The 72,089-nt window shown below is 32.2% G+C and overlaps 4 protein-coding genes across 18 annotated transcripts; 3 read left to right on the top strand and 1 right to left on the bottom strand.

Moving 5' to 3' along the window:
• Positions 1–12,689: 12,689 nt before the first annotated feature.
• Positions 12,690–15,259, top strand: LOC106773943. Its single transcript, XM_014660710.2, has 5 exons — positions 12,690–12,813; positions 12,896–12,971; positions 13,075–13,490; positions 13,996–14,224; positions 14,987–15,259. Exons 1-5 carry the CDS (start codon positions 12,796–12,798, stop codon positions 15,004–15,006), a joined length of 759 nt encoding a protein of 252 aa, XP_014516196.1. The 5' UTR covers positions 12,690–12,795; the 3' UTR covers positions 15,007–15,259.
• A 9,451-nt stretch (positions 15,260–24,710) lies between these two features.
• LOC106773735 (G-type lectin S-receptor-like serine/threonine-protein kinase At1g11330) lies at positions 24,711–31,443 on the top strand. 2 transcript variants are annotated; one of them, XM_014660479.2, is made up of 8 exons: positions 24,711–25,275; positions 25,487–26,263; positions 27,888–28,019; positions 29,718–29,872; positions 29,960–30,170; positions 30,565–30,805; positions 30,888–31,038; positions 31,137–31,443. In XM_014660479.2, exons 1-8 carry the CDS (start codon positions 24,777–24,779, stop codon positions 31,440–31,442), a joined length of 2,472 nt encoding a protein of 823 aa, XP_014515965.1. In that variant the 5' UTR covers positions 24,711–24,776; the 3' UTR covers position 31,443. The 2 variants fall into 2 exon arrangements, with proteins under 2 accessions (XP_014515965.1, XP_022642159.1); XM_022786438.1 differs by lacking the exon at positions 27,888–28,019.
• Positions 31,444–38,238: 6,795 nt separating this feature from the next.
• Positions 38,239–39,835, bottom strand: LOC106773389. The gene is made up of 4 exons (XM_014660087.1): positions 39,407–39,835; positions 39,100–39,269; positions 38,749–39,006; positions 38,239–38,674 (listed from the first exon to the last, which is right to left on the bottom strand). The coding sequence occupies exons 1-4, from the start codon at positions 39,833–39,835 to the stop codon at positions 38,239–38,241; spliced, it is 1,293 nt and encodes a 430-aa protein (XP_014515573.1).
• A 1,895-nt stretch (positions 39,836–41,730) lies between these two features.
• Positions 41,731–70,574, top strand: LOC106774002 (chromatin modification-related protein EAF1 B). 14 transcript variants are annotated; one of them, XM_014660781.2, is made up of 23 exons: positions 41,731–42,020; positions 43,766–43,956; positions 44,062–44,116; positions 44,199–44,296; positions 44,434–45,793; positions 45,900–46,019; positions 46,175–46,414; positions 49,856–50,047; positions 51,030–51,110; positions 51,287–51,359; positions 51,457–51,962; positions 52,087–52,140; positions 55,051–55,123; positions 55,229–55,422; positions 55,525–55,578; positions 55,694–55,774; positions 56,036–56,173; positions 56,275–56,394; positions 59,398–59,498; positions 59,676–59,891; positions 59,974–60,346; positions 60,669–62,424; positions 70,116–70,574. In XM_014660781.2, exons 2-22 carry the CDS (start codon positions 43,814–43,816, stop codon positions 62,340–62,342), a joined length of 5,946 nt encoding a protein of 1,981 aa, XP_014516267.1. In that variant the 5' UTR covers positions 41,731–42,020; positions 43,766–43,813; the 3' UTR covers positions 62,343–62,424; positions 70,116–70,574. The 14 variants fall into 14 exon arrangements, with proteins under 14 accessions (XP_014516267.1, XP_022642203.1, XP_022642213.1 ...); XM_022786482.1 differs by having other exon boundaries at positions 41,731–42,064; XM_022786492.1 differs by having other exon boundaries at positions 41,731–42,607; positions 51,302–51,359.
• The last annotated feature ends 1,515 nt before the right edge of the window (positions 70,575–72,089 follow it).

The raw sequence follows: 72,089 nt of genomic DNA, 5'->3' as shown, positions 1-72,089 counted from the left end.
GGTATCCTAGACAATCCATATATCTTCTTGATATGTTGTCTAGTTGAGTTTAACCCACTCTTGGTTTCTATTAGACAAACTCGTCTAGCTACTGTTTAACTTTACCAAGTTAAACGTCATTGTAGATCATACTTTATAGAGAGTCTTTGACTTTGATCCACAAGCTTTTGAACTATTTCCTCGAGTTCTGTTAAGAAATCGCTCATCGAGTTAGGCTTTGATACCAATTGAAGTTATGAGAAAACATTACAAGGGGGGCTAAATAGTTTTTTCTAGATGTTTTCGCGATTGAAGATCTAAGCATGATATACGTAGCACTTGTGAGTTAGTCATGCTTCGTCTATAAACACCATTCTGTAAAGATATTTTACTGAACTAACTCAACCTTCTACAAAGACATAAAAGCAGTAAGTTGTCGACGATGTAAATAGTAGTTGATAGTTGAAGGCTAACTCAAGCACTTAAGGAGATTGCTTTCATCAATAACTAGTCGTTTACCTAGAGGACTACAACAAACAAATGGTTCACCTGTTAGGGCTACATCCAGTTCTCCTCTAAGTTAACATAAATAAGGTGCAACAAAACTAGAGAAAAAGAAACTAAACAATTAAAGAAAGAATGAAAAGGGCTAATAAACAATTAAAGAAAGATAAAGCCTATCTAAGAAAAATTAAAGAAAAAACATTTTTTAAATTGTAATTTTCAGAAAAGAACACATGACTATTTATTTAAAAACTCTAAAAATACACCTAAAAACACCTTTTTAACTATAATTCTATAAAACTAAAGAATTAAAGAAAAAACCTAAAACTATCCTAATTCTAAAAAATTAGAAACTAATTTGAACTAAGAAAGACTTCCAAACACATAAAAAGAGGTAAAATATGAGAGTTATCACACTTCCACACTTAGATAATTGCCCTCTTGGGCAGGGACAAACTAAAACTTAAAAGAATGAACAAAGACTCAACTTAAACAACAAAAGACTCAACCCAACACTAAGTACTTCTAAACTCTATCACAATTAACTCAAATATGCCAATTAACACAACATCTAGCTATATTCTCTAATTAAAACTACACAAACAGAATTGTCAACTCTAAATCTAAGTTTCAGCAATCCTAGCAAGTAAAGAATAGATTAATTCAACAAAAAACAAGTAAGGAAAACATTTTAGAGAAGTAGCAACCAGCTTCAACCTCACAGGTCAATGTGTTTACTCTCAAAGCACTCAAGGTGTTTAGGTTAGCCTGTGTTTCACTCCACATAACATGACAGACAATAATTCAAAAATTTAGAAAAATTATAATTGGCACTGCTTGATTCAATGTCTCCTCTAGATCGATAAGACTTTCATGACATGAAATGTAAAAGGGAATGAATAAGAATAGGCTAAATGGATGGGCAAGAAAGGTTGAAATAGACTAGAGAAATGTGAATAAAAAGGGAAAACTGGAACTCAAGGTAGGTATTTCAACTTTAGCTTTGGCTAGACTCTACTTTTTCCTTTATGGTTTTCTTTCTTTGACACTCTTTTTTTCTTTTCAAGTTTTTCTTTCTATTCTTCTGCTATTTTTCTCATTGCTTCAATTTTCTTTAATTTTTCCAGACCTTTTCTTTCTTTTCAGATCAATTGGCTTTTTTTCCACAACCACTTTTTTTCAATTTCACCTTGGCCTCACACTCTCCTACTCTTTAAGTTTCTGAATTCTCCTTACCTTTCACCAAACTCTAAGGGTTGTTTATTTGGGTTCTTCATGTGGGGAAAGGCGTGTAATGTAGCCTAAAAACAAACAAACACACCATTAAGGTATGTGGTTGGGTAGGCTTATTTGGCTATGAGCTTAAAAGAAAAAAAAAAACAAAGCCTAGATCATCTCTAAAGTATCACCAAGATCAAGCACACTCAAAGAGAATAAATGCAAATTTAGAATTATGACTATACATGCATGCAATCACTCTAGAAAGAAAAAAAAATTGGCCCAAAATCTCTCTAAGGGTTAAAATTTGTCAAAACTAGACTTGTTACTCTTTATTATGCAAAACCTGCTCACTTGAATTGAACTAAAACTATATAAACTATTGTTAGAACTACATCTACTTAAATCTAAAGTTAAATACATTATCGGTAATTCTATCTTAAAGAAACAAAGCTAAGAACTTATGTGAATCAGCAAACAATTGAGTAATACGTGAAATAACATTATCATCAATTGGCCACATCACATTATGCAACACATGGTCAAATGTATAAACAACAACATGCCTCTTTCGTACGCAATGTTAATTACAAGAATAATTGTTCTCTTTGAGGAAGAAATGAGTTATGAAAGTCATAATGGATTATGATAGAGTCACTACTTTAATACAAAAACATTGTCTAAATTTGACATTGGTAATGTCGACGGCATTTGGCAACATAGAAGGGGAGAACATGCGGGTGATAATGATGATGATAAAGATGCTCTAAATGTTGTAGAAGATGTTACTAGCATTAGGAGAAGAAGGAAATCTCACACGAATTGGTATCTCCAATGACAATCTCGATGAACAGATGCTCCATGGTGGCTCTTATTATGGTCTAGAATGTACACTGACTTTTGTTAGAAAACTTAAAAACATAGTGCCTTTTCTCATTACATCTAAAACATTAGGTCTCTCTACCTTTAGATTCTTTGGAAAGCTATCTATATTTGTATTTTCTTTTTCTTGATTCCTTTCTTGTGACCCTTCATATTTAGGTTTGGAGGGGTAACCCTTCTCTTAGAATCCATCTCAGGGTAAGGTGTGGTGGGAGAGTCCTTCCTAGTGGTAGACTTACTTTTCAATTATTGCTTTACACTCACACATAATTGCACTAATTCATTCAAATCATTATACGACAAAAGTTTAACTTTATCCCTAATATTATAATTCAGGCCACTTTAAAACCTAACAATTGTTATCATTGGTTCTTCTCTATTATGTTAGCTTTCTTTGACTTTTGTTTGTATTTTTCTTTTTTTTATTATGATGATCGTGTAATGTATTTTTATATTAATTAGAGTAGGGGGTGATTCAAGTGAAGATACAACATTGAAGAATAAGAGTCACACAAACTTAAAGAATAAAAAATTCTTAGAATTTAATTTCACTATTATTTTTACCAATTTATAAACAGATTTTGAATGTAAAACATTATTTATTTTTATTTATTCGATTTAATAAAGTGGTGACACTTTTTAAAGTACTTATTAAAAATAGTTATTCATGTTGTTATAAAACTTAGAAAAGTGAAAATTTAGAATTTATAAAACATAACATTGAAAATCGCACAATAAACTACAAAAATAAAGATTCTTCTTCTAAAAGTCGATGAATTATGAAATATAACATATTTTATAAGATAGGTCGATGAATTATAAAATATAACATATTTTATAAGATGCGAGTGATTCGTCTAATAGACAATAAATACATATAATATTTAAACTTATGTTATATCTAATAAAAATACTTTTGACACTTATTCCTACTCCTATATTGTAATGAGTGTCTTCGTCTTGATGATTTGCAAAAACATAAATCTAAATTAAGGTAATTGAGAAAATAGATTAAAGTTATTTATGTCTCTACAACTATTTTAACATAAATTTATATCAATACTAATCTAGTTATTTGTCTTTTATGATCTTTGCTTTTAAGAAAATACTTTCTATCTGATGATAATAATGCTAATAAACATTGTCAACTATCAAAATATAATTTAAAAAATATAAATATTTAATAATGCATGAAATGCTTTTAATTCATCTCTATATGCATAAGATAACTACCTGAATTTAAAATCTCTCTAACAATAAAAAATGAATTTGCGTTACAAGGTATGAACCACCACACAAATAAATTAAGCTTTCCAATCTCCTCCATAAATAAATCCATTAATGATGACCCACACTAAAACCAGATCAAGCCCAATTGTCAAATCCCAATCCCATTTATTTCAAGTGCCGGACCCATAATTACTATCCCCGTATCACCAATATATGTACTATAGATCCAATGCACCCATGTCCAACTCACCAATACAATTTTGTGGACAAAGTTGCTAAAGAAATGAAGGGTGTTGATCCCTACACCTCTCTAAGTGGGATCTGTATTATTTTAATTTATTTCAAAAATATTCTGCATCTCCTCATTATTTTTTTTATTCCAAAAATACCCTACATCTTCCCACTATCCTTAACAATATATCTCTTTCTCTCTCTACATTAATGGAGTATTTACATGGCTCATTAATGGAATATTTACATGACTCAAATTTTAACTTGTGATATATTTTCTTAAATAATTTTGATTCAATCTTATTTTTCCTGTTAAATATATATTTTTTCTTTTCAAATTACTTACTAAATGGTAAAATTTTGTTCTAAATTTCTAGAAAAATATTTATATATGTGTGTGTGTTTTTACATATAATATCTATAATTTTTAACATTATATTATGTTTTAACTCACCGACATGTTTGACTCAAATAACATGAATAAAATATTTAATTTATTAGATAAATAATATAAAAATATTATTAAATACTTAAAATATANTATAAAAAAAAGTTATTTGTTAAAGGTTTAGAATTTATTTAGTTCTTTCGTCACTATAAAGTTAGCATATAATAATAATAATATATCATTATTTACTATTAATATTATTATGTTTATTATTTTGTATTTGCATCTAACTTTTAATTTTATAAAATAGAAATGGTGGAAGTACTAATATTGAAGTTTCATTTGAATTTTATGCTAAAAATTATAGATATTATATGTAAAAAAAACACACATATATATAAACATTTTTCTAGAAATTTAGAACAAAATTTTACCATTTATTAAGTAATTTGAAAAGAAAAAAATATATTCAACAACAAAAATAAGATTGAATCAAACTTATTTAAGAAAATATATCACAAGTTCAGATTTGAGTTATGTAAATGCTCGAGCTATGTAAATGTTCCATTAATGTAGAGAGAGAAAGAGAAAGATGGTTAAGGATAATGGGGAGGTGTAGGGTATTTTTGGAATAAAAAAAAATAGTGAAGAGGTGTAGAATATTTTTGAAATAAATTAAAATATTGGGGAGGTACAGGTCCCACTTGGGGAGATGGAGGGAGCAACACCCATAAATGAAAGGTATACTTCATATTTCCATACAAATTTTTAATAGGTCAGACAAACGTAAGAACCATTATTAATAGGCCATACAAATGTAAGAACCATTATTAGGATGGAAAAAAATCTGACCCTCCCAAGATAAAATCTCTTATGGATAGTTGGTATATGGAAATATGTATTATCTGTAAATTATAGATAGTGGATATTTTAATACCTAACGGGTCGGATGCGAATATTATATTATTTGTATTTGCAGATATTCGCTTCATGCAAAAAAATTAAAATAAAAATTTAATTTATATTTTATTAAGTTAAATTTAATTAAAATTAAAATTAATTTATATTTTATAACATTATATTTAATTAAAATTAAATTTTAATTTATATTAGATTTTATATATGTTTTGTAATTTTATTTAAATTTTGTTCTAATAATTTATAAAAATATATTTTTTTTAAATATTTGTGGCTATCCATGGATATTCGTGGATTTTAAAATATCTGCGGATACTTTTTAATCGAGTATCCGTGTGGGTAACAGATCAGTTAGCACGTGAATTTTTTTTTTTTAAGTCGAGTTACATATAAGGATCATTTGTACTCGACCTGACCATTGTCATCTATCCACCACATTGTCATCTATCCACCACTAAAGTGAATGAAAGGTTTTATATAGACTAAAAAAGTATTTTACGTCTTCCTTTTTTAAAGACTCAAATTTTTATAGAACTTCAATCTTGCCTAAAATATGTGTAACATTTTCATTTACTCTCTCTCAAACAAAAAAAATATTTTCGTTATTTCATTCACTAAACTTATCTATATCAGTTTCTCAATACATGTTTTTAGCTGGAAAATAATAAGAGAACTTAGGTTATCCTTTTTATTAGTTAAAATAAACATTTTAATAGTTTTTCTACCCAAAACCACCTCTCCAAATCTGATAGAAAAATATTCTTTCACACACCTAAATTTTTTACATTCATTTGATACCACTCTTTTCTACTTTTTACTTTCTTCTTTGTTGAAAAAATATAAAATTTTACACTTTTATAACCATTTTACTAGAGCCGTCAAAATGGGTCACAACCCCACGAGCCAACCAGGCACACCACAAGTGTTGGGTTGGGTTGGGTTTGAAAAAATTGATTTTTTTTTTTGCGGGTCAAATTTCAACCGACTCATTTAAACCTGACTCATGCAGGTTGAACCTGTGGTAGGCTCGGTTGGCCCGCCAACCCAACTACCTAATTTTATTTTTTTTAATTTATTATTTTATTAATGAAACCCTAAAAAAGAAAATACTTTTTTCACTCCCTGTGTATACCAAAAAAGTAACATCTACTTTCACAAATTACTCTCACAGAACTTGCTATCATTTATGGTGTTGTCACTCTCACTTCTTCACTGAAATTCTTCAAGGAGCAGGTTTTTTGTGTTTATTTTTGGATGAAATTTGGATTATATTGTACTTTTTATTATTATTTTGAATTGTCTTCAGTTTAACATATTTTTTAGGAGTGAAATTTGTTTAAATTTGAATATAGAAAGTTTGTAATTTTTTTTAATTAAAAAAAATCTAATTAAAGGGGCTAGTGAGCCAACCTGTTTACCTACCAACCTGTGGTGGGTCGAGCCAGGTTCAGATTTTTCTGGCTCGCTAATAAATGAGCCGGGTTTGGTTGGCTCACTAAGTGGCCAACCCGTGGTGGGTCGGGCCGGGTCAAGCCGGGTTACCCGTTTTGACAGCTCTACATTTTACCTAGAGCTGTCAAAACGGGCCACTTAGTTCGACCCAACCCGGTCCACCACGAGTTGCTCACTTAGTGAGCCAATCCAACCCGACTCATTTATTAGCGAGCCAGAAAAATTCGAACCCAGTTCAACCGACCACGGGTTGGTGGGTAAACGGGTCGGCCCACTAGCTCACTTAATTACAGTTTTTTAAAATAAAAAATATTACAAACTTTCTATAATTTAAATCTAAACAAATTTCACTCCTAACATGATGTTTAATAAATTTCTAAAATAAGGAACTTAAATAATTTTTCAAGCAAAAAATATTAATAAATATTTTTTATAAAATTAAAATTAAATTTTAATAAAATAAAATTAGGTAGGCAGGTTGGTGGGCCAATCCGACCCACCACAAGTTCAACCTGCATGAGTCAAATTTAAATGAGCCGGGTTGAAATCTGATCCACATAAAAAAAGTATAATTTTTTTCAAATCCAACCTGGCCCAAAACGTGATAGGTCGGGTTGTCCCGCAGCTTTTGACCCATTTTGACAACTCTGATTTTATCCTTATATTATGTGTCAAATGAATATAAAAATGTGTCATGATATCACTACTCTGATAAGTGTAGGGAGATTCAACAGAATAAATACACATAAATATCTTATTTATATATAAATTTATGTTTATATATCTTTAGGATTTTATTTGTAGCTAACAATAAGATGAGAGAAAAATCTTTGTCGGTGAAATTATGCCACGTCAATCATGATTCATTGGAAATGGTGGACAAAGAAACACGTCGCTGAGGATGGGCCTTGGTATTCATGCATCCGAAAGGTGCTTGTAAAACGGGCTTCCGTAGCTTTCGTTAAATGTACGTCATTGTTACCAAACAGTTTTAATTAAATTCTAGAGTCTACTTCCAAACTTCCGATAACGAAGGCTTCCCAACTTGTGCCCACAAGAACTAACCCACATCAAAATATCTTTCTCTAAATATACAATTTGCAAAATCAGTGTTATACAATTTTTTGGTGGCTCACAAATTTAATTCAATTAAACTGATATTTTAAAAACAATTCAATGTTTTTCCGTTCTAATATTTAATAAACATGTTAATTTTATCTTAATTGTGAATGTTCCTTTAATAAAATCTTTTTAAGGTTTATAGACTATATGACTTTCCAGTACAAGATGTGTATTTTCTACTATCAATGTAGATAGTCTTTGTGGAATGTTTAGTCTCTTAATTTCTACTAATAGTGCTATTATATGGAGAAGTAGCTTAAGTGATGTTTCAACTCATTTTTGACAACTTCTGTCTTTTCTCTTAATTTAGAAAGTAAATCAAGTCCAAAAAATAAGAGAGATTTAGAAAGTAAATCAAGTCTAAAAGATAAGAGAGTTTGTTAAGGATTTTCACAATTTGAGAAAAGAGCGTGTGTCCACGTATGTCAACTCCATCATCACTTTCGTTGCGTACGTCTTTCATGTTTGCATGTGCTACTTACAATTACTGAATTATCAACTTTTACAGTCTCTATAACCACCGTCAAAGCTATCTCATAACCACGATCATCACCAAAGTCACCAAATAACCACAACCACCACTATCAAGCTCACTTCCTCTAGGTCTACCTAGGAATTGGTAACAAGTCGGATCGAATATGGATAGTGTCTATTTGTAATTCGACTTATCGAATAAAATTGTACTCGTTACTCGATCCGCTACTCGTATGGATACTCATTTAAAATATATGTATTGGTATTTTAAAATCTACGAGTACCTGAAAATACTTGCAAAAAAAAATATTTTATATATATATTTTAAAAAATTTTAAATAAAATTACAAAAAAATATATACATAATATAATATAAATTAAATTAAATACAAATTAAAATTAAATTTAAAATTAAATTTAATCTAATAAAATATAATTTTATTTTATTTTTAGTTAAATTTAATTAAAAAATATATAAATTAATTTTTTTTATTATTTTCCGACTACTTAGAAACGAGTATTAAAATATCCGCTACTCATTAATTGCGGACAATAAATATTCACATATAATAACTATCCACTGCAGATTTTACTCACAAATACCCGTGCATAAGGTATTTTTTTGTCATCCTTAATTCCACCTCTAGGTTCGCCATCACCAAAGAAAGAGTTTACATAGAGTTAAACTTCAAGTTGTAATCTTAGCTTACATACACTAAATTTTATTGTGGTAGTCTATGATGCAATAATGTGATACAGGTTATGACATGTACGTCATACAACAATTTGTTTTATCTTAAAAACAAATAGGATACGACACTTTTTTTATATGACGATTCATTTTATATTACAAAATATATGATTCTATTATAATTTGTTTTAAATCATACCACAATTGAAAAATAATTAATTTATATTATCTAAATTTATAGATGAACTAGAAATGACAAATAATACTTTTAAATATTTTAGTAAATAAAAAATCTAAATCACTATTTATTGCCTATTTTTTAGAATATTTTACTTTTCCATCTTCTGTTTTCTTCTTTGTTTTCTTCTTCTCTTTTCTTCTTTTCTTTCCTTCATTATGGAAGCATCAAATGTTATAGGTTTGAAGATGAAGTAGAACTCTAGATGTGATGATATCTTTCTCTTCACATTTTTTAATGTTTGAACTTGTTTTTATCATTTCGGTTGAGTTGAAGAGTATCAAACGAATAAGTACTAAAATAAAGTAAAGCAGATAAATATGATGATTTTTCTTGAGCATATACTTTATCTTTTTCCATTTCATTCTTTCTTCTATTTTTCACCTCTTCTCTCTTTGACTTCAACAACATCTTCTCTTTAGTTGATCTTCCTTATATAGACTCTTTTGAGAGATGACCATTGGACATTGAGTTGATTTCAAAATAGGCATCATAGCCTTTTAAGGTAGTTGTATCAGACTCAGGTCTATGTTACAGGGCAACAATGCTTTCATTAAGGTAGCTTGTATGATCCTTATGGGCTAGTGGCTTTGAATAGAGATTCTTGTTTCTCAAAGATTGTTTGTTTTGAGCTCTCAGATAAAGCTTGGTGTTGTTATTTTCTGCACAGATAAAGAGAACAAAACATTCAAACACAAAAGCACTTTTTCGTATAGTATTATATATATTATCCATTGATGATCGTAAAGTACATTATGTATTCATAGCATTCTTTAATATGTCAATGTCATTTAATTAATTCATCTTTTTATGGTAATTTAAATGGTGTAGATGACATGTTTATTAGTTGCTTGTCTTATAAAGCTTATAACATAATATCATGTAAAGTTAGCTTTTAGACGCTATATCATTTCAATATACAAATGTTGCTTAGTTCAGACACAAGAATTTTTTAGTACTCTAAGAAATTTTCTATCATTTAGCGCTAGTCTGAGTTCACGTTTTTAATTAGACACTTATATATGATTTTCGATATCGTTTAATGGCTTTTGTTAGACGATGTATTCTTTAAGACATTTGCTTGATAAAACGTTTGAGTCTCAAAGAGACGCTTCTTTTAGTAAGACGTTGTTTTTTACCCATATCGTCTATTATATGATTTTTTTAAAGAAAATGTTTTCTTTCATTAGATGTTGTTTTCTATAAGTAATATTTATTGAATATTGTTTGATAAACTTAAAAAATTTGGTTTGCTAGACATTTTGATTTTGTCTCAACAATCTTTAGAGGATTAGGAGATAAATTCTCTTCATTGCTTATACTTCTTTTTATCATTCATGAGAAGCTAAATCTCCATGTGTTGGAGCAAGATGTAAACAAATTTGAAATCTCTTGTATTTGGTAATACCTTCCATTCATGTATGATTTCTTTTGATTTAACGTTTGTTAATTGATTTATATTTAATGTTGGACGAACTTATCACTCATCTTATCTAACTGACTTAAGATTGAGTGAGAATTAATCTTAAGTTATATATGGTCTAATCCATTATCATGTGGGCTTCTAGATGCTGGGAATAGATCTAGGGTACGCAATTACATATATAAAGTCTTGATCTTAATACAAGTGAATTGTTCTAGCAATCATTGAGGAATCATACTAAAGGGTGATGATCCTAGGCTCTAAATGCTAGAAATGTACCTAGAGTTAGACCTAAGTGAAATCACTAGACTTGATCATCTGAATTTTCATGTTTGGAGGTAGATCTAATACAAGAAAGGGAAAATATGTGAAATTAAGCTTTAACACGATTTAATCATTCAAAAGTCACTCATTTATTAACTAAAACTGATTTCCAATTGATTTTACAACATTTTCATTACAAACTTGTTTGCTACCCATCAAATGTTTTGCAAAAGATCAAAATAGTAAAAGCGTTGTGTTTTCTACTAAATTCATGTAGATACGACACTTGTTTACTACAATAACCCAGTATATTTGTATTACAAATTGCACACGAACACTAAACTATAGAACCTTCAGAGTTTCTAAGTTAGTAGCCAATAAAATAGAAAAGTAAATCCTAAGTCATCTCCCAAAGAACACAAAATTGATTCCTAACAAATTAGTTCTTATCACAACTATAAAAAAGTTTAATCAAACAAAATAAAGATAATAGAAAAAAATAAAGATAAATAAAATAAGTAAACCATTAAATAAAAACATAATAATGATAGAAAGAAATATAATTGAAAAGATAAAAAGAGATAAAAGAAATAATAATGAAAATATGTTGATTACAGTATGTTACCAAAATAGGATTCATAATTGATTATCTAAATATTATTGTCCAACCAATTATTATCTTATATTTTCAAATTAACTATGGTAAACTCTTAAATAATTTGTTGGCATTTTCTCTATTAACCAAAATACATTCTCAATCACAAACAAGAAATTTATAGATTAATAATAGTAAATTCAACTAAAATACATAAATTAAATATTACTATGTCTAATCATGTATATATTCTTTGCCCTCTTATATAAGAATATAAGATTAATTCTTTTTAAAATTTTCACCTTTAATCAAAGTATATTCTCAATTATGGACAAAATCTCAATCAATCACATTAAAGCTTCTAACTTTAATCAAAATAAATTCTCAGTCAAAATTAAAAACCTTTAAATTTGTGTGATTTATATGTTACGTAGATTTAAGACCATACTATCATGTTACAATGTAAAAATAATTACTTTTACTTTATTAAGAAGCAAAAGAAATAAATAAAAATAAATTACAATAATAATCAAAAGAGAAAACAAATTTATTAATCTAACATCAAAATACCGTTAAAACATTACAGCACAATCAAACAATTTCGCTACCAAATGCTATTTCAATCAAAATTTCAATTAACCTATGAGTCACAGTTATAATTTAACCCTTAGATATTTTTAAATTTTTTATTTGATTTTTTTAAATATTTGGTTGTAATTTTTTATTTAAAATTTTGTTAATTGTTTTTCTTCTTTGTTTTATTTTAATTTTTCTTTCTCACAAAAAGAACAAATACTATTTATGTGTCTTGAATTCATGTTAGTTGGGTTTTCCGCATCATCAACATACAAGTGTATGGCTATGAACCACTCCACATAAGCTGAAACATTCTTATTAAATGAAGTCCTTTTCCCTTTACACACACCACTCGATCATGCAATTATATAACTATATATATATATATATATATATATATATATATATATATATATATATATATATATATATATATATATATATATATATATAAAGGGTTCATGTGAATCAAAATCATCACCAAACATTCCTCCCTCACAACGGTTGCTTTGTCACTTTGTCTCACCACATTCTTTCAAATCATTGCAACTTCAATTTAATTTTTGTCTCACCCTCAAAGAACACAACATATATAGAGGCAAAGTAGTATATGCTCTTAACAATGCAGGTATATGCTTTGTTATGTATTGGTATATTTATCATATGCTGGAAATTATTTACTTCAATAAAGCTTATATGTTCTATAACAGATTCTTCAATGGGTCTCTAAAGGCCAAAATCATCATCAAATAGGGAGGAGCAGCAACTGGAAAACAATGATAAGAGGTAACACCCATTCTTATAACTTTCTGAGTGTGAAGTTCAAAATAGTATGAAAAAGTTGTATCAGAAAGTGATGATTGTTGTTTCTGATGTTTTTGTTTTTCAGATAAAAAGGGTAAAGTAAAAAATATGATTACACTTAGAGGAACAAAGGGAATCGAAGGTAGGAAGCTTCGGATCAAGAACTTGAAGCTGTTTATTTTTATCTGTGGAAAAGACATTCCAAAGGCTTGTTTTTACAGAAACATCAACATACACAGAAAAAGAAACTTGAACAGAAGAAGGAGTTTCATCCTGAATATGAAGAGAGAAGAAGATTTTGCTATTCATGTAGGAAACAAGATTTTGCCTATATCAGAGGAATCATTCTCGAAAACAACTAAAACAATTGAAAATTATTGTTTCAATGCTGAAGCAAAGGAAGATAATAGGAGAAAGAAGCCCATTTCAAGAATGAAAGAGCTACTCAGAAGAGTTGCTTCAACAAAAGAAGACAAAATAGAAGAATTCTATGAACATAAGGTAAAATTTAGAGCCCTTTCACTCTCAACTCATTAAAGAAATAAACTTGTTGAAGTCATTATCATAGTTTCATCGTTATTTTCTTACCACAGTGAAAGTAATTGTATATGAATGTAAATTACAACAGTATATTTGAAAGGGTCATTAGTAAAAAAACTCACTTTCTATGGCAAACATTATGTCACAGTTCATCAGAAACCGCAACATAATAGTGTACGGTGATATTTTTGAAAATAAAATGATCTTATAAGTCGCGATTGCTCTAAGAATCGCGACCTATTCCCCAATCAAACACGTCACGTCAGAAAAACAACAAACTGATTATTCTGTTTCTGAAAAAAATACATGTGATCATTATATCATAAAAATATGTTAGTAACAGCTATAAGTCTCACATCGACCAGAGATAAAATTAATTATTATAGAAGTAGATACAAACCTCACTATGCGATCGATTTTATTATAATCGAGCGACTTAATAGTGTACATCATGAAATTTTCATAGCAGGTTTTACAGTATAGAAGACAAGGAAACGTAGGAGTATTTGCAGAAGAAGATCAAGGAAGCTGTGAATCACCAAAGATCAGTTTCACGTGGGATGTGGATACTTCTTCTGTTCTCTCACTGGCTACTTTGTCTCAGAATGTTCAAACCAACATTTCACATTCACAAATTTACATCCCTCGCAACAACACTTGCAGAAAAGAAAACTGGATCACCACAGATTCTGAATGTAAGCCAACTTGTATTTACTTTACCAATCCTTTTTCAACCCTTTTAAAAGAATACAAGTTTATAATAAACTTTGTAGGAGATATCACGTCCCAATTATCACTACATTATGATACATAAGTTGGTTTATTGTAGTTTTATAAAAGATTACGAAAATCTATAAGTTGTGTGAAGAGAAACGACTTTGATTATCTGTTTCTTTTTTATTAAAAGTCGTGTTAGAAAAAACGGCTCATCCATTATGGTATAATTTTTAAAAACTTATCTACTTCTGTAATAACAAACAAAAAATCACCATTTTCGTAAGGAAAATGATATTTTGACAACATTTTTTGACAACTTTTTTGACAACGGAATACATGTCATCATTTTATTGGTCTATTTGAATTTATGTTAAAAAATTATTTAAAACAGACCAATCACAAGCTGTCACGTATGCGTTATCAAAAGGTTGTTAAAAAAGTGTTGTTAAAAAAAGTTTTTTCTTTTCGTGAATAATAGTATAAATTTCCACTTGATTAATTTTCATAAGTATTTACAAAAAAAATATATTAGAAGTCTCACATCAACTAAAAATAAAGTTAAATTATAATATATAAATAAAATGCAGACATCATCTTATAAATTAATTTTGTGTAATTGAGTTAGATTTAAAATTCACTTCTTAATAAAAACGATTATAAACCTATACCTATCTATATACTTGTTGTATATGTGACATGAACTAAATGCTTGACTGATCCTCGTTTTGATGGATCAACAGTTGTGGTGCTGGAACTATGAAGAAAAGTATGTGAGGAAAAAATTCTACTGCTACATAGAGGGAGAACTTTTCACCAAACAATAAACTTTACAAGTTTATGTCTGCGGTTTCCGTCTACATCGAATGGATATTCTAGGAATTATTGGTGGCTTACTGAAAACAGCTAGATTGATTGGCAAGAAAAAGGAAATGTAACATCAGCATCTAGTGATTTTCTTCTGATGTTCATGGTACTTATTTTCATCGTGTGGATAAAAAGACTATATCTATATTTTTGTTTTAGGAAACGAAATGAGTATGTTTGGCATCTACTTCATCAGTTGTGTAGATAAACTTAGTTGAAATTGGCTTAAATAATATTGAACAGTTTACAAGTAAAGCAGAGTGTTTCAGATAATTTTTTTCACTGTGTTTGAGAAAATTTTCTATTGTTATTTTGCAAACTCTCTAAACGATAGGATGTTTAATGTAGTTTGGTTCTTTTTTAGACTATAAGATAACGGGACCCAATAAAAAATAAAAAAGTGACAATGAAGAATTTCAAGCAAAAGAGTATTATTTGTTATTAAACGTTACATTATATTATTATAACCAATTAAGATTATGTAATGATGAAGGTTTCTGCTAATGCAAATGTGAAGAAGGTTACAGATCTTTATAAGTATATTTTGATTTTGATACCTAAGATTAATTTCAAACTTTATAATATAAATATCATTTTGAATCATGGTAGTAGGGGACATTAGAAAATCAATAAGTGTAGGGGAGGGGGGAATTGGTTAGAGGATAAGGCAATATAGGAAAACACTATAAGAAGAGTTTGAATTTAAAATTTTTCACCAATAGCGTTTAATATTATTTTGCAATGGTTAGGGAGTCTGCAATAGTAGTTAAACACTTAGGTTTAAAGAAAATGTTGAATGGAAAACTTGTTTTAGACATAAAGACAATAAAACATACTTTAATTTTGTATTAGTTCACTCTAACTGAACTATATTCAGTTCTCTCTTAAAAAAACCTTTATGGAATTCCATTTTAAACGAGTTTAACCAATTCTGTTTTATAAACTAACCAAACTGGTCAGACGAGTTTCACCACTCCTGGTATAAACTCTAGACCAATTATCTAGAACGTATAACTTCACTAAGTTAAACTTTACAAGTGTTTGAAATCAAGACAAAAGATAATTCTCTTAGAGAGGATATGAAATCAATAAAGTAAACTTTTGAAAACTTGTAAAAAGATTTTTTCAAAGATGAGTCTTAAAAGAAATAGCTTAGAGAGAAGTAGTGAGCATATAATAATCTTGATAGCAAAAGGTCGTATTCTTCTCTTCATGCAATCCTCTTTATATAAACTTCTTCGAAAAAAATTGGTTATTAAGAGTTTTTAACTTTTTTCTAGGTGTGTAGCCTTTATAGTACAGCCAGAAATTATGTTGTGTCTTAACAGAGCAACTGTGCTATGTACAGATGAGACAAGCATAAGGCATGAAGAAATCATTCCTTAAATATCTTCATGTTTTTAAACATTCTTTTGATTTTGAGCAAGCTTTTGAATAAAGTTGGTAATCTGCATAAAAAGAGAACACAACACAACAGACAAAATAGTACTTAAACGCACATGCATTAAAACATTAGACAACCTAAGCGTTTAGACATGATATTAGAAGTGGGTTTTAGGCCTAACTCAACCCCACAAAACCGGTTTGTAAGGTGAGGTTTGCACCTCACTTATATATTATAATTTGGCCTTACCTCTAGTCGATGTGGGACTTCCAACACACCCCNTTCACGCCGAGGTATAGACATCTCGTGCGTGATAGTAGAAATTGGATGGTCCAATAGTAGCCCGATAGCGGGTGGAATAGAAGAATAGAATGCCCACTTAGAACTCTCTAGGATAGGCTTTAAAGATGGCTCTGATACCATATTAGAAGTGAGTTTTAGGCCTAACTCAACCCCACAAAACCGGCTTGTAAGGTGAGGTTTGCACCTCACTTATATATATTATAATTTGGCCTTATCTCTAGTCGATGTGGGACTTCCAACACATGACACGAGTACTATCGTTTAACACTTGTCTTTTTTTGAGTAACTTTTAAAGTGTTTAGGATAGTTAGCGTTTAGCCAGGTTATATGTATCCTAGATGGTCTAACTCGTTATTAAACGCTTTAGCGATTAGACGTTTTGTTATGAACTCTATAACATTTAGTGCTTATCAATTATCTGTTAGACACTCTTATTTATTAGACACTCTGTATTGTTTAAGCATTTTAAAGAATAGAGTTTAGTGCTTCTAACAAACTTCATAAACGATTAAGCACTATTTTGTTTTAGATGTTATATTAAACTTTATAATAAGATTTTCTTAAACAATTTTGTCTTAACAATATTTCTTTTTGATGTTTAACAAATACACATACTAACAAGAAATAGGTATCATAGATATTAAAAGCTTTAATATACTAGTCGTGATAGATTTGGTTCAGAGCATATGTATAGCTAAATTCCATTCTATCACACTAAACAACTATCTTTCTCTAAAAGACTTTTCAAGAGAGTATATTAGAGAAAAAAATGGTTTTAAATTCAATTTCATGAAATCAAAGTTTACGGTAAATAAATCATTTTATCATTTTATCAGAGCAATATAAAGAGAAAAAGACATCATTAGAGTTATATAATTGCATGACATCAGGGGAATGTAATTTCTGTTTTCCACCACATCCTACATATCTATATGACATGATTCAAAAAATGCAATCATGTGTTGTTAAGAACTTACTCCAGAGGTTAGCTTCAATACCAACTAAAACCACAAGAAAACACTATAAATGGGGAAGGGGGGGTGAATAATATTTTCAAAATATTTTCGTAATGTAGCGATATGCAAACAATAAAAGAGATATGCAAACACTAGACTTTATGAGAAGCTTTTCAAGAAAGGATTTGTAAAATAAAACAACGAACAAGGAGTATTTTTATACTAGTTCACTCCAACTTTGCTATGTTCAGTTCTCTCTCAATATTACATAAGTATTCTCACCAAGTTTGGTTTATAATAAGTATTCTCACCACTCCTGATTTACAATGAGTATTCTCATCACTTTTGGTACTCTAAACAATTCTGGTATCTTCTTGATAAGTTGTGAAGTCAAGTATCACCACTTCTAGTTTATAAGTATTCTAACCACTCTTGTTTTACAAGTATTCAAACAAATTCTGATCACTATAAATCCACAACGGGACATACAATAAGATACAGATGGATAACTCTAAAAAGAGGATATTTTTAATTACAATATAATCTATAAATCTTGAAGGTGTTTCACTCTTTTTTCACTTGAAAGTAGAGCTGTCGAAACGGGTCACCCGGCCTGACCCGACCCGATTCATCACGGGTTGGTCACTTAGTGAGTCAACCCTACTCGGCTCATTTATTAGCAAGCCAGAAAAATTCGAACCTGGCTCGATCCACCACGGGTTGGTGGGTAAACGGCTTACTGGCTCACTTAATTATAATTTTTTTAAAATAAAAAATTATAAACTTTTTATAATTTAAATCTAAACAAATTTCACTCCCAACATGAGTATTTAATTAATTTCAAATAGGGAACTTAAATAATTTTTTCAAGCAAAAAAATAATATTTTTTTATAAAATTAAAATTAAATTTTGATAAAATAAAATTAGGTAGGTAGGTTGGTGGGCCAACCCGGCCCACCACGGGTTCAACCCGCATGAGCCGAGTTTAAATGAGTCAGGTTGAAATCTGACCCGCATAAAAAATATACAATTTTTTCAAACCCAACCTAGCCCGAACCTGTGGTGAGCCGGGTTGGCCCGCAGGTTGTGACCCATTTTGGCAACTCTACTTGAAAGCTTTAGACGACTTTTTGAATTATAAGCATAGAGATTAGAGCAAGCAAATGTTTTCACTTCGTTATCCTTCTTATCTTGTCTTCATACATCTGGCTATTTATAGCTTTCTTGAAAATTTGTCCGTTGAGTGTTGAGTTGACTTCTGTTATATCAGCTTGATAGCCTTTTTAGCTTCTAAGTCAGACTCGGGTCTATTTTGTAGTTGTACAATGTTTTATCAGAGTTTTTCATTGATTGTGTAGCTTGTACAACTTGTGAGAACAAGAGTCTTCAAATAGAAACATTCCTATGATACTTTTAAGGTATTTATCCAAGTATGCTTTGGTTATGATTTATCTATTGTATATTTTTGACTTGCACATCAATCTATAATAAAACATACAAGTAAAATAACACTTCGTAATACATGTATTAATGAACATTTACTGTTTTTGAATGTTTACTACCTTAAGTATCATTTCATGTTCAAAACGATTTTGTCATATGATATTTCAATAATAAATGTATTTTACTTAGCACAACTGTTCAAATATCGACCCGCAATGTAAATTGTTAGACATTTATTATTGAAAGCATTCTTAAAATATAATATTGGGCATATTTTTCATTAGATTGTTTATCTTATAAAACGTTCTTATTGATGAAATGTTTAAGACTCAGTATTTTGTTTTCTTCAAGAATAAATATATTAATTTCAAAGTTTGAAAACTTATCATAAACCATCTTTATACTATTATCAATGCTAAAAATCTTTCTTCTTTAAATCTCAAGATAACAAACAAAATAATAAAGTGAAATATTAGTTTCTTCTTATTATTGTTGTAATATTATAATATTTAAAATATGATTGAGTGTATGTTATTATAACTACTTATTTATAAGAATTGAAATATATTTAAAATATTAATTTTCTAGAATTTTTAAATTGTTAAAAATGCAATTCTTTTAATTACTCAATCTGTCCCATTTAACTATGTCCAATTGTAACTAAATTCTATTGTAACTTAATTATGTTGATAGTTTAAAAAGAAAAACTAAATCTAATTCAAGTAATTGACCCAATCAGATTTAATTAGGATTAATTTCATCGTTTGCATTCCTACTTTTACTTTTCCCTTGTATGTAATAATTTAACCTCATTAATATTGATATATATATATATATATATATATATATATATATATATATATATATATATATATATATATATATATAAGCGTATCATAGTTTCTTTTTCATCTCAATTCTTAGTGCACAATCATTGTTACAGAAAAAAAAAAAAATATATATATATATATATATATATATATATATATATAACACTTTGAACTCTAAAATTTTAAGATAATATATTTATAGACTTTTCTATTTATATATATTTTACTTATATAATATTTATCTTATTCATTATTACTAAATTTCAGATTTTTCAAAAAAAAAAGAGAAATTGAACACTAATAAAACATGAATAAATACGTATAAAAAAATTTAATATCATTTTCAACTCAAAGCTTTAAAATAATAATTTATAAGTTTATTTATTTATATATTATTCTTTTTATTTCTTTATTTAATATAAAACTTATAGTTTATCTTGAATTTCAATATCATAATATGTATGTCTTGGAAAACTTGTTCCTTAAAAATCATTAATCGTTTCAAATATATTAGAAAAGCTTCTGAGTTTCAAAAGTATTATATATTTTTTGAAAATTTTGTTTCGAAAATTCTATTCTAAAAAACTTATTCAATATTATATTACATATGTTTCAAAAATCATACTTCATCATAAATCATATTATAAAAGTTCTACTATGTAAATCATGTGCTGGAAAGTATGAAACGCTTGTTTTAAAAGATTTATGTAACATATGATTCTGAAATCATTAATAAAATAATCGTTTTAAAAATTATGAAAATACAATTAAAAATAATTTATGACAAGAAGGGAAAGTCAAAATTAATAATTGACGCAAGAGAAAACTAAGTCACCCTTATCTATAATAATATAAAAATAAAAAGTTCCTTGACAACTAAATAGATTATATTTTATTGATCTATTTATTTATATTAACCAATCACAAATTATTGTAAAAGAATTATTAAAATAATATTATTAAAAGAATATTTTCCAAATAAAATAAGTCATCCTTCCTGCGATTTTGACTAAATTTCTGCACGTAACAGTTGTCCCTTTCTGTGTAATAAAATATTTCGGAAGTCAAACTAAGAAAATAGAGAAACCAATTCTCAATATCCTTTCAAACAATCATAATCGACAATTTTCCAAACTCTTAAAAAATATTTTTTATTCTGCAATTTTCCAAACTCTTAAATAAATACATTAGTCGTAATGACCTAGTTTCCTTAAAATTTCATAATGCGTGATATGTGGTGAGAATTAATTAGTAGATTATTTAAAACGTTCCACCTCCTCTCCAAGTTTTAAAGTAAACAATATCTACATTCAAACACCTATATATTATTTTTATATAGCAAAAGTATTTTTCTTAACTCGTTGAAAGTTTCAATGATATTTTTTTTTTCTTTTGGCAAAGTATTAACACTTTCTCGTGCTAATTTTGCAATTTAGTTCATAGATTTAAATATGTTACTCGTTAATATCTAAAAATATTAAATATATAGTCTATTTACGTAATATATATTATTTTTAAATTAAATTCTAGAACTGATTTTTTATCAGGAATAAAGAGAAAATAGAGATTTCACAAAACAAAAATAAATGAAAGAGAATTTAATTAAAAAACACATGGTGACTAGGGACTTCCAGCACATTCCTTCACATTGAGTATAGACATCTCAAGGGTGAAATGTCCTTATAGATCTCATTACAATAGACTATGATAACATATTAAGAGGTGGACTTTAAGTCTAATTCAATCCTACTAAATCGATAAGGAAAGATTTACATTTCATTTATATATTATAAACTTAAAATGGCTTTATCGATGTGAGATTTCCAACGGTCACCATAAACACCATATACAAGAGAAGAATGGTTGAAAGTCATGAATAATAAATGTAAGTACAACCTAAACCCTTACGAAACCCACAAAACATATCTAGATATCCTAAAAACAACAAATTACAAGGAATAAATATAGAGGAATAGTATTATGACACATTTTTACATTCATTTGATACAAAGTATACGGGTAAAATGGACATAAAATTATAAACTTTTGTATATTTTCAAGAAAGAAGAAAGTAAAAAGTAAAAATAATGTCAAACGAATATAAAAAATTTTGATGTGTCAAAAGAATATTTTTCCTAAATATATTTAAAGTTCAAATTTCTCATCATATCTTTATCTTTGTGGAGCTTCAGTATGTCATTTCAATTCCAACAATATACCTTAAAAAAAATACTCACTTATAACAGTATTAGGTACCATTTTCCACTTGCCTTTTAAGTATTAGTTACCCCACATCTCCATGCACAAACTTACTTTTAACTATTATTAACTAGAAGTAATTGGACATATAAACATTAATTAGGTCTCTTTCATTTCACTTAAATTACTAATCTTATTATTAATTCAATTAATCAGGTTAAATTTTCTTTGTCACTTTATGGATTCAATATAAAAAAAAAAACGAATTAAACTCGTATCTAAATAATCTCTTAATTAATGATATCATTTCAAAAATAAATTTTAATTAATTGATATTTCATTTAATTTTCTCATTTTTAATGAGAAAATATGTTTAAAAAAATCACTTTAAATTATATAAATAATTTCTTTAATCATCATAAAACTTTATTAATTTTAAGTGTCTAAATGTGTGTCTGTGTGTTTTTTTTTAGATATTACTAAATTTGTATTTTTAAAATTTTAATATTGATTCATGTAATATTAATTTTGTTTTTAAAATTTTAATATTGATTGATGTAATACTAATTTGTATCTCATTAAAATAGAAAAAGAGAAGTTGGACCAAGTCATAGTGAAGTGACATTGTAGCCAAAGTTGATTCTCACCTAAGTTTTTGTTTTCTCTTGTTGACTCTCTATATAAGAAAACTATATAACTTCCTAACAATTGTTCTAATTTCTCTACTGCTTTTAGTTTATAACATTGTATTTAGTGATGACATAGCTAAGAAATAATTACATTTTTTTTTTGCTAAAATATAATAGTTTTAATTAATTTTTCCATATGCAATAACCTTAATATATATATTAAGTATAAAAGAGTCTTAATCAGTTGTTAATTAAGTATGTGCACAAGTTATTGTGACTCTTCTTATATCGGAATTCAATTCTTATCCATCAGAAATAAATAAAAAACTATCGAGTTTTTTTATTTTTTTGCAATAATAAATTATCAAGAGTCAACCAAAATAAATTAATAACCTGATTTCCGTCGTTCCTATTCTTAAACTTGTTTATTTTATAGAAAATATTTAGTTTGGGAGAAACAAGGTTTATTTTGAAATAATTAGTCTAGATTGATGTGAATTATCATGTTTAATTTATTCTTGTTAAAAAAATTAATTTATAGAAAAATAGTTATTAAAATAAGTTGGATTCCACAAGTTAATTCCAAAAATTATAGTTTAAATTGAATTTAATTATTTTTATCTAGTTCATTTGGCTTTCAATTTAAGTAGATTTAATTCGATTGGTTGATTTTATAAAGTAATAGTCATATTTGATTAATATAATTTAAGTTTAGTCACCAAGAGATAACTCACTTAACCAAAGTGATTTGTGTTTAATTTATCACTTTGAAAAAATGTTGGAATCTCAATTTGCAAGGTGATAAAAATCTATTCAATATTTATTAAACCTCTAAAGAGAAATTTTTATAAAGATAGTACTTATTAGTAAAAAGAAAAGATAATAATATCACCTACGCATATTTGACAACTCAAAATAACTTATTATAATCATATTTATTTTATTTTTTAATTTTAAAGTCTAATACACATTATTATATATATATATATATATATATATATATATATATATATATATATATACATTATTATTATAAAAATTTGTAAAGTGGGTATCATTTTCGAAAAAGCAATAATCTTCTTCACAATAGAAAAAATTGTCTACATAATAATGTTTGTGATCATGTGAATGATGTCCTGTCCAATTCTTATAAAAATAAAAATAAAAAGAATAGAATTATTTTTCAAACAATATATGAAAATATCCTGAATAACAAAAGAAAATAATGAACCCGTTGAATAGTTCCATAGATTAATGTCCAAAAAGTAAGCTCAAATAATAAGATATATTGTCTCTTGGCTCTTGGCTTCCACATATTGCTTATAACTAAATATAACTATTTTCTCTCTCTTTTTCTTATCAAATTAGTATAAATTTTCAAACACTTACCTATTCATATTTAAAAAATAATTTTTTAACAACAATTCGACGTGAGACTTCCAATACATCTGATCACGTTGAGGTATAAATATATCATATAAATCTCATTAGAATAGATTTCGATATCATATTAACAAGTGAATTTTAAACCTAACTCAATTCTACAAAATCGATAAAGAGAGATTTGTATTTCAGTTATACATTATAATTTAACTTTCAACCTTCATCTTCTATATATTAATTTGTCTATCTCATTAGGCCAAAATTTCCTAATTAATTGACATAAAATGAATTGTAGTCTTAGTTCAATTATTAATTTTGGGTTACAGGGTACACGCAAGTTGGCCTCTGAATAAAATAATGTGAATACAGAATTCTTTTTTTCCCACTCTACTTAGCATGCTTAACGCGTAACTAAAGTCAACTCAGAACATAGTTTGGTGCTCAACATGAACATATGGATTTTGAAGACTAACATGGAAAACCCAAAATAGTACAAAGAGAGAATCATCATTCAAACAACACCGAGTTTCCCACATTCATGGGTTTTCCAACTAGCATCAATCACTTTTTTCTGCTCATACTTTCCAGCTTCTGTTTAGGTGTAAGCTCTGTGAATGATACCATCACATCAACCAGCTTCATCAGGGACTCTGACTCTCAGACTATAAGCTCAAGCAACGGTGACTTCAAGCTTGGATTTTTCAGCCCTGGAAACTCCACACATCGCTATGTTGCAATCTGGTATCTCTCTCAAACCTACATCATATGGGTAGGAAATAGAGATCAACCACTGAATGATTCATCTGGGGTGTTCAAAATTCACAAGGATGGGAATCTTGTGGTACTGAATGGACAAAATAGTGTGATATGGTCAACAAATATATCAGTTAATGCTACCAACACTACTGCTCAACTTGACAATTCAGGAAATCTGATCCTGCGTGGTGACTCAAGTTTAACACCATTGTGGGACAGTTTCACACACCCTGCTGATATTGCTGTGCCAAATATGAAAATTGCGACCAATAGGATCACTGGTAAGCCATGATTCACCGTGCTTTCATTTACTATTGTATGTGTGTTTTCCTTTTATGCCATTGGTGGAAGTATCCACAAGTTTTCTCTTTCAATCACAGTTTTTTCTTTTCCACACATTGATTGAAAGACTTGATTATGATATTATACTCATGTGAAACAAAAGAACATGTAAAGGAAGATCTGATGTGGAATCTGTGGATCATATAACAGGTGAGAAAATTCAGTATGTGTCATGGAAAAGCAGTTCTGATCCTTCATCTGGGTACTTCACTGGGAGCCTTGATAGGTTGGATACACCAGAAGTGTTTTTCTGGTACAACAAAACAAAGCCATATTGGAGAACTGGTCCATGGAATGGAAGAGTTTTCCTTGGTTCACCAAGAATGTTAACTGAGTACTTATATGGATGGCGTTTTGAGCCTAATGATAATGGAACTGCATATCTAACCTACAACTTTGAAAAACCTGCAATGTTTGGAATCCTTACCATAACCCCACATGGCACACTGAAATTGGTAGAGTTTTTGAACAGAACCAAGTTTCTGGAACTTGAGGTGGATCAAAATGAATGTGACTTTTATGGGAAGTGTGGACCCTTTGGAAGCTGTGATAACTCCACATCACCAATTTGCAGCTGTTTAGAGGGGTTTGAGCCAAGCAAGCCAGAGGAATGGAACAGCAGAAATTGGACAAGTGGGTGTGTGAGGACTGTGCCACTGAATTGTACCCAGTTGAGAAATGAGAGTGAAGTTCAAGGAGATGATGGTTTTTTGCAGAAGAATAATATGAAAGTGCCTGACTTTGCGGAAAGATCAGATGGAAACCAAGACAAATGTGGTGCAGATTGCTTGGCAAATTGCTCTTGCTTGGCTTATGCATATGATTCTTCTATTGGTTGTATGTATTGGAGCAGAGAATTGATTGATCTGCAGAAATTTCCTTATGGAGGGGTTGATCTCTTCATTCGTGTGCCATCACAACTTCTACGTATGTTTTCTCTCCTTACTCATAATATTTTGGATTAGAATAAGAGTAGTATGATAGACATTAAATTCATTTGACATACCTAACAAGGGTAATAAAAAGTAAGAAAGGATGAAAATATTCTTTCACATAGGTAAATTTTTTACATTTATTTGATATTATTCTTATTTATTTTTCTACTCTTTTTTTTTTTTGAAAAATTACAAAACTTTATATTTTTTGGACCATTTTATCCTTATTTTCTGTGTCAAATGAGTGTAAAAGTGTGTCATATGGTATTATTACTCAAGAAAGGATAATGTTAGATGAATTTACAAAATTTATGAATATCAAAGTATCATTTTTCTTTGAATTGAATAAGGATAGCATGACACATATTGATATTCATTTGACAGTTACAATAATTATAATTATAGTCTGAAAACTTATTTTTTAATATCATTTACATATTTTAATGTTTTATATACAACTTTTATAGTATCAAAATGTTGGAAGATTATATGGTAATGTTTTTTCAAGCATGTTTCATTATAGCATTTGAATTGTTTACATTGTTTGACACATTTTTGCTTCAATGTTAACTGAAAAACGCGTTTGAAACAACAAATAAAGTTAAAAAAATTTGGTAAAAAGGACTAAAACCAGAATTTTCTAAAGTTGAAGGACTAAATTGTACCTTAGTTTAAAAGAGGGACTAAAACCAAAATCGCTAGGGACTAAAAGCATATTTAGACTAAATCATAATATATAAGTATAAGTAGGTTGGTAGATCTTTAGGAAAAGTTTGAGATATCAAAATGAATGTACAAAAATTTCAGGAGATCAAAATATATCAAATAGTCTAAAATTAAAAGATATTACTTTTATCATTATATCTAGAAAAAAAAAAATTGGAAGAGACAAAGCCTTTTAGGAGATAAAGAAATTTGATCATTGTATAAATAGGTGCAAACACTTATTTTCGGCAGTGGATTTTATGATATTAAATTAAGTATAAATTTAATTATTAAGATGGTGTCCAAATTTTAAATATGACAATTTTAAGCATATTTTACTTGGAAAACTTATGTTAATTCTTATTATTTTTTCTTGTAGTGTTTTTCTTCCAAACTTTTAAACCATAAAAATGTTTGAGATATTATGTTGATTATATAAATAACCAATTTATATTACATTATAATACAAAATTAATTTTGTAATATTAAATTAGATATAAATTCATGTTAAAATTTTAGATTATGTTGAGAATCTTTCATCAACTCTAAGGTATAAATTTTATCTTCTAAACTGACTGTGTAAATAATTTGAAATTAATCACCAGTTGAAAAAAATATGTTATTTATTTTTATAACTAAAGAAAGAAAAACAACGTACCTTTTTCCTTTTTACATGTTAGGAAGCTTAAACTTCATCATTTGTTTAGAAAAATATTTTTTAATATACTTAAACTTTTTATATTAATTTAAAATTATTCTTTTTAGTTTTTATTTTCTTTTTTTTTAAAAGAAATACTTAAATTTATCTTTTTATAATTATTTTATCCTTATATTTTTTTAAATAAATATAAAAATATATCATGACATCATTATTCTTTATTTATAACTGTTTTTTATTTTATAACATGCAGCTAGAAGTAGTGATAAAAAGAGAAAAGAAAACAAGGGATTAATAATAATCGGTATTATGACTGCAATTGGAGCATTAGCAACTGCAATCGGTGCTTATTTTTTGTGGCGGAAATTTGCTCCTAACCATACAGGTAAAGTTGCCTTATATTTATACGACCTTAATATTTTCATATTTTTTTTAACAATTTTTGATGATACGACATATATCATTATTTTTTGATTTATTTAAATTTATATTTAAAATATATTTAAACAAATCAATTATAAGATGTCATATATACGTTGTTAAAAAATTATTAAAAAAATATTATTAGAAAAACTTTTTTCATATTTTTATCTGAATAATTATTTAATTTTTTCCTTAATTTTTTTTATCACGTTTACTATTTTCCAATCTTCCCTTCTTTTTTCTACACTATTTCTCTTTCATTACTTAAGAAAAGAGTGGACATTACTCATTCTCCATGATAGGGAAACTTCGGTAAAAGGAAGACAAAAACATTAAAATAATATCGCCCGACAAATTTGAACGAATCTTTAGCAGCAGGAATATAGTACGAAAAAGATACGATGAATAGGTTGATGTAGCCATGTGTGCTAGCTTGTTTTTCTAACCTTAATGTTGAATTTTTTATTACAACTATTTTCAAAGTCAAGCTGTTCTCTTTTATAATATTTTTTTAACGATAATATTAATCACTCTTACATTCATTTGATACAGAATATAAAAAATGAAATAATTATAAATTATATTTAAAAAAAAAAAAACTAAAAAAAAATATTAAATAAATATGAAAAATTTAAGTATATGAAAGAATCATTTATATTTTTTTCCATCAAACGTGATAAATTTAATTATTGATATATGAAGAGCATAAATAAAAGATAAAAGAGATACTCTTCTTAAAAATATACACTATTTATTTAATTAAGAAATTTTTTTAAATAGACTTTATACAATAAGAAACTAACTCCTAAAACATTCAAAAGCATAACGACTTAAATGAAATACTAATCAGTATAAAATATGTACTAAGAAAGTTAAAAATATCTAACATTCTTTCTTAAAGTGACATTACTTTCTAATACCATTTTCAAGAATTTCCATCTTTCTAACTCTAAACATTTACCATAATTACAAATGTTGCAAGTTTGAGTTCTGAGAGTCTTTTTTAATAGATAATGATATTTAGACAACATTTTTTTCACAACATTTGAATATTGATTACGTGTTATGTTCAAATGTTGTGAAAAAAATGTTGTCTAAATATCATTATCTTTTTAATATGTATGTTATTTGATCTCCATCCAGATAGTAAATTAGATCAAGTTTTTATTATTTATTCCATGTTTTAATTTAATTTTAATAAATGGTTTGAACATTAGCATTAACACAATTTTAATCACATAATTAAAAAAACGTTTTTATCCCATCCTTGAACCAAAACATTTTAGCTTTGTCTTTCCATAATAAAGCTTGACATGATGCATAATCAAGATCATTCATGACCTATTTTTATTTGATAAGGATTTTACTTCTAGCTAATCTAGATTAGTGAATTGACTATATACTTATTAATCTTTTTTTATATAATTATAAACAATAATTGATACTAAAGTGAAATTTATATGCATTGATATTTTTGTTTTTCAATTTAATTGTTAAACATTAACATTATCATATTCATTATTACATGTAAAAAATTGAAAATTTCAAATATAAAACATATCATGAATTGTACATAGTTAAATTTTGCTTTTAGAATTTCTATTCCTAATTTATTTCACCTAAATAATTTGTATTACTAATTCGTATATTGCTAACTCAGGAAGTGTCCCTCAAGATGTGATTACCGGAAATAAAAAGGAAATTACTAAATTGGAAGAGTTGCCCCTGTTTAAGTTTGAAAAGCTTTCAAATGCTACAAACAATTTTCACTTCGGTAATATGCTTGGAAAGGGAGGTTTTGGTCCTGTATACAAGGTAATTTTATTTGTATAAAAGATGTTTATTTTTTTTAAAAATTAATAATAATCATAAATTAGTATTAATCATATTTTACTATCTTAGGGACAATTGGAAAACGGACAAGAAATTGCTGTAAAAAGACTTTCAAAAACATCTGGACAAGGATTGGAAGAATTCATGAATGAAGTGGTAGTGATTTCTAAACTTCAACATCGAAATCTAGTAAGACTTCTTGGATGTTGCATAGAAGGAGACGAACCAATGTTGGTCTATGAGTTTATGCCAAATAAAAGTTTGGATTCATTTCTCTTTGGTTAGTTCTTACCACTTTTAGTCTCTTGTTAGATAATTTGTTTTTGTTGAAACTGTTTTTGGTGTGATAGACTTGGAGAAAATTAACCACACTTGGAATATGATTTGCTTATATAAAACACTTCACACCACTTAACTCGTTCTCACAAAACCAGCTTGTAAGGTGAGGTTTGCACTCCACTTATATATTATAAAGGTCTTACTTCTAGTCGATGTGAGACTTCCATCATATATATCACTTAACTTTTTTATTTTTACTCAATGTGTGACTTTCAACTCATACTTAAATTCCTAACATTCTTTATGATTTAAGTAACTATATTCTACTATTAACTTCCATTATAAAATTTAGCTTTTATTTCCATATTTTTCATGTATTCATTATTTTTTTCTAGATCCACTCCAAAGGAAGTGTTTAGATTGGAAAAAGCGCTTCAACATAATTGAAGGAATTGCACGAGGAATACTTTATCTTCATAGAGATTCAAGATTAAGAATTATACACAGAGATCTTAAAGCAAGCAACATTTTACTGGACAATGATATGAATCCAAAAATATCAGACTTTGGTTTAGCAAGAATTGTTAGAGGAGGAGATGACGACGAAGCTAACACAAAACGAGTTGTTGGAACTTAGTAAGTAACATTTTAACATTATACATTATCTTTTTATATTAAATAATGTATTTATTAATTATAATATTTGTTTTCAATATAGTGGCTATATGCCACCTGAATATGCAATGGAGGGACTTTTCTCCGAAAAATCAGATGTGTATAGCTTTGGAGTATTATTACTAGAGATTGTAAGTGGACGAAGAAATACTAGTTTTCATAATGATGAACAATCACTCAGTCTTGTTGGATTTGTAAGTTTCTACAACTTATTTATTCAATTTTCTAAGGAAGTTTGAACTTAAGCAAAATGATTATTGATTTTTCTAATGAAGTTTTGCTTTTTTTTTAGGCATGGAGACTATGGAACGAAGGAAACATTATCACTATAATAGATCCAGAAATATGGGATCCAATGTTTGAAAAAAGTATGTTGAAGTGCATACACATAGGACTTTTATGTGTGCAAGAACTTACAAAAGAAAGACCATCTATATCAACTGTGGTTTTAATGCTTATAAGTGAAATTACACATCTTCCTCCTCCAAGACAAGTTGCTTTTGTTCAAAAACAAAATTGTCAGAGTTCAGAGTCTTCTCAGAAAAGTCAATTTAACTCAAACAACAATGTAACTCTTAGTGAAATTCAAGGTAGATAATAATTAGGTTCAGTATTTTTATTGTTAATTAACTACAATTTATTATGTTTAAGTTATAATTTAATTACTATTTTATATTTAAGAAATTTTCAGTGTTTAATTTTAAGTACTATTAGGAATCTTATATGAAATTTGCTAACTCTTAGAAATTCTTATTTATGTAATTTGACTAGTTATAAATGATTAAATGTTAAATATTCATAGAATCTTACAACTTAATTTACAAAAATCATTGTTGTATATTTGAAATCATTTTCAATGATTTCGTATGTTTTGTTGTCTATTTTATTTTGCATATTTTGTTTCCATTTTTATGTAAAGCATTTGATATGCTAAGTAATGCTATGAAACGAAGACATTATAGTTATTGAGAGTCCTTGGTTTGTTCATTATTTGTAACATGTAAACCATTGTTAAAAATAAGAGAAAAAAAATACAGAAAAGAAGAAGGGTAAAAACTCATGTAATAAATAAAATTAAACAAATTTAAAATTAGGAAAGTCAAACATATTTATAAAATGATGGCATAACATGAAATTAGGCAAATAGTTCCACCAAATAAAAGTTTATTTATGATTAACCCCATAGTTGGCTAATTTATATTCAAAAACATTTCCTATAAATGTGAAAATAGAAAAAATGACCGATGGAGAAAATCTTGAAGTAGTCCAACAATATTAGGTCCAAGAAACAATATTAGCATTGCGAAAAGCATTCACTACAAACTTATAATGTAAGATGATACTAATCCAATTACATTATTTATGTTCAAACTAAAAGCCTTAGAAAAATTCATAAGAAAATAATGATAGTGTCAAATTAATAGTTACATTTTTACCTTAGAGATAATTTTGAAAACTATTGGAAGCCAAGTGGGGTTTTAGTTCTTTCTTGTAGAACAATCACCGCTTGTTTAGAATAAGCTTTTATTTTCATAGGTGTTTTAGGATTTCTTTTTCCTTTTTTCTTTTCCACCTGCAAGATCTTATATAATACGTCATGTCTTGTTTTTCGAAAACACTTTTTCTAAGATAGAACAAAGGATAAAGTTTTCTTCATTTACCTTTATCCACAAATCTTAATACTCAAATCATCTTATGTATTATTGCACAATTTGGATATATTTTCTAGGCACATGTATAGAGTCCTTCAGCTAGATTTTATGAAGAAGAAGGTGTGTTATTTTCTTTATGGTATCAAAGCAGGTTCATAAACTGATGACATACCCTCAGAGATCACATTTCATCACAATGTCCCACCAAAAAGACCATGATTTAAAGGATATTGATGTCTATAGTAGTCAAGGTGAGGAAAGTGAGAGTAAGAGTGAAAAGCTTAGCACAATAAAGAAAGAATATGTCCATCATTGTGAAGGATAATTTTTTATGATAAGAAAGTTCTCCATAATCAACCTAGTTCTCAATAACTAACACAAAATAGAACATCTTTCACACAAGATGCAAAGTTTTAGAAAATGCATGTTCTCTTATTGTGGATAATGGTTCATATTATAATTGTTGTAGCACTAGGTTGGTTAATTAACATTAACTATCTTATTTCATTCTTAACCTTACCAACTTTAGTGGATTAATGATGATGAGGAAATGATAGTTAATCAACAAGTGGTGGTTAAGTTATCTATAGGTAATTATGAGGATAATGTATTATTTGACATAGTAGCTTTGGATGCTTGTCATATTTTGTTAGGAAAGTCTTGGTTATTTGATAAAGAATCCATACATAGTGGCCATACAAATGAAATAACCATCACTCACAATAAGAGGAAGTTTGTACTTCATCAAAATAGAAAAATAAAAGGATAAAAAGAAAAATAAAGACACTTCCAACAATCAATTTTCTAAGTGTCAAAGAAAAGTACACAATTCCAAGGAGTGCCCAAAAAAATGAGTCATTATCTTAAAGGTCAATGGCTTGGGTGAAAAAACAAAAGAGGTCTTCTTACCATCTTCATCAAGAAGAATGGAAAGACAAAACCAAATAAAACCTTGTGTTGAAAAGGGAAGTCATTCCAAAGACACATACATTCAACACAAGGCAAACAAGAGCTTTAAAGAAAGTCCTCCTAAAATCAAAGACCTTGATCATTCATTTGATCAAAGATGTATAATGCTTGGAAGCTACATACTCTATATAATTATTCTACCAATACATGTACTATCTTATGTTTTATGTAAAAGGGTCTTTAACCTTGGAGGAAGAAAGTCGAACATCTCCAGAAAGGAAGAGTATTTTCCATAAGACAACTTGAAGATAAAAGGGCAAATACTTTTCAAGAGGGATTAATGACATACCCCTAACCATGACCAAGCACTTTCAAGGAGAGTTGAAGTCATCTGTAAAATATGGGCCTAGACTTTCTCTCTTGGACCATCTTGGGCTATCATGGTATTTTATCAAATATTTAATTAAGGTATTTTATTGGGTGATAAAAGTGTTTAGAAGTAGTATGAAAATTAATTAATAATTAATTTTATAACCGTGAGAAAAGGAAAAACTAACCCTAGTTTTTATCAAATCACCAAAAGCAACTATGAAAACAGTTCTATCCTTGCACGAGAAACGGTGAGTGTGGTGAGGAAATCCTAGTTCTTTGCTGGGGAAGAGAGAACAACAAGACTCAAGGAGTTGACGCTGCTTCGAGGGAAGAGAAACTTCTTCGTTTTGCTAAAAGACTCTAAGGAGGTCTAGGGAAAAGCAAGGTAAGGGGGACTGGCCATGATCTATCTATGTATACATGAGGGTTTGAGTGATGATTTTGATAATACCATGATGTTTTGTGTTGCATGAGCATTGTACGTATAGGTATATACATATGATCATGTGTTTGATAATGTTGAGAATCTCGTTGAGCATAGAAGGGTTTAGATAAAAAAAGTGAAAGAGAAGGAGTAAAGATGTTGGGCAGTGGCAAGAGTGGGTTACTTTTTGGTATAGTGGAGTGTTGGTGAACTTTTGGAGTTTTAGGAGGAAAACATGGGGGTTATTTGGTGAAAGAAAAGGAAGAGTGGGTAGGATGTCTATGGGTAGCAGGGTTTGAGTGAATGAGAAAGGAAGTAGAAATAAAATTAATAAAGGAGAGATGAGACTTTTTGTTGATAGGTGAAATAAGGTTTAGTTAATTGTGAATTTTTTTTAGCTTTTCATTTGCATGATCAGAAAATATGTAAAGTCTTTCTTGTTATCTATAGTTGTGTTTTTGTTTTATAAGATACATTGAACTGTTTGTTGTGATGCTCTTTTGATCTATTCAGAAATTATTGATGTTATTGTATTATGAAAATTTATGTAATTTTTTGGGGCAAGTATATGAAGTTCTGCCTAGTGTATGGTTCCATATGAGTGAAATTTTTGAGGACGAAAATTCTTTTAAGGAGGGATGAATGTTTTGAAGTATTATTATATAGAATTATATATTATGGCTAGATAATAATAATAATATATATTATTATAGACTCGTTATAATAAATAAAAATAAAAATATTAAGACAAAATATATTCTTTGTGGATTTATCAGGTTTAATTAAGTTAAAGATAAAACTATTTTATCTTATCTATATCTTTTATCTTAGTTGATTCTTATTACTCTTTATTGGCCTTTATTATAAATAGAGTACTCTATGAGTATATTCCGCACAAGGAAAATTAATCCCACACATAGTTGTAAATATATTAGACACCTCCTATCTATATAAAAATTCTAGCTGTTAGGAAGATAAAAAGAGAGAGAAAGAGAAAGAGAGAGAGAAAGAAATGTCCTTGGAGTGCTGAAAAAGATTAGTTGTAGAAAATGTTAATGCAATAGGAGTTTTGTTGTGATCCTTGGGGTGTAGATAAAGCCTTAGTATTGGCCAAGGTATGGGGAGCTTACATTCTTGATTTCTTAGATTCATGATTGTTTACATTTGTTTGTTTGTTTGTTTGTTGTACGTTATATGTTCTTAACTATCTTGATTAGTAATCCTTGTTTTAATGCATTTGTACATGATTACGAATTATGATTATTTGTTCTTACTATTGGGTATGCGTAAATATACGTATAATGGGTGTTTCTGCATGGATTAATGGTTATCTTTAGGGTTAGGTGTGACTTCGGATGAAGGTTGGAGCATGGGTAATTGTTGGGTTGTACCAGAACGTGTGGTTGATGAGCATAAAAGTGAGGGATAGGTCTACTTGTTGTACTTAGTAAATCCTGGTTTTTTATTTGCGGATAGACCGATAACCATCATAGAATGCATTTTTTTATGATGTTTAAGAAAAATCCGTCATAAAATTATCATTTTATTTAGTTCAAACTTTCAAAAAAATTGAAAAAGAAAACTTTGGTAATTAATTAGAACAATTATGACTTCTTATAAGGAGATAATGAAATATAGTATTTTAATTAATGTTTTGAAGTATTATAAAAGTTTGTTAGCAGTACAAAGTATACATTTTTGAAGTACAAAGTATACATTTTTGAAATTTTGATGAGTTTCTTTTTTCTTAAAAGAATTTAAATGAATTTCATATGACATCTTGTAATAATGTATAAATGATAAACTTGTAAAAATTATTAAACTTTTCAGATGGTTTTGTTAGTGAAAACTGTTTATTTCCTATAACCTCTTTTTCTTTCTTTTTCTTTTGTTGAAGACTATAGATATTGATTTGTAATATTTGATAATTGTCTTCAAATATGACAATTTTTTAAATGAATTATAATTAATTTAATCTTTATCTTTAATATATTTTTTTATTGTTTTTTCAATGGTTTTTATAACTTTGACTACTTTAAAAAGTATATAAAAATTTTCTGAATCTAATAAGTTATAATTTTATAAAGTTTTTCCAAAGACAGATACTGATTAAATATATTGAAAGTGTAAAAGTAGATGTACTAAAATTTTAGGTGTCTAATTTATAAAATGTTATTAATATATTAATTTACATGTTTGAAAAAAAAAATTGGAACAAAATATATTTTGTGAAAAATGACTATATATAATATTTCGATAAACTCTATTTATTGTACCTAAGGTTCATAAGCTTCATTTGTTTTATAGTTTCATAATTTGTTTAATTATTTTTAATCTACTTTATATGTTGACTTATACGTTTTCAATCTTTTAATGTAGATGAGAAGTCTTCAACCTTTTGTAGGTTCCCAAATAGTTTAAAGATTCGGAGGTTTCTATTTATGTACAAATAGATTCCTTTATTTCTAAGTTGATTAATTTAGTTCCTGTTTGTGAAAAAATTGAACAGTACAGTCTCTGCCGTTAACTTCTCTGGACGGCGTAAAAAATCTTGCTTGCTGACAAGATGAACTGTCATTTGGAAAGACGTGGTACATAACCAGTTTAATATGTGGACTTAAATTAGCTTTCACAAACACGTGTTTAGCTATTGCAAGCTGTCATTTTGGATTTGATTAAATCCTTGAGCTGAAGCTGAAAATCCCTAATTAAAAAGGGTGCGACGTTGTATTGGTTCTTCTTCGAAGGGTGTTTCTTCATTACTTTTTGCGAGGGGGTGGGTCTGGTGAGGATCAAGGTTGTAGTCGTTCTTTTTCGAAGAGGATGTCAAAGAAGTACTCTTGCTATTCGTCGACATGTAGAAGGAACGAAAACCCTATTTGCCATTGTGGACTGAGAGATCTGTGATGAGAACTGCCAAAACTACGAAGAATCGAGGCAAGCATTTTTAGGGATGCTCCAAGTATAAGGTATGTTAGATTGAACCTATACATTCCACTTATGGTACTATTTCTGAGATTAGGGCATTGTAATTCAGAGTTGTGTTTTGCATAATGGTGTTGAAGATACTAGTTGCAACTTCTTCAAATGGTGCACAAATGTTGGAAGTGACGAAAGTTGTAGTTACGTGAAGAGCGAAGGGAACAAAGAAACTTTGGTCAGCAGTGAAGAATTGGAGAGTACTAGGAAAATGATAGTTAAGATACAAAAATTGGTGTTTATTGTTCAAAAGTGTATAAAGTTGTTGATATTGTTGGTTTGTTTTTTATGTGTCATAGAGATGATTTTAGTTTCAATGTTAATGAGAATGGGATGATTTGTTGTAACTTTGTTTTAGATTTGGTTTAATCTGATATGCTTTAATGTAATGTTGTATGATGTTGATGAGTGAATGAAATGAGAATGTGTTCTCTTTAATTTGAATACTTTGTTCATTGAGAATGAAGTAGAGCCAATATAAAGCAATTAAGATATGCCACCTGAAACCAGTGAACACAATATAATCTAAATCTGTTCTTTGTTATCTCCAAATATACACCAAAATCAACATATGCCACCTGAAACCAGTGAACATAATATAATAGGAAAATTACACACACAAAAATATAAACCTGAGGTGAGTACTGAAAAATCAATTCGACTCACAGAAAATATTAACACACCTGTTATACAGAAAAATCAATTTGGCTACACAGGGTCCCCCAATAAGAATTCCATCAATGAAATTATTGACACAACAAACAAGTAAAGAAAGATGGCAGAAACCAATGAAAATGAGAGGTTCCTTTTCATTACATAAGTAAGTAACAAAGTGTTGACAATTGTAAATGGTTCACACGAGTAAATATTAAAGTCTTGAATAAATTATGGTTACAAAAATATGGTTCATCCTTTATTACAATGGTTGAGTGCAGTCTGATAAACATAAACAAATTCCCTTTCTATGCTTGACCCTCATTTGTTGATGGCATGATTGGTTCATTTGTTGGGTTACTTTGTTGTGTTTGCTCAATGACAACAAGTTCTTGGGTTGATTTCTAGCAAGAAGTCCTATTGTGACCCATTTGCCTACAAATGCCACATCTTTTATGTAGACCACCCTTCCTCATTCTTATATCATCCCTGATAAACTCCCATTCTTCTAACCTCCTTTTCTTCTTTGGTATGCCTGGCAATGCTCTCTTTCTTGGAGGGAAGATATCATTGTATGGTGTAATGTCCCACATGTTTTTTCCATTTATTAGATAAACAATTGAAGAGTATGTCTCTTGATATGTTGCCTTCCTAAACCAACAAGGTATGAAGTCCTCTACATCTAAATTGAGAAACTTCATAACAGTCAACGCATGGCAACATGGAATGCCTGAGATAGCCCATTTTCTACAAGTGCATTCATATTTGTCGAGATCAACTACAAGCTTCTCCCCAACTTGGGAGGCATGACGAACTTCAAGCAACTTCTCTGCTGACCAACTGCAAAAGAAGATATATTTTTCAGTACATTGACAATTTAAAACACAAATTACAAATTACAAAATTAAGCATACCTAGGAATCTTGAACTTAGTTAAGTGGGACTCCTTATTAAGTCTAGTCTTGATTTTAGGACAAATGATCCTAGACAATGATTGACTTTTTGTTCTGTTACTTGCCCATCTCTTCATGATGTAAAACTGAGTCTCCTCCATCATGCTTATAATTAGCTTAGACCTTGTATGCACCATAACACTATTGAATGCCTCTGACATGTTGTTTACTAATGTATCACATTTAGATGTGGTGGTAAACCTTGATCTGGACTTGTATCTACATGGTAACAGGTTATGATATATTAATATGAGCTTATGAAATATTAGAAGTATGCATTGCATCAAACACAACATATATTGGAAAACAAACCTGAGAGGTATTTTAATTAGATATTTAAAAGCTTCAATGTTGAGCTCTTTGATATTTGTCATTTCCTTTTCCCATGTTTGTGGATGAGTTGTTGTAGTTGCCTTCCACATCAACCTCTTGAGCTGCTTTCCTGGGATTTTTTTTTTCTTTTGAAATTGGCGTATAGGTGTCTAACGCAAAATCATTGATCAACTACTGGAAGCACTTCTTAAATAGCTTGCAATAGGCCTGTTATTTCAATAACAAAGTAAATAACCATATTCTGGATTATAGTCATATGCATTGTTAGAGGTCTTATTTCAATTACCTTTTGTTGATCTGATATGAATGTACATGATGCACATATTGGCTCCCCACCAAGATCTTCAACCAGAAGTTCCATAAACCATTTCCACGTGGCCTTGTTCTCTACTTCCATAATGGAATATGCAAGCATTTGATCGTTTGCATCTCTTCCAACAATAATCAACAATTCCTCACCATATTTACCTTTCAAAAATGCACCATTTAGCCCTATAATAGGCCTGCAGGACACGAAATTGTCCTTGCAGGCCTTCAAAAAAACATACAACCTCTTGAATATAGGTTCATCCTCATTTGGTTCAACTTTAACCTGAACTGTGGATCCAAGATTACGAGTTAGGACCTCATTTGCATAATCATAGGTCCTTTTATATTGCTCTTTGAAAGACCCATCAACATGGTCTAAAGCAATGACTTTTGCCCTATAAGCCATGGATTTGGATACACCTACATTCCACTATATATTTATCTTCTCAACAATATCTACTCCCTTAACTTTGGGATTTTCGCTAACAGTTATTGCATCCATACAATCACAATATGCCATCCAGGGACACTTTCCTTTAGCACCCATACATTTCGCCCTAACTTTTTTCTTATCACTTTTAACATATCTTATATTTCTACCATTTTCTATTGCATAGGTTTTTATGGCATCCAACAAATCTTCCTTCTAAGCAAAATATGTGCCCAAATCCCACTTGTAATCAACCATTGGTTTAGGCATAGTAAATGTGACAAACTTGCCATAACTCTCTTCATCATCTTCTGCATTACTTTCTGCTCCATTAACTAACTCTTTAGATTCTCATTCTTCATCAGACAAACCTCTGTTATCATTAGTATTTATGCCATCATCAACATCAGTATCAGAAATGTTAGTGGATGATTCTCCATCATATTCCACATCAACTTCTATATCACCAAAGCAATTTCCATCTCCTAGGTCCTCTTGTATATCACAGTCAACCAGGTCTTCCATAAAGTCATCATTAACATGAACATTGCCATCCTCATTATCGAAAAAACACATGTACTAACCTCAACACGTGCTTCAAGTGCAACCAACTTTGCCAAACCTTTCCACGACAAAACCACCGATATATGAAGATTATTTTCCAAAATGAAACTTTTTGTAAGCCTAATTTCTCACAAAACCCCGCTGTTCCCCAATTGCCGACCAGAATAACTAAGCCACGAACCCTATTTCCCCAATTTCGCACACGAGCAATGTCGAAACCTAATACCTTTTAATCAGTTTTCCCAATTTCCTTAATTCTTTAAAGTTTAGCTTAACTTAATGCACGCGAGTTTTGATTTTAAAACCTAAACAAATAATTTAAGTCCACGTATTAAACTTGTTATGTGCCACATCTTTCCAAATGACAACTCATCTTGCCAGCAAGCAAGATTTTTGATGTCGTCTAGAGAAGTTAACGGCAAAGACTGTATTGCTCAAATTTTTCATAAACAGGGACCAAATTGATCAACTTAAAAATAGAGGGACCTACTTGATGAAAAACTGCACAAATAAGAACATCTGAATCTATTAAACTTATTTTAAATTCTTACAATATATATCCATAAAATTTAAAAAAGTCTTTTTAAAATATAGTTATAGTTGTAACATTTCTACATTATCTTTATTATCTTTATGTTGAAGTATCTTTTAAAAATTTAATCCATCACACTTTTTTTTGCCATAACTTTTTATCTATTCCAATCTATCATTTTTAATATTTTTCGAAAATTAAATTGAAGAATATATCACACCATAAATTATTTATCATAAATTCAAAATATACAAATCTTGATTAAATTTGGAAAAATCATACTCTAAAATTTCACGTGAGGAAAAATATGGACAAGTATGATAATTTTTAACTTGATTAGGATTAAATTAACTATTTGAGTAATTTAAATGTCATAATTTAGTTGATTTTTAACCACCACTCTAACAAATTGAAATATTTTAAAATTAAATATTAGCCATGTTCATATAAAGTTGATGAGAAAAAAACTATTTTAAGTAACATTGCAAAATTAAAAAAATAAAACAAAATTTTTAAGTCATAAATGAAAAAAAAAGAAATTCTTAAATATGTATTTGACGAACACAATATTTTACCAGACATTTTAAACATTCAATTTTAATAAATTTAATAAATCTTTCAAATCTAAATTTTAGGCCTTTGTATTTACTTTCAAAAACCTTCTATTTACGTTGAATATTTTATCTTATGTCAATAAAAATAGTCACATGAAAGAATAAAGGAATAAAAAAAAAAACAAAATGGGAATAGAAATGTTAATTCTGAAGACCACCTTATACGTCGTCGTCTTCATGTCCAGCCCACAACAACTCGCATAGTCCCTCTCCACCCACACGCGCAAGAAGAACAAGGAACGTGCAGAATATAGGGAAAGAAAGAGAGGAACAAAATCAGCATCACGATTACCCAAATTGGAGACGTTAGGTTCTTCAGAATTGTTTCCATGGCTGACATTTGCTGCTACATGTTACTCTCTTTGGCCAATTCGTGATCGAAGTGGTGGCCCTTTTCCAAAACCCTAGGAGAGAGAAACTTCACATTGAAACGGCCTCTTGGGGCTCTCAGGTTGCGCCCTACCTTCCAATTACGTTAACCTTTTGTGGATTCAGGTGTTTCTCTTGCACCAATTGTTGTGGTTTTGGCATTTTCTTGTGTTCCCAAGGAAACCCTAGGATCATGCAAATTGGGGAAATTGGAGGAAATAAGCTCTGTTAGGGCTTAATTTTGTGGGGCGAATTGTGCTTGATTGTTGTCTCCATGCGACTGTGTCGTGCATTATGCTGGATGTGCTTTCTGGTTTGTCTGTTTATGGGTATTCTATATTAATGTGGTATTAAATAAAGGAGGATTGTGTCCCCCCATTGGGAAATTAAGTGGAATGCATATCTTCGAAGTGGCTGGATTGAAATTTGAAGCTTAAACTTCTGGTTTGCTATGTTGGTTTGAGAATTTGAAAGGAAAAAATATTATTGGTGGCAAGTGGCAGCGTTCATGCTTGCATTAGTTTCTCAATATGTGCATTTATTAGTGACTAGTACCTGAGTATAAAGTACTACACACTTTTACTTGTTGCTATTAGTTGGCAAGGCATCATTGAAGAGTCTGCAACCTTTGTCTGCATGTGCTATCCTGTTTGAGAAATTTAAACTAAGGTGCTTTCATCCTTTCATCTTGGCAAGTGTTTTGGATGTCTCTGTAGCCTATTGGACCGTGTATATGTTGCTCCTATCTTTACGTAGAAGATGTAGTCAATAATATGCTTACTTGTCATCATCTTGATCTTTAATTTCATTCAGTTGCCGAGTTATATTACCACGTATGTATGAATATGCCACTATTTTCTACTTCCCTGATAGATAATACTTGTATAGACTATGATTTCCACCTCCTGTAGATTCCATAATCTACATCCTTCCCAACTCTGCTGGGACTTCCCAATAAAGGACTTTACGACTATTCACCATTGTTTGGAAGGTGTCTTTGTGACATTTTAACTTAATAGTTATGCTTCAGATTGAGTTCATTACTCTTTCAAATTGGCACGAATCTTCAGATAGTGGATTAAACCTTGCTGGAAAGCAGGTCACACATTTTTTTATGGAGCGTTTTGCTTATTTATGATCCTTCACGACAACTGATGGTTGCCAGATAGAGGCTCTAAGTACATTGGTTGTGGGTGGTGTACATGCGAAACATACTACACTGAAGTTAGTATGTGTACTAGAAGGCTTGTATACTACATCAGATCCATTTCCAGAGGGTTAGTCCCCTTTGCAGTGGTGAGAATGAGATGCTTGGCTACCGAGTAAGATAGTGTCATTATGGGATTTAGAGGGATTCTACCCTTTGATAACAGATTGGGAGAAGATATCAAGGCTTTTGATCCTTTTTAACAGATTCTCCTACGGTCTTGAGCAGATATCTATCAATTACCTGGTGGGGCCCAGTTTCATAGTCTCTAAATAGCAGCTTTGTATGTTGGAAAAAGGCATCATGGAATATTGTAATGTTTTAGTTCCTTCGCACATACGTGTTCCTGTATATTGCTGTCATATAGTGCTAACAAAATGCCATTCTAATTGACTGATGGGAAATATTGCGTGTCTTAATAGGACAATAGCCTTATCCCACTAGGTGAAGTTGGCCAAATGGGTATGATGTCATTGGATAAAAACCAAATTCTTAGAAATATTATTTGTTTCTTAATATTTTAGTGTTATTTTTTCTTTAAATTTTCTGTGTAGCTATAAATCACTTTGTTATTTTGATTTATGCCTTCTTTTACCCTTTTTGCTTCACAAATTTGGCAGACACTTCAGTAGATGGGAAGTGACGCTCGAAGATATTAGAAGTTGGGAATGAATGGATATAAATCAGGTTCTGCTCTCCTTGTAAATGCTGAGGTTGATTCTATGGGAGGAGTTGTTGATGGCGGAATTGGGATAGGTTTGAAAATCTCTCCGCGCAGAGCAGCAATTGAAAAGGCTCAAGCAGAGCTCAGGTGATGGGGCAACCCTTCATGTGGATGCATTTTGTGTTTGATTACCTTGTCGACTGCCTATCAATTTATTATGCCTAATGAATAACTATTGCATGTTGATCTCAGAGAGGAGTATGATGCTCGTGAAGAAAGAAGAAGAGAGCTTGAATTTCTTGAAAAAGTATGAATTTTCTCTTCCTTTGCATTTTGAATCTCATAATACTTTGATGTAAACGAGGCTCACCTGTACTTTGAAAGTGCAGGGTGGGAATCCTTTGGACTTTAAGTCTGGGAATGCTGCTTCAGTTAGTGTGCAGTCTACTTCAATCACTGATCAGCCTCATGAGCAGTTTGTGACCAGGTTGACTATTCTTTTCTATTTTAATCTTTTTCCTTGTATGTATGTGTGTTATCTTTCTATTAATATCTTCTGTGTATTAATTTATTAATGCTCTATTTCTTTTTTCTCTTGTTACTTTTTCTTTGTTCTGGTCTCAGTGAAGCAAAAGGTAGTTTTGCATTGACTGCCTCCCCTCATGCTGATTCTGTTGACAGTAGTGCTAGACCAGGGGCTCCTTTGGCTAGTGAACCTAATACTGCTGATAATCTGCAACTTTTTGACGGGGAGAATGAGTTACCTGACACTGAAAGGAGGTGCTTGAATAGGAGGAATAATATTGCTGTGTCAGAACAATCTTCCCAAATTGATGGAAGTCAAAATGCTAAGGAGACTGAAGATTCAGCTATTTTCCGGCCATATGCAAGAAGGAATAGATCTAGACCAATTCATGGTCCTCGAGGGCCTTCAAGGGAAGCAAAGGGGTTACTGTTGGAAACAAATAACCAAAAGAACCCTAATTTACCAACCATATCTAAGCCCGAGCCTTCCAGTTTAAATTGTGGTATTGGTGCTAAAAGTTTAACGACTAATAATACACTGAATGATGAGTTTGTTGGGATCCGAGATCACCAATCCACTATTGGTAGTGCTAGTGTTCCCAAAGACAAATTGGATATTACAGTGAACATAAACTTAAAAGAAAATCGTGAAACCCTACCTTCTGAAGACAATACTGTTCAAAATCCAATTCTCATGGCTACTGGAGAAGCTAATGTGGTTGAACTAAGCAAACCAATAGGTGTTGTCAATAGTGACTCTCCATCTCACAGACCTACTACTAAAGCTGAAAATGGGCCTTATGACTGTCAGCCAAATGGATTTGGCAATGTAGAAGTAGACAGGAAAAGTGTAACAAATGAAGGCCAAAATAACATTGCTAGATTAGGCAAGAAGAGTTTCGGTTTAGGGTCCTCGTGCACACAAACTAGTTTTGGTAGGCATGTAAATAATGATAGTGATATGTGTACTAATACAAAGAGTGTTGACGCTAATGAAAATACCATGGAACAAACATTTACATTAGAGAATAAGCTGAAATCTGCCAACTGTGAATTTGTGAAAGATAGGCATAAGACCAAAAATGGTGCTATTGTTAGCAATGAACACGATGCTGATTGTCCAGATCATTCTGGTAGTGATAATATCATCAAAGCTGAGGAAGATTTCCATATTAATAGTTCTTCCATGTCAAATATCAAGGGAGTACACAACGACAGTACCACACCAAAAGCTGATACAGATACTGTCTTAGTGGATCAGTCCAATTCTGTCAAGGAAAGCAGCTCAGAAAGACATCAGGTTCCTGTGGACGTGTCACTATCAGAATCTCCTCAGACTGTTCTAGCTGAAAAGGTAAAGAGTGCCACCTCTGATGATCAACCATGTGCCATGCACAATATGAAGTTAGTAGACAAGGCCCGTGAAGATTCTATTTTGGAAGAGGCTCAAATTATAGAGGTCTCTATTTTTGGTTCCATTTCCAATGATTTTTGTATATACTGTTTGGTTACATTTGGACGTTTGCTCAGTAAATTTTGAAGGTCTGATGTGATGCACTAAACAGGCCAAGCGAAAGAGAATTGCAGAGTTATCTCTTCGCTCGTTACCAACACAGAACCACAGAAAGTCACATTGGGGTTTTGTTCTTGAGGAAATGGCATGGCTGGCAAATGATTTTGCTCAGGTTTTATTTTTTTGTACTTACTGGTGATGCTGTGCTCTCTCAAACTTTCTGCAGAAATCTTTTACTTTTAGAATCAAGCAAAATAATAATTGCCATTAGAATTATTTATGTGATTGCGTAGATGTTAATTTTTCTCCTAAAATATTCATCTGTAGGAGCGTCTCTGGAAGATAGCTGCTGCTGCACAATTGGGCCATCGGGCAGCTTTTACTTGTATGTCAAGATTTGAAAAACTAAACAAACAATTAGAGACAAGGGTTTTGTCTCACAAGATAGCAAAGGCTGTCATGCAGTTTTGGCAGTCAGCCGAGCTTCTTCTAGACAATGATGTTGAAAATGTCGATGCAAATGAAGCTATTAGAGACCAGAGAAGAAATTACAATATGCTGCCGCCGGTTATTTTCTCCGTCCTTCTCATTCTGTCTACAAAAGAAACAATGCTATTTGAATTCGGTCTTTGTATTGCTAGATTTTTGCTGCTGTATGAATTTTCTTTCTAATTTATTGAGTGAGTTGCTTTTAGGAAATCATTGAGTATGGAGTTGAATGTTTCTATTTTAGTCTACACTATTGAATGATTGAAACCATGAATTGCATTTCCATACAGACCGTGTAATAATATAAAGTTGTTGCACTGTTTGGTGATTGAGAAGATGAGAGATAAGTAAATAGAAGGAGAAAGTTCTAGAGATTGAGGGAAACTAACAGTGACAAAAGTGATTAAGTTATGGATCTTGGAGGTGCTCCATATATATTGTTTGCAGTCTATATAATCACTGACTGACAGCCTTCAAGTAACTGTCAGTTACAACAGATGCAACGTAGCTGACTAATTTACGAACTACTATAAGCAAGCTACTGTATGATGTAGAAAATAGTGAACTATGCTTAGACTTATGCTTTGAACAACTTGACAGGGCTGGTTAAGGGTGCTAAAATTCCCAATGAAGGCTTTGTTGTAAACTGGTTGTATGGATTGGTTGAAGGTTGATGATAAACTGAAACAAATGGTAGTGTACTTAAAATGTTGTAGTTTCTGACTTGTCTGTTTGCTTTTGGTTTCTCTATCGGTATTTTTTCCTTTTGATTTAATCACTCATTTAATAATGCCATTGGTTGCCATTGGAGTTTGCTAGAAGACTACATACTATTATTTCTATCAGTGCTGTTTTATTTCTTACTACTATTATTACTATTATTGGATAAGAGCTTTTGAATGTAATAAGGATTGATAGTACAATAGTAGTGAAGGATTGGATACAAGTATCATTACAACATATGGAAGATGATCCATAAATTTGGTCAAATGATGGGTAACCAAGAAGGAAATTCCAATCTTGGGGTGAATTGGAATTGAAAATTTAAAATGGGAGGAGGTATGGACGGGAAAAATAAAAACCACGGAGGCAACAATTTATTCAATCACAAAGCCAGGGAATTTGGCAAATGAGTAACAATTTAGGAAGTTGGAACTTCCCATTTTTTAAGGAGATGACGTGTTGGGTTGGATAGGGGGAGCTCAAAGGTATTTCGTTTGAGGGAACTTGACGAAGAAGAAAGATGGAAGTAGTCTTGGTAGGCATGGAGGGAAAGGCACTTTCTTGGTTATAGTGGTGGGATTCTTTCAAGAGAATCTCAATTGGGGGGAGTTAAAAGATGCAATCTTGAGAAGATTTCAGCTCACAATGTGTATAACTCGTTTGAAATTGTACTTAGACTGAAGCTAGAGGACACAATCAAGAAGTATAGAAAGCAATTTGAGATTTTAGTGGGCCCATTATAGACCACCCAGCTAGAGTACTTGTGTGGAAATTTTTATAATGGCCATCTTCATTGAAGGTGATAATGGGCATCGCCCTTTTGATTGATAGTGGGGCAACTCAATATCATATTCACAAAATTGGTAGAAAGATTACGGTTACCAGTACCACATACAGTACCCTACATGTCAGAAAAGCTGTTTCTGATATTCATAGAAGAGCAATTGCTCTTAAATAGAATACAAAGACTAATTTATGATGGATATAATATCTTCTTACAATTCAGGATCAATGATCCTGTAAAATAAATAAAAAAAATATGCTGTTAGCCTATTAATCCTCCTAATTATGGAATGTAATTAAATCTTCTAATTATGTAATTAAAACTGTACAAGTCAATATTAAATGCAACGTAAATCATGGGATTTTGACACTACACTGTAAAGGTGGGAGGAGGGTAGAGAATTAAGACTTGTGATATGATATGAAAACTAATTTCAGAGGTTTGACACAATTAAAAAGGATGGAGTTAGGTACACTTTGAAAGGGGATCCAACCCTTTGCAAGGTGGAGGTATCAACAAAACTATTATCAAGGAGTGACAAGAGAGGGAAGAAGGCGTTACAGTGGAGTGTGAGTCACAAACTAGCAGAGGGGAATGGGTTTCCAATAACTGTCAGGGATGTATTAGAAGAATTTATGGTTGTCTTCCAAGAAAAACTAGGGCCTCTGCCCAAATGGGCTCATGACCATGCTATATCTTTGAAAGAAGGGGCAACAATCCCCAATCTCAGGCCATATAGGTATCTTCATTTCAGAAATATGAAATTGAGAAGCTGGTTATTGATATGTTGAAAAGTGGTATCAAAAGGCTTAGTGACAACCCTTATTCCAGCCCAATTATACTAGTAAAGAAAAAAGATGACAATTTCAGTTTTTGTATATATATATATATAAACGGGATAGTGATTCCTAACAAGTTTGCTATTCCACTAATTAATGATTGTTGGATGAGTTGACGGGTGCAATAATTTTTTCCAAGTTGGATCGTAAATCAGGCTATCCGAATGAATAAGGAAGATATACTGAAAACAACTTTAGTATGCATGAGGGTCACTAGGAGTATCTGGAAATTTGTGTAAGTATTTTCTTGATGATATACTAATATACTGCAAAGATGAGGAAAGTAATGTGACACAACAAACAAAGGTTTTTCAATTATTGAAGTAACATGAAGTTGTTGTAAATAACAAGAAATGTGATTTTTGGGATATCAAAAGTAAAATATTTGGGCACATAGTTTCTGCATAGGGCTTATTTGGAAATTTGTGTAAGTATTTTCTTGATGATATACTAATATACTGCAAAGATGAGGAAAGTAATGTGACACAACGAACAGGTTTTCAATTATTGCAGTAACATGAAGTTGTTGTAAATAACAAGAAATGTGATTTTTGGGATATCAAAATTAGAATATTTGGGCATATAGTTTCTGCATAGGGGGTATTGGGCTGATTCAAACAAAGTGGAGGCAGTGGTAAATTGGCCAATTCGAAAGGAAGTAAAAGGGTCGAGAGGATTTTTGGGAATTACAGCCTACTATAAGCATTTTGTAGAGGGGTATGGACAGATTGCAAGACCTCTTACAGAACTACTCAAGAAAGATGACTTTAGTTGGTGTGATAAGGCTGGAAATGCTTTCAATCTCAAAAGAACCATGACTTCTTTGCCAGTTTTGGCTTTTCCAGATTACTTCAAGCCTGTTTACGGTTGAAACAGGGTGCATCAAGTAAGGGAGTGGGGGAGGTGTTACAATTTATTTTGCTTGATGAGATAAGGTAGCATAATATTTAATGTAAACCCTAAGATAAAAATTGTAAATTTGACAATGCATTTTATCAACGTTGATGTGATCAGGAAGCACTAGAGGTTTAAATCAAGAACTATTAGATTGTTCTTTTTATTGGGGGAAATTTTGGAATGCTTAATTAATTTTTCTTAACTGTTTGTAACATCTACATCTATTTATTTTGAGCTATTTATTATTGATGCTTTAATGTTGGTGGTTTTCGTCAGGAAACAACCACACTTTTGGAGGGACAAAATCCTGTCAAACGTCCTGCACTTAAAGTGGATGCATATGCTTTGAGATTTATAAAGGCTAATAGGTCTCATGGAATTTCCTCTGAAGCAGAGGCACCAACAACTCCTGAAAAGATTTTTGACTCAAGCACTGTGGATATGTCATGGGATGAGCATCTTAATGAAGTATAATACAAGTTTCTTTATAGTTCTTGTTAAATATATTTATTTGATGCTATGCTTGCAACTTGGTATGCAACTTGTTAAATTGTAATTTGGTATTACCTTTAATTGATGTGAAATCTCCTGCACATCAATCCTCAAATCTTGGCATATACATATTGTGCGTGAGGCTAGATATGTGGGTGATAACAGTGACACAATAGGCTCAACAAACCTTGTTAGGATAACCTTTGATATTATATTAGGAAGTGAATTTCAACCTATCTTTGGTTGACATGAGATTTGTATCTACTTATGTATTATAAATTGGTCATATCTTTGGTTGACATGAGATTTCCAACAAAACCTCTCAATCTGAGGCATGTAGATCTTGAGTGTGAGACTAGATGTTTGTTGGTGGTTTGATAATGACCTAATAGTTGGTGGCATGATAGGCCGAGCAAACAACAAACCTCTAGGATATACTCTAAATGCCCCTTATACCATCTTAAGAATTGGATTAATGCTTAACCCAACTATACAAAATTGACTTATAAAGTGAGGATTGTCTCCACTTATAAATTGTAATTTGGTCTAATCTTTAGTCGATGTGAGATTTTTATAAAAAAAATGTTATATCTAAATGTAATATTCTATTTAAACTTGACCGGATGCGTTTTTTGTTTTTTTTTTTTATCTAATTTATGATTTAATACTGTTGAAATATTTATTTCATGTTAGCTTTGCAACTTTCTATTTCTTTTTGTGCATGGTTCTCACGGGTTCATTTTGTCCTAACATATTATACCTAAATGCAATGTTCTTTTTCAACTCCACTGAATGTGATGTTTTACTCTTTATTTTTTAGTAGATGAATTTATGGAGTGGTTTTGTTATTATTTTGGTCGTAGTCAATGTAAGCAAATCTCAGTTAGTGGGAGGCTTTTTTGTTGTTGTGTAACTACTCTATGCAAATAACTATTTTACATGTCATTTAAATTTATAGGAAAGTCTTTTCTACGAAGTTTCTCCTACTGCAGTGCAAACATATAGAAAAGCTATCGAATCTCATTTCCATCATTTTGAGGTAAATGTATGATCTAAGATTCTCAGCTACTTTGTATATCAGGAAAACAAAAACAGAAAATACTTGGTTACCATGTTTTATTCCTTCCTGGAAGGCAAAGCCAATTCAGGAATATGCTTATTTGTTCAAATATTTATTGAAACAAAATATTTTAATTTAACTTGTTGAAAAAATAGAATAAACTTTTTCAGAAAACTGGGAGTAGCATTCAAGAGGAAATTGAAACATCTGTGTATAATACCACAGCAGGTACTGTTGAGACTACATGCATTGTTTTTTTTTTTTTTTTTTGTGTTTAGTTGGTTATTCTAAACCTGTCATTATTTTCTTTTATTGATTCAAATAGAGTTTGGATCACAAGAGAATGCATATGATGAGGAAGAAGGAGAAAATAGCACTTATTACTTGCCCAGTGTCTATGAGGGCAACAAATCATCGAAATCGGCACAGAAGAAACATAAAATTTTGAAGTCTTATACTCCTAGGTGTAGTGATGCTGGTGCTGATTTGCCTTATGTACACTATACAACTGGAACTCAACCATCCATGATGTTTGGGAAAAGACCTCCAAGTTTAAATGTTGGGTCAATACCAACAAAGCGCATGCGTACAGCTACTAGGCATAGAGTTGTAAGCCCTTTCACTAACATTGGGACAGCACAAGCTCAAGCTAAGGCAGATGCTTCAAGTGGTGATACCAATTCCTTTCATGATGACCAGAGTACTTTACATGTCGGACCCCTGATCCAAAAAGGGACTGAGGTGGAGTCAGTTGCAGATTTTGAAAAACAGCTATCTTATGATTCTGCAGAAACATTTCTTAAAACTAAGAAGAAAAAGGCAAAGACTTTGGTAATAATCAATCTGTTGTTATATAACTTGAGAGATACTTATTTTTGAACATGTGTCGGAGGTGTGTTTTGATTTGATTCAGAATCTGTATTTCGGCTTCATTTGCTTTATAATTATTCTACAGGGTTCGATGTATGATCAGGGTTGGCAGTTGGATTATGTTGTCCTAAATGAACAGGTAACCTTTTTCAGTGAAATTGCCTTAGTAGCCTTCATCTTTCAACATTATAAAACAGAATTTGAATTTCTGGATTGTTAATTTTCAATGGGAATCTTTGTACTTTGTAGCTTAAACCTAATGCTCTACTATAGCGTGATAAAGGGTTGTTGAACGAGATAAATTGATGGAACAAATGCTGAAAACCGTGTATATTATTGAAGCTGGTTGTAACAAGTGAAAATAGTTATAGGATAATTTATTTCTATATAAATTACATGATATGCCAATTAGTTCTAGTTAGATATCCCTATAATTATAAAGATTGTTATTAATTAAATAAGGAAACAAATCATAAGATAGAGATCATCCATGATACACTAAAATATTCTAAGTTAATATCAAAAGATATTTTTCATATTTCTATCACTCCATCCTCAAGTTGAAGCTTACTAAGCATTAGCTTGTTACAAGAAAGTTGTAAAATATATTATTGATCTTAGTAATTACGGAAATATCTACAACTGCTAATTAGGGATGTTTTCCATTATTAGCCCTTATTAGGGGTGTTTGGGTTTATGTGTTAGCTATATAAGGGGGAAGAATGTCTCGGAGGAGACACGTTTTGTTGTTAGTTGTTTGACAGGAATATTACATCCTGTGTGAAGGAAGAATTGCTTCCTTGGATGCTTTCAAACATTTCCTTTGTACCTCAAATATCAATGTAGTTTACTATTTGAGTTTGTGTGTTGTGTGTTAAACCGAAGGTGTCTTGGGTTTCTTTCTACCAAGAAACCTATCAAAAGTGGATTTTAAATCTTACACTATCACAAAACCAAATTTTTTAAAGTGAGATTTGTATCCTTGTAAAAGAGTGAGTTTTATTTCTATCTCAACCCTACATTACTTATTTTTAAGTTGAGGTTTACATTATTTATATACTATAATTTGTTCTTATCTTTAGTCAATGTGATATTTCTGATACCTCATGATGAGGACTAAATATTTGTGGGTTTTTTGATAGCAACCCTAAAGTAAGGGGTACGATAGGCCAACAAATCTCTTTAGGATTGATTCTGAGATCATCATAGTAAGTGGATTTTTAAGCCTAACTCAATCTTACAAAATATGTTTGTCAAGAGCTAATGCTTATAAATATATGAATCTAAATAAATAGTGAGATTCAACTTAAGATCTCTTATAGATATTCTCTCATATATTCTCTTTAAAGTATTTTCAAAAAGTTAAATGTTGTATTTGGTTGTTTCACCATTGTCCTAATATCATGTGTTCTAAGCCAAGTTCCAATTCCATCTCAATATCACATTGTTCTTGAGTTTTCCATGTTGGCTTCATCAATTGCACCCTTGAAGAACTTTTTAATGGCACAACCCAATTGGCTAATTGTATCACTCGTCTTTGTTGCCCATTGATGGGTCTTGCTTTCTTGACATGTTTAGTTGAATGGAGGATCAATCTCCTCTTTAATCATTTTGCTTGTTTGTGATATTGTCCTCCAATATGATGTATTGTTTATGCTCTCACCTTTCCAGCTACATCTTGATCTCTTGTATTCCATCGATTGTCTTGATGTGAGAAGGATGTGTGTCCACCCTTTAAGCAGACGTAGGACTTTGCACACGTTGTGGAGCAAGTGTTAAGAGACCTTGGGACACATCGCATAAACCTTGTGTGTTGTTGGTATAAAGAGCATATACTTTAGTCCAAACTAATGCACACTTCTCATGGGGACAGAAAATATGTTTGAGTAAGGTGTGAATAGTGAATTTAATAACCCTACCAAATGAACATCAATCTTTATCCATTGTTCTTGATTTTTGTAGGAACGGATTGAATGGTGGTAGTGAATGGGATTTGTAGCCCAACCCACGTAATTTTAACCTTAAGTGGAATAGTTGGACTTATCCATCTTCTGAAAACAACAATATGGTTAGAGAAATGGGAGAATATGTTCTGGAGGTTGATGAGGTGTTGGGACTTTCTTTCCTAGAAAATAACAATAATAATAATAAAATGAAGTAAGGAGAGGGAAAACTTGTTGGAACAGTAAACGTGAACCTGGGAGAAAGGTTCCAAAAAGTGTCCTCCGGAGGCAGTGGGTTTATTGGGCCAGCACAGTTTTGAAAAAGGCTCTAAATACCATACTGAACTCTAGGAAAGAGACACTAAGCTGAAATTGAGCTTTTCTGCAAAAGCACAAATGCTTTATTTTTAATGACAAAAAAATCAATACAATTTATAGGGAAGATTTAATATCCTAAAATAACAAAAATATAATGCGGAAATAAATAAAATCCTTCACGATGATACATACATAATCTAGATATTCTTGATTGTGTAGGATTAGTTTCCTATTTCTGTAATTATAATATATATGAAAGAGACTGACTCTCCAAATGTCCATTTTGTGTCAGAAGGTTGAGTGAGTCTCTCTGTTAGGTTTCTTTTCTCAAGAAACCAATCTTTCACTCCTCACAATACCCACTCACACACAAAAGAAAGAATATGAATGTATATTGCTTATGTAATCAAAGAATGAAGTGCTTACAATCTTTCCCCAAGGGAGCACTCTCCCTCCCACAGGAACAGCCTCCTGTCACTACACTGAATATCCAAAAGCTCCCTTCTACCAGACTCCCCTTGCCTTTTTATAAAGGCAGCCCGCTTCTAACTACTCAACACCAAGTAATTCCTAAACTGTTTCCTCTGTCCTGCCCTATTACTGATTATAATCTAACATATTATATCCTTTTGCTGTCAGTCTTTATTTTTCTCGTCCTACGAACAACAGAAAATTGTTATAACAATTTGAATCTAGGATTGCTATATAGCCCACCTTATATATGTATATTTTATAAACTGTTTATGAATATTAATTTTTAATGCTTATTCTGTGATGTTTTCTCAAAGCAGAGGGATCAGTCCAAGAAGAGAGGGGATAGTCATCACTTTGAATCTATTGGAAGTGGTGGTAAAGCTACTTGTAATTTTATTATAAATCTTGAAACTTCTTTTATTTACATCAAGCATGTGTATTCTATTTTCTTCATGATTAATGATTTATAAATTCAACTTTCCTGTTTTGAAGGTTTGTATGGGCAACATAATGGGAAGAAACCAAAGGTAATGAGGCCACTCGATAGTCCTTTGGACAGTATCGTGCCACTGAGTAATTCTATTCCTTCCCCTGCTGCTTCACAAATGAGTAACATGTCATCTCCTAATAAATTTATCAAGATCATTAGTGGTCGAGACAGGGGCCGGAAAGCTAAATCTCTGAAGGTAAAATTTTTATATGAATTTAGATGCTCATGGGCTAAGCAATTTTTGTTTCTGCAATTGTGCTAATTCTATTATTATATTTTTATTATTTTTTACTATTAGACTTCTGCTGGACAGCCTGGTTCTGGAAGTCCTTGGTCACTATTTGAAGATCAGGTGATTTGAAATTCATTTGCCTTATCAAAATTTCTCTCCTTTTTTAATAAATATATAAAATTGAATATCTATGAATCGTCTGAAAGGCTTACCATTATTGCACTACTTGTTGCAGGCTCTTGTGGTCCTGGTGCATGATATGGGTCCAAACTGGGAGCTCGTGAGTGATGCTATCAATAGTGCTCTCCAAATAAAGGTACTGATGTGCAATATGGATGGTTTTAGAGGATAGAGGAGTTTCTGGAATTTTTTTTCTAAATCATGTCATATTCCATTAGATCATCATGCAAAATCCTTCTAATGCTTTATGTTATTAGTTCTTACATCAATCTCTTGAATCTCTGAGCTGTGCTTTATGACACTTTAAATGCTAAAATTTCATTTAATCTGTGATTTGATGGGTTATTTTGGTTTTTATTGGAACTTTGCTGATAACCACATTTTACAATATTTCCAGTGTGTCTTTCGCAAACCCAAAGAGTGCAAGGATCGTCATAAAATTTTAATGGATAGAACTACTGGGGATGGTGCAGACAGTGCTGAAGATTCAGGGTCTTCACAATCTTATCCGTCTACGTTACCTGGAATTCCTAAGGCATGGAATTGTTTTCATTTTCATGTACTATTTGGATGCATTGGGGCATTGTCATGTATTTTTTCTTTGGCTTTAATTGTGTAAATCTTTCGTATCTTTAGCAGGGTAGTGCCAGGCAGCTATTTCAACGGTTACAGGGGCCAATGGAGGAGGATACATTGAAGTCTCATTTTGAGAAAATTATAAAGATTGGGCAGAAGCAACATTACCTTAAGAATCAGGTTTGAATCCAAAACATTTACGTCAGGAAAAGATTATAAGATGCAGAGACACTTAACATTTGGCACGTGTTAAGTAGTTAGGATATATATTATTGTACATCTTAGGATTTGTGATACACTTCATTTCACAATTTGATAAACAGGCCTAATGATTCATGATTTGAATCTTGATATGCTACCTTCTTATCATTCTTAGAGATTGAGGCAAAGAAGAAAAGCAGATAACTGGGAAAAGTGTTTTTGAGAAATTATTTGCACACTGTCAAATAGAGTACAATTGTGTATTTATACATGATAGAATAGCTGTCATAACTAAAAGCAAGGATGGCTAACTGTTTTTTAACTACCTGTAATGCAACACTAAAACTCTAGGAGGCAGTTGAATAACTGCTCCTGTACAGAATACTCATTCAATCACTAATGTCACTGTTTAAATTAGATTGGCTGTTAATTGGGCAATAGATGATAGATGGTTGCTTTTAGTGTTATTAATGCTTAATTAAAGTGTCAGTGGTTTGGTGCAACTTCAACATGAGTTTCATATAGTGATATGATTATCAATATTAGTTTGTTAAGAAGTAGATTTTAAGTCTAACTCAGTTTTACATAATCGGTTTGTAAAGTGAAGTTTCTATCCACTTATATAATGTGAATTAATCTTATATCTAGTTGATGTGGAACTTTTAATGCACCTCCTTGCTCCGAGACATATACATCTCAAACAGAATTAGACATTAATGGATGGTTCGGTAATGACTCAATAGCAGGTGGAACAATAGATCCAACAAGCATCAAACTTTGCTAGGTGTTAAAAAGTGGACTTTAAACCTACTCAACTTCAGAAAACTAGCTTATAAGGTGAGGTTTACACCCTCTTATATGCTATAAACTTGTCTTATCTCTAATCGATGTGAGATCCAACAATCCTTCCTCTTGCTGATTTATATACATCTCATGTATGAGACTAGATATTAGTGGATGGTTCGATAAGGTTATGAAATGAGGTTTTTCTTGAAAGGAAAGTGTTGAGAACAGGTAGGGATTACCAAAGATGTGATTAGAAGCTCCCGAGTCAATTATCTATGAATTTTGACCTTTCATGAATTGAGAAGTGCATGCTATTGATGTACTTGGAGATTGAGATGTCTGGGCCAAGCTGTTAGATTTTAATTGTAGATACTCTTGATATTCATCCTCTTTGAACTTGGAATTGGTAGTTTCAGCCTTTAGAAACAATAGCTGTTTTGGAAGGAAAACCATGCAAGGAGTAGCAATTCTCTTGGATGTGACCCATCCTTTTACAATATATGCATTGAGGATGCCCCCGACCCCACGTCCTCCTCCTCTAGTGCCATGTCCTTCTTTTCCTCTTGTGACAACCATGATAGATGGTTCCACTAGTTCATCAGCTTCTTGAATTTGAGGCAATGACACATGAAGAAGGCGGTCAAAGTTTCCATGGAAGGGACCTCATGATGGTCAGAAGTTGATCTTTGATGTGATAAAAGTTTGGATGTAGGGCACAAAGGATCAACACCATATAATATTTGTCCAATTTCTTTTTGATATCTTCCAATCATTCAACTTGTAGAAACATCCTCAGTTCTTCGACAGCAGGTTGGGCTTCAATCATAAAGGATACCATATCATGATCTACCATTTTAAGAGAGATAAGCTTGTTTGCTGTAACATAGAGTCGTTGAATATTGTTGGCATAGATACTTTGAGCTTTCTTACAAAAGGAATAACAAGTTTTAAAAGATCTTGGTTCCACTGATTGCCATAAAAGGACACACAATTGGAAATCTGCTTGTTTCCTCTGGTAAGCTTTTTTGGTAGACACATGGCTTTCATCTTGTTCAAGGTGATCATGATGTCCTTGGCCAAGAAATCACATCTCAACGGCAGTAGAACAAGATAAATATTTTTTTCCATTTAGCTTCTCTAAAGTAATTGAGGGACTTCCAGAGAACAAAACAACACTTCCAGTAGCCATTTTTGATTAAAAAAAACTGAAGGAGCAAGTAAACAGAGAACCCTAGGGCTTTTCTTCAAGGGTAGCTTCGGATTTCACTGAGATGAAGTTTTGAGGGTCAGAATAGAGAGAGGAGGGACCGACAACAGCTATGGAGGTGGTGCATGACATTCTGATGAGCAGAAGGCGGCACGTGAACAAATCCCGTGCCTAGAAGCAGCAGACAAAGACAGTGCGTGTGGCGGCTAACTAGCCATTGGCATCGACAGGGTTGGTCGTTGCTTGGAGAGGCAATCCATATCCAGTGGTCAGGAAACTACAACGGTGGACGGTGGCAGACGATGGTGAACAACAATGGACCGGCAAAGAATAGGGGTTTAATAGTGTTGGACAACTTCAACCTGCAGTGGACAGTTGTAGAAAGGAGCTGGACAGTCGTGGCAAACACTGTTGGACAGATGCAAACAACAACGATAGTCACGACACATGAAACGAGACAGAAACTAGAGTGGGATCACACTCGTTATTAAAATAGAGAAATATATTTCTGGAGGGCTTAATGAACCCCTCTCATAGTTCTGTATTTATATATATGAAAGTTGATACATAGGAAGACTAAAAGGCAAAAAGCTGTCCTAGGATACTTGGTCAGAGAACTAGGGACAGAGGTTATTTAACACTCAACCTCCTGCCTTAGACTTGATGATTACATGAATTTATAAGCTATTTCAACAAATATCTTAGCCAAAATTCTTTTTGAACCCAGTTCTGGAGCAATTCCTTGGCGTACTAATCTTTTACATTTTAATTATTTCTTATCGGTCTGATTAGTGATTACTTCTGAAGAATATTGTTTTCACGGAACAGCAGAATTATAGCTATATTCAAAATTTGTCTATTTTTGTCAGATGATTAGTGATTACTTCTGAAGAATATTGTTTTCACGGAACAGAATTATAGCTATATTCAAAATTTGTCTATTTTTGTGAGATGATTCTTAGCAGACAGTCCCTTTTTTTTTAATGCAGATTGATAACCAGGATTCAAAACAAGTAGTGGCTGCCCATAATTCACATGTGATTGCTCTTTCCCTAACGAGTCCCAACAACCTGAATGGAAATCTTTTAACGTAAGTTTTTATTTTATTTTCTGGCCAATAGGGACATTTTATAATTTGGATTCTGTTGCATTGTCTACTCTGTGCATCTAACTGTAGTTAAGCTTTTCTTGTAATTTTAAAATATTGGTACACATGATTAGATTGTTTAGCACAAAAATTTAATTTATGTTTGAATCCCGGATGAAGGCCACTTGATCTCTGTGAAGCTGAAGAAACAAACCCAGATGTCCCAGCCGTAGGGTACCAAGGTTCTCATCCTGGTGGTTTGACATTACCTCATCAAGGTTCTATACAGTCAACGCATCCCACATCTGGGGTGAACTCTTCCCTACCTGGGTCTTCTGGTATGGCTCTCGGCCATAACTTGTCATCATCATCTGGTTCGGCCATAACATCTGTCAGGTGTGCAGTTTCATTTCTGACGATTCTTGTGCATTACCATTTTTGTGCATTGCTATACAATCAGTTGATGTGATTGTTTCAGGGGTGGTAGATATGGAATTCCAAGGAATTCTCCTACACCAATGGATGAGCAACAGAGAGTACAATACAATCAAATGTTACCTGGAAGAAACATTCAGCAGAGCATTTCAGTTACTGGGACTCTTTCTGGAAGTGATCATGGTCGCATGCTTCCGGGCGGAAATGGTATTGGCATAATGGGTGGAATTAACAAAGCCATGGCAATGTCTAGGCCAGGGTTTCAAGGATTAGCATCACCATCGATGCTTAATTCTGGAAGCATGATTTCCTCTAGTATGGTTGGGATGCCAAGCCCTGTAAATATGCACTCTGGAGTTGGCCCAGGACCAGGCAACTCAATTTTAAGACCTCATGAGACACTACATATGATGAGGGTGAGAAGTATTCTTATTCCATCATGTTAGGATTAAATAGTTTAAGTTTATTACGTATTCACAAAAACTGATGATCAAATTGCCAGAGAGAATTTAACCAGAGAGCCATTTTTTTAAATCTTTGGAAATGCCAAAAACAAAGTGTTCCTATGTTGTACTTGACCTTGTGGTTATGAAACTTGTTTTCCCAACCAACTCAACATTTTTTCTTTGACTGTAATCATAATTGCCCTTCTTAGACTGTTAGGTGTTTGGTTTATTTCTTAACATTTATGGTGATCTTATTTTATTTATACTAATGACTTTTTCCTATTGCCATTAGCCTGGCCATAACCCAGAACATCAAAGACAAATGATGGTTCCAGAGCTTCAGATGCCAGTCACCCAAGGGAACAGTCAAGGTATTCCTGCTCTATGCGGGCTGAGTTCTTCGTTTAGCAATCAGACAACACCAGCTGTTCAGCCTTATCCAGGACATGCACAACAGTCACACCAACTCTCGCAGCAGCAGTCCCATCTCAGTAATCCTCGTCCCCATCTTCAAGGTCCGAGTCATACTAATTCACAGCAGCAAACCTATGCGGTCCGGTTAGCGAAGGAAAGGCAAATGCAGCAACGATATCTCCAGCACCAGCAGCAGCTTGCTGCATCCAATGCATTGTTGCCACATGTCCAGGCAAAGTCTCAACTTTCCATATCATCAACACCATTGCAGAACAATTCTCAGGTTCAACCACAAAATTCTTCTCAGCAAGTCCCACATTCACCTATAACGCCATCATCCCCTTTGACTCCCATGTCATCCCAGCTCCAACAACAGAAACTTCACCAGTCACAACCTGGCTTCAGCAGAAATCCCCCCGCTAGTGGGTTGACTAACCAAGTAGCAAAGCAACGCCCACAACATCCACCACAGCAGCCACCACCACAACAGCAGTATCAACAATCTGGTAGGCAGCATCCTAATCAACGGCATAATGTACAGTCTCAACAGCAGGCAAAACTTATGAAGGGAATGGGAAGAGGAAGTATGTTGGTCCATCCGAACCTCTCTGTGGATGCTTCTCATCTAAGTGGGCTCTCTCTGCCTGTGGGAAGTCAAACTGGTGAAAAAGGGGACCAAATCTTGCACATGATGCAAGGTCAAAATATATATCCAGGATCTGGTTTAAACCCAAATCAGCCATCGAAGCCTTTGGGTCATACTCATTCTTCAAATCATTCACAGTTGCAGCAGAAGCTGCATTCTGGGTCACCAACCACTTCATCGAAGCAACTTCATATTCCTTCTGATACTAAAGCTCAAGCACAGGTTTCACCAGTTTCATCAGGCCAGTTGTTGTCATCTCCACCACCAGCTGTTATTGCTTCTAACCAACATCAGCTGCAGCCACAAAGTCAGTCTAAGAAAATTAATCATACTCAAACCAACGTTCAGAGAATCTTGCCACTAAACCATCCTGTTCATTCTGAGTCATTAAAGTCTGATCCAATTCAAGCTGATCAGCAGCCTGCAAACAGTTTTTGCAAGGGTAGCGCATGTGCTACAGTGACACAGAGTTGTATGGACCCTGTTACTGCTGTACCAGTTATTGCCACTGTATCTTCTCAGTGGAAAGCAGCTGAATCACCATTTGATTCAACTGTGAACAATCAAACCACTCAAATGAGTTCCTTGGGAAGTGCACCTGCTGGAAATTCCACTGGAAATGAGCAACCGACAATTAGTCAAGGGTTGGAGCCAAGATCTGTTAGCTTGACTTGTCATGCACATAATTCTGATACACAGTGGCAAAAACGTCAGGTACAACCTCTCCAACAGTCATCACAACCCATCCTATCTCAGCAGCCATATCAGACTGAGCAGCAGCAACAGCATGAGAAAGAAGAATATTCTCCCAAAGATATTGTTTTACAACCTCAACAACATATGCCGCATCTACAATCAGGGCAGAACAGTATGTTTATCCAGCCACCTAATTCTAAAGTTGAATGATGCTTTCCAACGGAGGGAGCAGCCAAGTGTTCTCTTTCTGTCAGGATTGGAATTTTTATGCCTTAATGACAGCATTGTACAGGTAATTCTATATTCTTTTACTGTTTAGCTTGTATATGTGCAAATATAGCATTGAATTGCATTCGTTTGTTGTTTGACTCTATTGGATGGGGCAGGCTCAACGTTTTTTCACCACATGCATATTGTTAGAATAATTATTAAGTTTACCTATGATTAGTATAGTTAGTAGAGCCTAAAGTAGGGAGTTGTGTGTTGGTTTATCTATAATGATTGTTCCTAGCAGTCTAGGACAATCCCTTCATATTCTCTATTGTATCAAATCTTCATCTATATAAATAATAGAACATGAGAAGGGTCTTTTAAGCCCTTTAAAATTATATTTCTCTGTTTTGGATATCAAGTTGGTATTAGAGCAGGTTCATCCTGCTCTGGTTTCCATCCTGGTTTGTCCACCAACATTGTCACTGTTGTTTGCATCTGTCCGGTGCCGTTTGCCGTTGTCTGCGGCTGTCTCGCCACTTTCTGCAGCTGTCAACTGCAATTTGAAGCCCTTTAACTTGGTTGTCCGCCATCTTGCTTCTGTCCACCGCAGTACACTGCTGTTCGCCGCCGTCCACCGCCGTCCGCCACAGCCGGTCGCCGTCACAGTTTCGACCGACGACCAGTGGATCTGGTTCGCCTCTTCACGCGACAGCCAACCCCGCCGGTGGGTTCGCCTGATTCTCCTCCACGCTCCGCCACGCGCCTCTCCTTTGTGCGGCCCGAACAGGCGCGTGCAGTTCACGCGCTGCCTTCTGCTTGTCGTAAAGCCACTGCGCCACCTCCATAGCTGTCGCCCTCTGCTCCTCTGTCCATTCTGACCCTCAAAATCCCACTTCGGTGTGTCCAGAAGCTCTTCTCTAAGAAAACCCTAAGGAACCCTCTAGGATTTTCTGGTTCTTCACGGTTTTTCTGGTTCCTGCTGCTGTTTTTATCAAAGAATGGCGTCTGGAAGTGCTCTTTCTTTCTCTGGAAGTCCCTCAATCACTTCCGAAAAGCTAAATGGAAAGAATTACTTGTCTTGGTCTGCTGCTGTGGAAATGTGGTTCCTTGGTCAAGGACATTATGACCACCTTGAGCAGGATGGGAGCCAAGTACCTTCTGACAAAGCTGAACAATGGAAACAAGCTGATTTTCAATTGTGTGCCCTATTGTGGCAATCTGTGGAACCCCGACTTTTGATATCCTCTTAGAGCCTTCAAGACATGTCACACTTATTGGAAGAAAGCTCAAAGCATTTATGCTAATGATACCGCAAACAAGCTCGCCTGTCTCAAAATGACAGACCATGATATGGTCTCCTTCATGACTGAAGCCCAAGCAGCTGTGGAAGAATTGAGAATGTTCTTGGAAGTGGAATCTTCGGAAGATATCAAAAAGAAGCTTGACTAGTATTATATGGTGATGATCCTCCGTGCTTTGCATCCAGATTTGAATCACATCAGAGATCAAATTCTGACAAGTCATGAGGTCCCTTCCTTGGAAGCCTTGACCACACGTCTTCTTCGTGTTCCTGTGCCTCAGTCTCAGGAAGCTCATGAAACAATGGAACCATCTGTCATGGTTGCCACACGAGGGAGAGGAGGACGTGGCACTAGAGGAGGAGGACGTGGAGGTCAGGGACGTCCACAGTGCTCTTACTGTAAGAGGGTGGGTCACACCCAAGAAAACTGCTACTCTTTGCATGGCTTTCCTTCAAAAACCGCTAATATGTCTAAGGCTGAAACTTCCACTTCCAACTCCAAGTTCACTGAGGAAGAGTATCAAGAATATCTGCGGTTAAAGTCTAACAGCTTGGCGCAATCATCTCAGTCCACAAGTACGTCCACAGCTTGCATTTCTCAATCCATGGAAGGTCGAAATTCATGGGTAATTGACTCGGGTGCTTCTGATCACATTTCTGGTAATACCTCATTCTTCTCGACCCTTTGCCTCCAAGAAAAACCCCATTTCATTACCCTTGCAAATGGCTCTAAAACTTGTTCAAAGGGAGTCGGTCAAGTCTTCCTATCTCCCTCTCTAACTTTGAAATCTGTTCTTTTTGTCCCTAACTGTCCATTCAATTTAATTTCCCTAAGTCAGTTAACCAAAATGTTTCATTGTTCAATAACTTTTGATTCAAAATCTTTTGTTATACAGGAGCGTGGCTCGGGGAGGCAGATTGGAGAAGGATACGAAGCTGGAGGTTTATATCATTTTGGATCTCGTCCACGGGTATCTTGTGTTGCAGCTCTTCCCCCTAAAGTGTTACATGATCGGTTTGGCCATCCTCACTTGTCAAAGTTCAAAATTTTGTATCCTGAACTTAGTGGTCTTCAGACTTTAGAATGTGAGTCCTGTCAACTAGGAAAACATGTTAGATCTGTCTTTCCTAAAAGGTCCCAATCAATGTGTACTTCTAGTTTTTCTATTATTCATTCTAATGTCTGGGGACCTAGTCGTGTCTCTTCTTTTGGTTTTAGGTATTTTGTTACTTTTATTGATGAGTATTCTAGATGTACTTGGGTTTACCTAATGAAAGATCGCTCTGAATTGTTACCTATTTTCACATCCTTTTTGAATGAAATCAAGAACCAATTTGGTCAAGTAATTAAAGTCTTAAGAAGTGATAATGCTAAAGAGTATTTCTCATCAACTTTTTCCTCACTTCTTAGCTCCCATGGTATTTTGCATCAGTCCACTTGTCCTCATACACCCCAGCAAAATGGTATAGCCGAAAGAAAAAATAGACACTTGGTTGAAACAGCTCGTACCCTTTTGCTTGGTGCTCATATTCCTGTTCATCACTGGGGGATGCCATCTTAACTGCATGTTTTCTTATTAATAGGATGCCCTCCTCCTCTCTCAATAATAAAGTCCCTTTCTCCATTCTCTTTCCCAATGATTCTCTCTTTCACACCTCTCCTCGTGTCTTTGGTTGTGTTTGTTTTGTTCACGACATGTCTCCCGGGCTCAACAAGCTCTCTGCTCGTGCGATTAAATATGTCTTTTTGGGCTATTCTCGACTTCAAAAAGGGTACCGGTGTTACTCTCCTGAAACTAAGAAGTATTACATGTCTGCTAATGTTACCTTCTTTGAACAAACACCTTTCTTCTCTCCATCTGCTCAAGATGTTCATATCCTCCACCAGGTCCTTCCTCTTCCAGTAGTTGAGTCTAATATCTCCAATGCCTCCGTCAATCCAAGTCATGTCCAAGGTCCTCCCGAACCTTCCTCTCCACATACTGATATCCTTCAACACAGTACCCCGATGAGTAATNCTCTTCCAGAAAATGNTGGATCTCCTCCTTCAGATTCTNCTCCGTCACCATNTCCTGTCACGCCTCCTGGTGAAGATGATTCTGGTTGGCCCATTGCTCTCAGAAAAGGTACTCGTTCCACTCGAAACCCTCATCCCATTTATAATTTTCTTAGCTATCACAGAGTTTCGCCCTCCTTTTATTCCCTTTTATCCTCAGTATCACCTGTGGTTATACCTAAAAATGTGAGAGAAGCACTTGATCATCTTGGATGGCGACAAGCCATGATTGAAGAAATGCATGCTCTTGACCACAGTCATACTTGGGAGCTTGTGCCACTTCCCCCGGGCAAAAAGGCTGTTGGTTGTCGATGGGTATATGCAATTAAAGTCGGCCCTAATGGTGACATTGATAGGCTCAAAGCCCGGCTGGTTGCAAAAGGGTACACTCAGGTTTATGGTCTTGATTATTGTGACACCTTTTATCCCGTGGCAAAGATGACTACCATTCGTTTGTTCTTTGCAATGGCAGCCATTCGTCATTGGCCACTTCATCAGTTGGATATCAAAAACGTCTTTCTTCATGGTGATCTTGTGGAAGAAGTTTATATGGAGCAACCTCCTGGGTTTGTTGCTCAGGGGGAGTCTGGTATGGTTTGTAAATTGAGCCGATCTCTATATGGGCTCAAGCAATCACCACGTGCTTGGTTTGGAAAGTTCAGCTCCATTGTTCAAAAATTTGGGCTAAAACGCAGTGAAACAGATCATTCAGTCTTTTAATATCATTCATCTCTCGGTAAATGTGTTTACTTGATAGTATATGTTGATGATATAGTTATTACAGGAAATGATACTGCTGGAATATCTCAATTGAAGGAGTACTTGTGTAGACATTTCCAAACCAAGGATCTTGAGAGTCTCAAATACTTCCTAGGCATTGAAGTAGCTTAGTCAAAAGATGGAGTTGTAATCTCCCAAAGGAAGTATGCTTTGGATATTTTGCAAGAAACAGGCATGATTGATTGTAGACCGGTTGATAGCCCTATGGATCCAAATCAGAAATTAACAACATAAGAAGGTGAGTTATTCTCCGACCCCGGAGAGATATAGGAGGCTAGTTGGAAAACTAATATATCTCACTATTACAAGGCTAGATCTATCTTTTGCAGTTGGAGTGGTTAGTCAGTTCATGCAAGCTCCATGTGTTGGCCATTGGAATGCTATCATTCGCATTTTAAGGTATGTGAAAAAGGCTCCCAGGCAAGGGCTGTTATATGAAGAAAAAGGAAGCCTTCAAGTATCAGGTTATTGTGATGCTGATTGGGCGGATTCTCCTATTAATAGACGATCCACTACTGGATATTGTGTTTTCCTTGAAGGAAACATTATCTCATGATAAAGTAAGAAGCAAAATGTAGTGGCTCGATCAACAGCTGAAGCTGAATATAGAGCAATGGCTTCATTAACATGTGAACTTATATGGGTGAAGCAGTTCCTTCAAGAGCTTCGCTTCTGTGACATCCAGAGTATGAAGATGTATTGTGATAACCAAGCTGCTCTTCACATTGCATCAAATCCAGTGTTTCACGAGAGAACCAAACATATAAAAATTGATTATCATTTTGTTCGGGAAAAATTATTGTCAAAGGAAATATGTACTGAGTTTGTTGGATCAAATGACCAACTCGCAGATGTTTTGACTAAGTCGTTAAGGGGATCTCGGATTAAGTTTATTTGTTCCAAGCTTGGTACATACGATCTGTATATTCCAGCTTGAGGGGGAGTGTTAGAATAATTATTACGTTTACCTATGATTAGTATAGTTAGTAGAGCCTAAAGTAGGGAATTGTGTGTTGGTTTATCTATAATGATTGTTCCTAGCAGTCTAGGACAATACCTTCATCTTCCATCTCTCTATTGTATCAAATCTTCATCTATATAAATAATAGAACATGAGAAGGGTCTTTTAAGCCCTTTAGAATTATATTTTTCTCTTTTAGATATCAAGTCATATAAAACACATTCGTCATACATGAAAGCTTTTTCCTGAATGATCGTAATAGTAATTGATTGACTTTGTTTACAATATCTGCAGATTTTTCTTAGAAATTATTGCTGTTGTAGAGTGTGTTGAATGGTAATGTGAGAAAGGAATAAATTGGCGTGCTAAGTATCATTTTAGAACATTACTCAGAATCCACTACCCAGAAACTAATTTAATTGGAACCAGGAAAAGTCTATTAAAAAGGTTAATTTGTGAATAATTTTATCAAACCGCTGGAAGAATGACAGTTATTAGTGTTATAATTATAAAATTACAGAACAGGTCCTATATAATAAGGAATATCTAAATTTTTTGTTTTATTTGGAATATTTTTAATTATTCTCATATTACTAGAGGATATTAAATCTTCTTGATAATTGTATTGATTCTGTTTTTTCGATATAAATTAAACATTCATGTTGTCTCAGAAACACATGGTTTCAACTGTCTCTTTCCTAGAATTTGACAGCTAGGATACCTTATTAGTTTCAATTTTTAATATAATTTCTTCTTGTGTCAGAAAAATTTAAGTTTGTTTCTCACTTCACACATGGTACCATAGTTAACTTAAAGTGAACGGTGAAAGAACCAACTATAGTTTATATCATTAATGCTACACAAGGTTACTATCTTCAAAGCATGGATAAATCTTTCTATTGAGTGTGACTCTCACATGTTATTCAAGCTCAACTCGATACTTCGGGATCTTACTTGTAGATGGTTGATTTTTTTTGTAAAGAGTAGTACTATGTGTTCTTTTTTTTTTTCTAATATTTTATAGAGGGTAGCCATTGTCCTGAGTTTTTCAGGGATGGATTTGATTTTTTATTTTACACGGTTAAGGTTAGTGGGCCAGGTTTTGTACCCCGGCTATATTTTGTATTTTCCTCCTTTTTTTTTGTTTTTTTTTTTATATATATTCTAAGGTGCTACATATGATTGATGCTGGTGTTAACATAGTTGGGATCACATACAACATACTGATGTTTTAGTATTAAAAGAAAACATTAATGCGAAAAAAGGTTACTTAAAAACAATAAAAAATATTTTATTCAAACGAAAATAAGAATGTAAATCTAGTCATACCAAGTTATCAAGTCTCTCTTCCTTTTGTGAAACCAGTTGAATATAAGATTAATCTCTTTTATGTTGAATATACACATAGGGTCCTTTATTTATAATAGAAGAAATATAGGTTAAGTCGAAAGTACAAATAAGAAATAATAACAACCTAATTAAAGATAAAAGATAAATATATAATATACCTAACACTTGTCCTCAAGCTGGAGCATACAAATTGTATGTACCAAGCTTGGAACAAATAAACTCAATCCGAGAACTCCTTAATGACTTGGTCAACACATTTGCGAGTTGATCGTTTGACCCAACAAACTCAGTACATATTTCTTCAGTCAACAACTTTTGATAGGAATAAGAAAAGATGGCTAGTTTATGAGAGGAGGAATAAGCGTAACTGAATGTAACAAACTAATTGTCTAGGACAGTTAGTTGTGGGTAAGTGAGATTGTATAAATAAAGGCTGGGTAGAAGGGGTGAAGGTTGTTGATTGTTGTAGTTGCTTAACAGGGTCATACTTGTGAAAGAGGGTTATGCCGCTACATTCTTTCTGTACAGACATTATATTGTGAATAATATTCAAATTTCCCAATCTTTCTGTGTTTCTTGGAGAGGAAGAGAGTGCGGGAATTAGGTTCTCAATTCTGGAACCTAACAACTTTTCACAAACAAAATGACAATCAATTTTTATATGTTTAGTCCTCTCGTGAAACATTGGATTTGATGCAATGTGGAGAGCAGCTTGATTATCGTAATACATCTTCATATTATGGATGTTACAGAAATTAAGCTATTGAAGGAATTGTTTCACCCATATAAGTTTACATGTGAGTGACACCATCGCTCTATATTCAGTTTCAGTTGTTGATCGAGCTATTACATTCTATATATTTTTCCATGAAATAATGTTTTCTCCCAACGTAAACACAGTATCCTCCTCTAGTAGACGTCTATCAATAGGGAAACAAAACCTTAGGTTTATCACGTCAGGAGTTTGTATCACGTCAGGAGTTTGAAAGCTGTTAACTCCTCACCACTTAGTTAAAGAGGCTGTCATATCATGTCATTAGCTAACTCGCCAAGGCATGTCAATGGTTTTATCGATTATCATGATTACATATCTTAGCAGAAATGTATTTTTGAATTCATTATTAATGATATTTGTTCATATGTATAGAAATTAGTGTCATGTAAGTAATTTATTTGTTCATATTTATTCATACTGCGGTCTTATCCGTGTTTAGTTTTCTCATGAATCCAGTGACGGTAAGTTTTCTTTGTAGGCGGACTTGTCTATTTTTTTCTGTAAGATGACAAAAGAAAAACAGCCCTCATTTGTGGGGTTTTTTGCAGATGAAGCTGATTATTCATGGGGACTGTGGAATATGGAAACAAATATTCGTTGTTTCTGGATAGGTCCTGTTGATGTACTAACCGAAGTTATATTGGCAGGCATCATGGCTAATCATGTTCTTGTTTGGCAAATCTTGTATATTAATAGTCTTCTTAGAAGGTTGACCCCCCATTTTGGTTTTTGGAAAAGAGACGAGTATAGAGGTCTTTTTGTATAGGATCGTCTCTTGGGTCCTTTGTACTTTCCCCTCCTTTTCCTTTTTTCTTTTACTTTCTCATGTGCAGAGAAACAGTTTATTTTTATTTTACTAGATTAGTGAATGTATTATTACTCTAGATAATCGGGATAGAAATCATTTTTATTGGCAAAAGCCAATTGAAGCTTTTGTGAATACAAGTTTCCCAATGATGTCTTGGTACTACCATCTGTATATATGCAACTTCTCAATTTTGTAATCATTTTAATGAAACATGTCCCAATAGCTTTTCCTTTATTTCCAAATGTATATCAATCAACAACGGCATGAGTTTTTAAGTAGGATAGAAAAGTGGTTCTTTGGGTCAGGAGATTCAATTTGAGATTCAATTTGTGACATTACAAATATATAATAATAATAATCATATAATATAGGCGTCGTCATCCAAATAAAAGAGAACATTTTAGAAATAAATTTGTAAATAAGTCTTAAAGTTTACGGTCATAAAAAAATATCAGAATTTAAACCTTAAAAAAAGGTTTAAATATAAATTTAGACAAAAAGGATATATCAAAGTGATACAAATATCAGAGTATTCAAAAATGACATAAATTGAAATATAGAAATACTAATAAACTAAGCATCAACATCTTCCAACTCTTGTTCCAAGGGGAGCTCCTCAACGACTTCTGCTTCCATTCAAGTGAGTGATCATCGTAAAAGAAAACATATTCAAGCAACATACAACACAAAAGTAAGGGTGAGCTAGGTAAACAAACAACATACATATAGTACAGTCAATCAATGTCATCATGCTTAATTACATATAAAAAGAACAAGAAGGGTATACCAATTAAAACATGCATCAAATACTCAACGTGACTCATCCGGATTTGGTATAACCTGTCTAGTTGTTGGTTGTCTTTGCACTTGCATAGTTTAGCTAGCCCATCCTCAATAGTATGCAAGGTAAGTCTCCCCAATCTGTCTATGTCTAAACTCCAAGACTATAGACAAGGACCTCCCTCTACTCTCACCACTCACATTGTTCTTTTATATTTGAGTATGAACAATGCTTTGAGTGTGGGGATAGACATACCATTTCAAAGTTCTCAACAGTTATACATACAACAACACTATCTCTACAATCATTCCCAATCATTTTTTCCTGAGATGTTCAATTCAACCTCAATCAAGCCATTCAATTCAAGTATATAAACATACATTGCTACACACATAATACTTAACATGACATCAGCAAGAAGTTCCTCCTTGAACTCTATTTCGACATTTTCCATTCATAATTGTACATGTCGATATATCACAATCTTTAGCCATGTCATAAAAACAACTCATACATACTCAGACATTACATATTTTCACAGAAGCATCACTTATTAACACAAATTTCTTTATAGCAATTATTACCAACACTTACGTAATTTAAAAAGCTTCGAGACCCTCACCATTGGCTCCGGAAGGGTCAAAAAACCCCCAGAACAAACTAAAGAACGTTCAAAATAGACGTCCGGAACTCCCAAAACGTCAAAAACATAAAAAACACTCAATCTGCCACACATAATTCGCTCAACGCACCCCTCCCTGTGCGCTAAGCGAATTTGTCTGCAGGGGAAGCTAAATTCTGCAGATTTTGGCAACCCAACACTCCGAAATTCGTTCTAGACCTCTTCCTCAACTTCTAATGATCCTAGATCGAAGTGTAGACTTAATCAAACTTGCCTAGATGGTTCTAAACATTTCTAACCCCTTTCCTTAG

Source organism: Vigna radiata, chromosome 9 (assembly GCF_000741045.1).
Source record: "Vigna radiata var. radiata cultivar VC1973A chromosome 9, Vradiata_ver6, whole genome shotgun sequence".
NCBI lineage: Eukaryota > Viridiplantae > Streptophyta > Magnoliopsida > Fabales > Fabaceae > Vigna > Vigna radiata.
This window is presented reverse-complemented; position numbering and strand designations above follow the sequence as displayed.

Coding starts and splice junctions, on each gene's coding strand:
- LOC106773943 (XM_014660710.2), top strand. Junction 12,972..13,074: donor CTGGAAAACAATGATAAGAG/GTAACACCCATT, acceptor TTTGTTTTTCAG/ATAAAAAGGGTAAAGTAAAA. Junction 13,491..13,995: donor AAGAATTCTATGAACATAAG/GTAAAATTTAGA, acceptor AAATTTTCATAG/CAGGTTTTACAGTATAGAAG.
- LOC106773735 (XM_014660479.2), top strand. CDS start 24,777: ATGGGTTTTCCAACTAGCATCAATCACTTTTTTCTGCTCATACTTTCC. Junction 25,276..25,486: donor TGCGACCAATAGGATCACTG/GTAAGCCATGAT, acceptor ATCATATAACAG/GTGAGAAAATTCAGTATGTG. Junction 30,806..30,887: donor AAACGAGTTGTTGGAACTTA/GTAAGTAACATT, acceptor TTTTCAATATAG/TGGCTATATGCCACCTGAAT.
- LOC106773389 (XM_014660087.1), bottom strand. CDS start 39,835: ATGGCTTATAGGGCAAAAGTCATTGCTTTAGACCATGTTGATGGGTCT. Junction 39,270..39,406: donor TCATATCAGATCAACAAAAG/GTAATTGAAATA, acceptor ATTTTGCGTTAG/ACACCTATACGCCAATTTCA. Junction 38,675..38,748: donor ACTAAGTTCAAGATTCCTAG/GTATGCTTAATT, acceptor CTTCTTTTGCAG/TTGGTCAGCAGAGAAGTTGC.
- LOC106774002 (XM_014660781.2), top strand. CDS start 43,814: ATGAATGGATATAAATCAGGTTCTGCTCTCCTTGTAAATGCTGAGGTT. Junction 59,892..59,973: donor TCGGCCATAACATCTGTCAG/GTGTGCAGTTTC, acceptor TGATTGTTTCAG/GGGTGGTAGATATGGAATTC. Junction 60,347..60,668: donor AGACACTACATATGATGAGG/GTGAGAAGTATT, acceptor TATTGCCATTAG/CCTGGCCATAACCCAGAACA.